We start from the raw sequence: 60599 nt of genomic DNA, 5'->3' as shown, positions 1-60599 counted from the left end.
GATCTTTAGGCCAATAGGTCAGGTGAGTGATACAGGGCCTTCATGGCCCTCTTGTTTTATCTTTGATCCAGTACTGATTTTCCACCTGACATGTCAGGAGATGCAATCCCGTCACAAGCTGTTGTCTCTAGACCAGTACTGATTTTCCACCTGACATGTCAGGAGATGCAATCGCGTCACAAGCTGTCTCTAGGACCATTGTTGTCCTATATGATTAAAGGAGTTTGTGCTAAACATGAAGCAATAGAAATACATGTTGCATCTGTCATGAGTACCTCCGTCTGAATATTGTAATATCATTTAAATTCCCTTTTTTGTGATCGCCCTGTGTCCGTTGACCGTCGTCGTCCGTCGTCAACAATTTGACTGTTAACACTCTAGAGGTCACAATTTTGGCCCCATCTTAATGAAACTTTGTCAGAATGTTACCCTTATAAACATCTTGGACAAATTCAATATTAGGTCATCTGGGGTCAAAAACTAGGTCACCAGGTCAAATGAAAGAAAAAGCTTGTTAACACTCTAGAGGTCACAATTTTGGCCCAATCTTAATGAAACTTGGCCAGAATGTTACCCTCAATAAAATTTTGGATGAGTTTGATATTAGGTCATCTGGGGTCAAAAACTAGGTCAACGGATCAAATCAAAGGAAAAGCTTGTTAACACTCTAGAGGTCACAATTTTGACCCAATCTTAATGAAACTTGGTCAGAATGTTACCCTTAATACAAGCTTAATTGAATTTGATTTTGGGTTATCTGGGGTCAAAAACTAGGTCACCAGGTCAAGTCAAAGGAAAAGTTTGTTAACACTCTAGAGGCCACATTTATGACTGTATCTTCATAAAAATTGGTCAGAATGTTACTCATGATGATCTTAAAGTTTAGTTTGAATTTGGGTTATGTAGGGTCAAAAACTAGGTCACCAGGTCAAATCAAAGGAAAAACTTGTTAACACTCCAGAGGCCACATTTATGACCATATCTTAATGAAACTTGGTCAGAATGTTAATCTTGATGAACTATAAGCCGTGTTCAAATCTGGTTCAGGTGGGATCAAAAACTAGGTCACTGTATCAAATGAAAGGAAAAGCTTGTTAACGCTTTAGAGGCCACATTTATGACTGTATCTTCATGAAACTTGGTCAGAATGTTAATCTTGATGATCTTTAGGTCAGGTTCAAATCTGGGTCATGTGGGGTCAAAAACTAGGTCACTGTGTCAAATTAAAGGAAAAGCTTGTTAACGCTCTAGAGGCCACATTTATGACTATATCTTCATGAAACTTAGTCAGAATGTTGATCTTGATAATCTTTAGGTCAAGTTCGAATCTGAGTCATATGGGGTCAAAAACTAGGTCACCAGGTCAAATCAAAGGAAAAGTTAGTTAACACTTTAGAGGCCACATTTATGACAATATCTTAATGAAACTATCTTGATGATCTTTAGGTCAATAGGTCAGATGTGCGATACAGGTTCTTCATGGCCCTCTTGTTTAAGACTTCTGAGATACAGCATAAAGAACTACTTTGTTTGAATGTAACGTTTTTGTATTTGAACTTTGGTTGTAATTTTGTTGATTGAGGCATCCACATTATCTACCTACACATGTATATTACATTCATGTGTGTCCAAATAACTTTTATTCCTTGAATTTTGGTGTTTTTCTTGTTTTCCAGGATATGGAATGACAGAAATTGGTGTAACACATGTAAATGGGAAGGATACATTTAAATATAAATCAATGGGAAAACTCCTTTCATTTGGTCGAGATAAAGATATTTTTGTTGCAAAAAGAAAAGCTCTAACTTATTTCAGAGATTAGAACTTACCGTATTTTCCCGAATTAAGGCCCCCCTTCTAATTAACGCCCCCCACCCATTTTGGAGGGGGAAAAAAGTCAACAAGAACGGGAAAAAATCACCTACCTCATTTTTATAAGTCCACATAATAAGTAATTTACATTACTAAAGTCCAATGTATTAAAAATTAAACACACTTTTAAACAGTCCATGTACCGTTAAGTCCAAAACATTTGTACTAAATACGGTACGTAACAGAAAATTAAACGGTAAATACATTTTTGATTTGTTTTTACACCACTCGCGCACACGCTTCCTGCCGACTTTAAACAAACTTGCAGCAATGTGTCTACGATATACCCTTTTCTTCGGCAGTTTTAAGAACTTTTAATTTAAAAGCAGGCACAGCAGCGTGTCAAACCATTGACATTGTGTATTGCGCTATTAGCTACCCGCATGTACTAAGGAAAATGTTATCAGAGTACACAGCTGTTTGGGTCATGACGTAATGTGTAGTGTCGCGAGCGTGTCAAAAAGCCATACATGGAATACACGAGGTACCGTATTTAAATGCATAAAAGACATACTGCATTAAATTGGATGCCAAATAATTACGTTTTAGGGGGATTAAACAACACAGAAACACTTTACAGCTAGTTTGAACGATGTTTTTAAGTTTTGTAAAAAAATTCATTTTTTATTTTTTTACCTCAAATAAACGCCCCCTCTTTGGAAAATGTAACGCCCCCGGGGGCGTTAATACGGGAAAATACGGTATAACCTCTGTTTTAGATGTCATTATGGTCTTTCATATTGCACTAGGCTGAGTTAAATGATTAAACCAATATCAAGGTTATGAGTTCAACAATGAAAATGTCTGACCAATATAGAAGTTCCAAGTTCTGTCATAAGATGAATATTCATTATAGTCTTTTTTCCACAATAGAAATTATTTTGTTGTAATTTCAGTCCGCAGTCCATAAATGTGCCAGTTTATGGTAAATAGAAATGCTTCTTTTTATGCCCCTGAAGGGAGGCATATTAGTTTTCAACTGTACGTCTGTTTGTTTGTTTGTTCGTGACAACATTAACTTTTTGCATGAAGGCACTTTTCTCGCGAACCACTGCACCCAGGACCTCTAGACTTCACATGCTGATAATACTTATCAAGTACACAACCCATATTGATTTTGTGGTCACCAGGTTAAAGGTCAAGGTGCTGCTGGGGCATTTGTCACCATTAGTGACAGCTCTTGTTACAATAAATCATAGCTTTTGGCTGAAAAATCTATAAGACATAAAAATAATATTTTTGGAAATGAAATTATTCAGATCCCAGATCAATTAGGAGCTAACAATGTTAAGTTTATGCATGAAGCCAATTAAATGTATGTGTTTGTTCAGATAGTGGATGTAGACACTGGCAAGACTTGTGGTGTAGATGAGGAAGGGGAAATTTGGATCAGATGACCTCAGGTTTGTCTTGGCTATTTCAGTGCACCTGAAGAAACTAAAAACTTCTTCACCGAAGATGGCTAGGTCAAAACTGGTATGCAATTTTCATTTTTTTTTTTACATCTTTATAGGTCATTTGTCAGCGTGAATCTTTAAACCAGTGTCAAGCATTTTGTATAACCAGGAAAAATATTTTAGGAAAAAAATGGATATTTTTTCTCGAGTTATACTTCTGATAAGGTAAGCAAGAGTTCTCTGTGACAAATAAAAATGTCATGCAATGCAATAGACATCATCCACTTCTGATTCATGTGAGAACATGACATATATTTATGGAAACCCAGTTTATGCTGGTACAAAACCTAGGAACAATTAGTTGCTTAATTAGTAGCTTAACTGACTACAATATGGAAATGAAATACAAAAGGTACTGTACAAAAAACCATAATGATTTGAACATAGAAACATATGGGATGCTGGTCACAACATGCCAGTTACTAGTTGCCAGTTGTCACTTGCTACTTGCCTCTTGTCAGTCCAATAAGGGAAAAGTGCTTATAAAATATTTATTTTGGGTAAAGAACTGCAAATAAAAACTTGTTTTGATAGAAAATGACAACATCTAAGTAAGCTTAGTTGTGCATATTTTTAGCTCGACTCTACGAAGTATAAGGAGAGCTATCCTACTCGACCCGGCGTCGGCGTCTTTCCGCGTCCCCACCTTGGTTAAAGTTTTCTTAAACTTTCGCTTTTTACAACTTATCTCTGTAATTACTTGATGGATTTGATTCAAACTTGAATTAGTTATTCCTCATCATCATCCACATCATCTGACATAAGGGCCATAACTCTGGCATCAATATTTCCTGATTTTCTCCTCTTTTCACTTAGTTTTTAAGGTTAAAGTTTTGAATCACTTTCACTCTATCTTTGTTATTACTGAATGGATTTGATTCAAACTTAAAATACTTGTTTAACATCATCACCCACATCATATGACACAAGATGCATAACTCTGGCACAAATTTTTTATGAATTATTCCTCCTTTTTACTTAGAATTTCAGGTTCAAGTTTTGATGCACTTTCACTCTATCTCAGTTATCACTGAATGGATTTGATTCAAACTTAAAATAGTTGTTCAACATCATCACCCACGCCATATGACACAAGATGCATAACTCTGGCACCAATTTTTCATGAATTATTCCCCCTTTTTACTTAGAATTTCAGGTTCAAATTTTGATGCACTTTCACTCTATCACTGTTACTACTGCATGGATTTGATTCAAACTTAAAATATTTGTTCAACATCATCACCCACAACATTTGGCACAGTTTGCATAACTCTGGCACCAATTTTTCATGAATTATTCCCCCTTTTTACTAAGAATTTCAGGTTAAAGTTTTGATGCACTTTCACTTTATCTGTGTTATTACTGAATGGATTTGATTCAGCTTAAAGTAGTTGTTCAACATCATCACCCACATTATTTAACACAAGGTGCATAACTCTGGCACCAATTTTTCATGAATTATGCCCCCTTTTACTTGGAATTAAAAGTTAATTTTGATGCATTTTCACTATATCTCAGTTATTATGAAATGCATTTGATTCAAACTTGAAGTAGTTGTTCCACATTATCACCCACATCATATGACACAAGATGCATAACTCTTGCACCAATATTTTATTAATTATGCCCCCTTTTTGCTTAGGCTATACTTATATAGTGTTTTGATAATTTTATCTGTACCTCTCTTATTACTTAATATTTTTGACGCGGACTCAGGCAATTGGCAGCATTTTTTTTTTCACCAAAATATTTGGCGAAATTCAGCCCCATTCCCCCCTCAAAATATTTTTTTTTTTCCCCCAATTCCGACGCCTAAAATTCCCCTCCAAAAATAAAAAAAAAATGCCAGTCAATTAAATCATAATTCACTAGTTTATTTCATTTATTTTCATATAGAAAACAAATCACCACGGTATCTCGCGTTTTGTTTACATCAACACAGGTTGGAGTAACTTCCCTTGATAAATCAGAATCATCAAAGTGCTTTATTATTCTGCACAACAACGCTGTTGAATGTTAGTCTGTAAATGATTTGCATTCTATTTGTTTGGCCGGGTAGTGTTGAGTTTTCCATCTTCTAGTCAGTCAGGGTTTGATTTTATGCTTTGGGAAGGAACTAGTCCAACGCATACATTTTTTAGCTCACCTGAGCACAAAGTGCTCAAGGTGAGTTTTTTTGATCGCCCTGTGTCCTCGTCAGTCGTCCGTCAGTCGTCGTCAACAATTTGACTGTTAACACTCTAGAGGTTACAATTTTGGCCCAATCTTCTTGAAACTTGGTCAGAATGTTACCCTCAATAAAATCTTGGACAAGTACGATATTGGGTAATCCGGGGTCAAAAACTAGGTCACTAGGTCAAATCAAAGGAAAAGGTTGTTAACACTCTAGAGGTCACAATTTTGGTCCAATCTTAATGAAACTTGGTCAGAATGTTACCCTTAATAAAGTCTTGGATGAGTTTGATATTGGGTCATGTGGGGTCAAAAACTAGGTCACCAGGTCAAATCAAAGGAAAAGCTTGTTAACACCCTAGAGTCCGTCGTCGTCCATCCGTCAGTCGTCCGTCGTCCGTCCATCGTCGTCAACAATTTGACTGTTAACACTCTAGAGGTCACAATTTTGGCCTAATCTTAATGAAACTTGGTCAGAATGTTACCCTCAATACAATCTTAGACAAGTTTAATATTGGGTCATCTGGGGTCAAAAACTAGGTCACCAGGTGAAATCAAAGGAAAAGCTAGTTTACACCGAGAGGCCACATTTATGACCATATCTTAATGAAACTTGGTCAGAATGTTAATCTAGATGCTTTATAAGTTTAATTCAAATCTTGGTCAGATGGGGTTAAAAACTAGGTCACTAGGTCAAATCAAAGGAAAAGCTCGTTAACACTGTAGAGGCCAGATTTATGACTGTATCTTCACGAAACTTAGTCAGAATGTTAATCTTGGTGACCTTTAGGTCAAGTTAGAATCTGGGTCATGTCTGGTCAAAAACTAGGTCACTGGATCAAATCGAAGGAAAAACTATTTAACACTTTAGAGGCCACATTTATGACCATATCTTAATGAAACTTGGTCAGAATGATAATCTTGATGATCTTTAGGTCAATAGGTCAGGTGAGCAATACAGGGCCTTCATGGCCCTCTTGTTTTAAAGGATTACCTTTCCTTTGTTGTTACTATAAATAACAATAGAGAAAATTAGGAGCTTTCCAGTAGGGGACCCATGCCTGCAAAAGTTCTCAGACACGCCCATGCTAGAGTGACTCTGTTGCTAGATTTAGCAATGTAATACAAATATTTACAAAACTTTAAATTAGATTTTGTTATTGAATTGACATCTAACTACTTACAGAGCAAGATGTCAGATGACTGGTCAGCAGTGAATAAGAAGCTTAGAGAGCATGGTCTGACTCCAGTAAAGTTGCAGCATCCAGCTGATATACATCATACCTCAGGTACTAAGTGATATAGAGAGCATGGTCTGACTCCAGTGAAGTTGCAGCATCCAGCTGATATACATCATACCTCAGGTACTTAGTGATTTAGAGAGCATGGTCTGACCCCTGTAAAGTTGCAGCATCCAGCTGATATACATCATACCTCAGGTACTTAGTGATTTAGGGAGCATGGTCTGACCCCTGTAAAGTTGCAGCATCCAGCTGATATACATCATACCTCAGGTACTTAGTGATATAGAGAGCATGGTCCGACTCCAGTAAAGTTGCAGCATCCAGCTGATATACATCATACCTCAGGTACTTAGTGATTTAGGTAGCATGGTCTGACTCCGGTAAAGTTGCAGCATCCAGCTGATATACATCATACCTCAGGTACTGAGTGATTTAGGTAGCATGGTCTGACTCCGGTAAAGTTGCAGCATCCAGCTGATATACATCATACCTCAGGTACTAAGTGATATAGAAAGCATGCATTTTTAGCTCGACTATTCGAAGAATAAGTAGAGCTATCCTACTCACGTCGGCGTCGGCGTCACACCCTGGTTAAGTTTTTCGTACCAGTCCACATTTTGACAAAGTCTTTTGAGATAAAGCTTTGAAACTTTCAACACTTGTTTACCATCACCATATCCATTTATAGGCAAGAGTACTTAACTCTGTCAAGCATTTTGACTGAATTATGGCCCCTTTTGACTTAGAAATCTTGGTTAAGTTTTTCGTACCAGTTCATATTTTGACAAAGTCTTTTGAGATAAAGCTTTGAAACTTTCAACACTTGTTTACCATCACCATGTTCAGTTGTAGGCAAGAGTACATAACTCCATCAAGCATTTTGGTTGAATTATGGCCCTTTTTTGACTTAGAAATCTTGGTTAAGTTTTTCGTACCAGTCCACATTTTGACAAAGTCTTTTGAGATAAAGCTTTGAAACTTTCAACACTTGTTTACCATCACAATGTCCAGTTGTAGGCAAGAGTACATAACTCCATCAAGCATTTTGACTGAATAATGGCCCCTTTTGACTTAGAAATCTTGGTTAAGTTTTTCGTACCAGTTTATATTTTGTGTAAAGTGTTTGACATATGGCTTTGAAACTTTTATATCTTGTTCAGTATAATAGTCTCTATCAATAGGCAAGAGTACGTAACTCTCTCATCTTTTTTGGCCCTTTTTAAACTTGGAAATTGGTTCTGTTTTGTAAATGTCCATGTTTTGTCAAGACTATTTGACATATGGCTTTTAAACTTTAAACACTTGTTTATCATTATGATTTCCATCTGTAGGCAAGAGTACATAACTCTGACGATTATTTTGACTGAATTATGGCCCTTTTTGGACTTTGAAATTTGTTCAGTTTTTGTTACAAGTCAGCGTTTTGTCAAAACTGTTTGAACTGTGGCTTTGAAACTTTTAACACTAGTTAATCAACATGATTTCCATCTGTAGGCAAGAGTACATAACTCTGTCAACTATTTTGACTGAATTATGGCCCTTTTTGGACTTAGAAATTAGTTAAATTTTTCATATAAGTCCATGTTTTGCCTAACATATAACTTAACATATTTGCCATCATGGTCACACATTGCCATTTAGTGCAAGACTAATCGAAATCCACAAATACAGGAACATTTTTTGTTTAATCCATTTTTAGCTCGACTATTCGAAGAATAAGTAGAGCTATCCTACTCACCACGGCGTCGGCGTCGGCGTCACACCTTGGGTTAAGTTTTTCGTACCAGTCCACATTTTGACAAAGTCTTTTGAGATAAAGCTTTGAAACTTTCAACACTTGTTTACCATCATCATGGCCAGTTATAGGCAAGAGCACATAACTCAATCAAGGATTTTGGCTGAATTATGGCCCCTTTTGACTTAGAAATCATGGTTAAGTTTTTCGTACCAGTTCATATTTTGGCAAAGTCTTTTGAGATAAAGCTTTGAAACTTTCAGTACTTGTTTACCATCACTATGTCCAGTTATAGGCAAGAGCACATAACTCCATCAAGGATTTTGACTGAATTATGGCCCTTTTTGACTTAGAAATCTGGGTTAATATTTCGTACCAGTTCATATTTTGACAGTCTTTTGAGATAAAGCTTTGAAACTTTCAATACCTGTTTACCATCATCATGTCCAGTTATAGGCAAGAGTACATAACTCCATCAAGGATTTTGGCTGAATTATGGCCCCTTTTGACTTAGAAATCATGGTTTAAGTTTTTCGTACCAGTTCATATTTTGACAAAGTCTTTTGAGGTAAAGCTTTGAAACTTTCAATACTTGTTTACCATCACCATGTCCAGTTATAGGCAAGAGTACATAACTCCATCAAGGATTTTGGCTGAATTATGGCCCCTTTTGACTTAGAAATCATGGTTAAGTTTTTCGTACCAGTTCATATTTTGACAAAGTCTTTTGAGATAAAGCTTTGAAACTTTCAACACCTGTTTACCATCACCATGTCCAGTTATAGGCAAGAGTACATAACTCCATCAAGGATTTTGGCTGAATTATGGCCCCTTTTGACTTAGAAATCTTGGTTAAGTTTTTCGTACCAGTTCATATTTTTAGCTCACCTGTCACAAAGTGACAAGGTGAGCTTTTGTGATCGCGCGGTGTCCGTCGTCCGTCGTCTGTGCGTGCGTGCGTCCGTGCGTGCGTAAACTTTTCCTTGTGACATCTCTAGAGGTCACATTTTTCATGGGATCTTTATGAAAATGGGTCAGAATGTTCATCTTGGTAAATTCTAGGTCAAGTTCGAAACTGGGTCACGTGCCTTCAAAAACTAGGTCAGTAGGTCTAAAAATAGAAAAACCTTGTGACCTCTCTAGAGGCCATAATTTTCAATGGATCTTCATGATAATTGCTTAGAATGTTCATCTTGATGATATCTAGGTCAAATTCGAGACTGGGTCAGGTGCGGTCAAAAACTAGGTCAGTAGGTCTAAAAATAGAAAAACCTTGTGACCTCTCTAGAGGCCATATATTTCACAAAATCTTCATGAAAATTGGTCAGAATGTTCACCTTGATGATATCTAGGTCAAGTTCGAAACTGGGTCATGTGCCTTCAAAAACTAGGTCAGGAGGTCTAAAAATAGAAAAACCTTGTGACCTCTCTAGAGGCCATATATTACACAAGGTCTTCATGAAAATTGGTCAGAATGTTCACCTTGATGATATCTAGGTCAAGTTCGAAACTGGGTCACGTGCGGTCAAAAACTAGGTCAGTAGGTCTAAAAATAGAAAAACCTTGTGACCTTTCTAGAGGCCATATATTTCACAAGATCTTCATGAAAATTGGTCAGAACGTTCACCTTGATGATATCTAGGTCAAGTTCGAAACTGGGTCACGTGCCATCAAAAACTAGGTCAGTAGGTCAAATAATAGAAAAACCTTGTGACCTCTCTAAAGGCCATATTTTTCATGGGATCTGTATGAAAGTTGGTCTGAATTTTTATCTTGATGATATCTAGGTCAAGTTTGAAACTGGGTCACGTGCGGTAAAAAACTAGGTCAGTAGGTCTAAAAATAGAAAAACCTTGTGACCTCTCTAGAGGCCATATATTTCATGAAATCTTCATGAAAATTGGTCTCAATATTCACCTTGATGATATCTAGGTCAGGTTCGAAAGTGGGTTACGTGCCATCAAAAACTAGGTCAGTAGGTCAAATAATAGAAAAACCTTGTGACCTCTCTAAAGGCCATATTTTTCAATGGAACTTCATGAAAGTTGGTCTGAATGTTCATCTTGATGATATCTAGGTCAGGTTTGAAACAGGGTCATGTGCGGTCAAAAAATAGGTCAGTAGGTCTAAAAATAGAAAAACCTTGTGACCTCTCTAGAGGCCATACTTGTGAATGGATCTCCATAAAAACTGGTTAGAATGTTCATCTTGATGATATCTAGGTCAAGTTCGAAAGTGGGTCACGTGCCATCAAAAAGTTGGTCAGTAGGTCAAATAATGAAAAAACGTTGTGACCTCTCTAGAGGCCATATTTTTCATGGGATCTGTATGAAAGTTGGTCTGAATGTTTATCTTGATGATATCTAGGTCAAGTTTGAAACTGGGTCAACTGCGGTCAAAAACTAGGTCAGTAGGTCTTGAAATAGAAAAACCTTGTGACCTCTCTAGAGGCCATACCCTTGAATGGATCTTCATGAAAATTGGTCAGAATGTTCACCTTGATGATATCTAGGTCAAGTTTGAAACTGGGTCACGTGCCTTAAAAAACTAGGTCAATAGGTCAAATAATAGAAAAACCTTGTGACCTCTCTAGAGACCATATTTTTCAATGGATCTTCATGAAAATTGGTCAGAATTTTTATCTTGATAATATCTAGGTCAAATTCAAAACTGGGTCACATGAGCTCAAAAACTAGGTCACTATGTCAAATAATAGAAAAAACAACGTCATACTCAAAACTGGATCATGTGGGAAGAGGAGAGCGATTCAGGACCATCGTGGTCCTCTTGTTTGTAAAGTGTTTGACATATGGCTTTGAAACTTTTATCACTTGTTTAGTATAATAGTCTCTATCTGTAGGAAAGAGAACATAACTCTGTCATCTATTTTGGCTGAATTATGGTCCTTTTTGGATTTTGAAATTGGTTCTGTTTTCATACAAGTCCATGTTTTGTCAAAACTATTTGACATATGGCTTTTAAACTTCGAACACTTGTTTATCATTATGATTTCCATCTGTAGGCAAGAGTACATAACTATTTTGACTGAATAATGGCCCTTTTTGGACTTTGAAATTGGCTCATATATTGCCATTTAGTGCAAGACTTATCGAAATCAAAGTAATACAGGAACATTGTTTGTCTAATCTATTTATTTCTTTTGTCTGAATATCCGTGGAAATATTTTGACCCCATTCTTCAGTCAGTTCTTCGAATAGTCGAGCGCGCTGTCATCAGACAGCTCTTGTTTTGTTTAGTCTGAAAATCTATGGAAATATTTTGACCCCATTCTTCAATCAATTCTTCGAATAGTCGAGCGCGCTGTCATCCGACAGCTCTTGTTCATGCAGTTATTGCACCATTCTTACAAAATAATTTGAGCCGTGCCATGAGAAAACCAACATAGTGCATTTGCGACCAGCATCGATCCACGCAGTCTGGTCAGGCGTGGATGCGCAGGCTGGTCTGGATCCTTGCTGATAGCATATGCACTATGTTGGTTTTCTCATGGCGCTGCTCATTTCTTAAACAGCTGATAAATAATAAAGATTTTTTCCAAGTGATGTCCTGCAAAAGTACAGCATGAAAAGCAATAATTACCAAATGTTGAAATACATCGGAAGACTGTAATGTATTTTTACACTCTCTTGTGCCATTTTCACCGTGTCCAACGTATACGTCGCATTTACGGTGGGTACGCTGCATACATGGTATATTGTACGTTCCATTACCGGCATTTCCTGTTGATTTTGTCAACATCCCGTAGAGTGAGGTAAGAAAAACTACTTATTTTCATTAAAGTTCAACGTGTTCAAAGAAGCGATATATTCAGTACGAGCTGCAGATCATTCAAGCTCCCCATGGTAATCTGATTTTGGTCAGTAATTCTCTAGTTTCTTCAAACATTCGTGACAACTGATGTGTGAAGTCGGTTTTGAACTCGGATGTTCACTTTCAGGTTCATTTTCTGTCTCTTAAAATCATTCTGTTGACTTTTCATCGGTTTAATGCGAGAATAGTATTACAATCTACAATTTGAAATATAAATCATGGCGTAAATTTATGTTTAAAGGGAGCTTTTTGCCAAAATTAGCGATGTACGCCCCATAAAACGGCGCGTTTACAGAAGTACGCCACATTAAAAGGCCGTTATATTTATAGCAACCGATTACGTATGTCTTCACTCTAAAATGCAACAGTTACTGTCATTATTGTAAGGAATTTCCGGGGAGGATACCTAAACCCCACCACTACGTACTGTGATAAATTCCTAACAAAATCTCTCAAATATTAATTTTAATGTCGAATGTTATCAAATAAACTTGACTAAATATATGAAATAACTGTGTTTGTAGAGTTACATTCACAATTAGATATCATGTATAATAATTTTCAGTCAGTTGTCCATAAAGCATTTACCTGGCACTCATTAATCTTCGCAAATATTTTCGGGCGTTTACGTTAGTATACGAAAGAATCGTATCCTGAAAATAATTACATATGTAGAAAACACATTACACGATGGCGTAGTGGTGTCTCAGTATTACGCAATGTTACTGGCATTGATTTTATTCTTATATTATTTCACGTGCATGCAACATATTTTACGAATTTTAATTTGTTTTCTTTTGAGCCGCAACATCAGAAAACAAACATGCAGTGGCTTTGCGACAAGCATGCATCCAGACAGCCTGCGCATGTGCGCATTCTGGTCAGGATCCATGCTATTCGCTTATGGTTTCTCTAATTGCAACAGGCTTTGAAAGTGAACAGCATGGATCCTGACCAGACTGCACGGATATGCAAGCTGGTCTGGATCCATGCTGAAAGCTAATATGTTGGTTTTCTTATAGCGTGGCTCATTTTTACTTTCTGGAATTACTTACAACAGGAAATATGTCTTTCTTTTTTCTTAGATACTTTAAAAGAAAAATTGACAATTTCTTCCACGGTTATCTTGGAAACAAGTGTTTTTCATTCAGGAAATGAACAAGAAATGATGATTATTAGTTTGATCAGATAAGTAGTGGAGAACGCTGTTGAATGTGCCACGGGTTGGTTGTGCCACACGTGACATAATATTTATTGAAGAGCTTAGACGTCATTTGCAAATATTTCAAAAATGCCATTTTTTCAAATACTCTTCTTGGAAAGCACAAGCATTGTAAACAAAAGGACAACGAAACTGTGTTTGAAATACCGATTTTGACCGCTATAAGTAATTTTTGACGTATTATTACACATTTCTGTTCTGACAGTTCCTTATCATGTAGATATATCGACATAAGATATATTATGAAATTCAGCATTTCCCTAAGGTTAAATGCCATTTACTTTCATACTGCTATACCATACTGAAAGGTAAGGGTGTACCCCGCACAGTGTATCCCGCATACTGTCACAACCTACCCCAGACGCGGGGCAGGGTGTGAAGTTACAGGCCATGTTCACACCAGCAGTATTCGTTTTGTCCGCACTCTACCTGAAAATACGACATTATGTTACTTGTGAAATACATTTTCATATTTTAATTCGTTTTAGGTTCCGACACCAAAGATTACTTTACGAAAATATATGGAATATTCATGATTCCCAAGTAAAAACTTTAACGGGCAATTCTATACCGGACTGTTTATACAAAACAAGCATGTTTATTTTATCTTTCGAATAATTAATATTACTGTTATTTCATTATATAATTCTAAAACAGTTTAAAATTGTTAAAAAGTGTAAGTAAAATGAAAGAATAGATACGAGTGAAGACATACGTAATCGGTTGCTATAAATATAACGGCCTTTTTATGTGGGCGTACTTCTGTAGACGCGCCGTTTTATAGGGCGTACATTGCTAATTTTGGCATAAAGCTCCCCTAAACCATGAATTTACGCCATGATATATATTGAAAGTGACAAGGTGAGCTTTTGTGATCGCGCGGTGTCCGTCGTGCATCCGTGCGTCCGTAAACTTTTGCTTGTGACCACTCTAGAGGTCACATTTTTCATGGGATCTTTATGAAAGTTGGTCAGAATGTTCATCTTGATGATATCTAGGTCAAGTTCGAAACTGGGTCACGTGCCGTCAAAAACTAGGTCAGTAGGTCTAAAAATAGAAAAACCTTGTGACCTCTCTAGAGGCCATATATTTCACAAGATCTTCATGAAAATTGGTCAGAATGTTCACCTTGATGATATCTAGGTCAAGTTCGAAACTGGGTTACGTGGGATCAAAAACTAGGTCAGTAGGTCTAAAAATAGAAAAACCTTGTGACCTCTCTAGAGGCCATATTTTTCATGAGATCTTCATGAATATTGGTCAGAATGTTTACCTTGATGATATCTAGGTCAAGTTCGAAAGTGGGTCACGTAGGGTCAAAAACTAGGTCATTAGGTCTTAAAATAGAAAAACCTTGTGACCTCTCTAGAGGCCATATTTCTCAATGCATCTTCATGAAAATTGGTCAGAATGTTCATCTTGATAATATCTAGGTCAAGTTCGAAACTGGGTCACGTGGGATTAAAAACTAGGTCAGTAGATCTAAAAATAGAAAAACCTTGTGACCTCTCTAGAGGCCATATTTTTCATGAGATCTTCATGAATATTGGTCAGAATGTTCACCTTGATGATATCTAGGTCAAGTTTGAAACTGGGTCATGTGGGGTCAAAAACTAGGTCAGTAGATCTAAAAATAGAAAAACCTTGTGACCTCTCTAGTGGCCATATTTCTCAATGGAACTTCATGAAAATTGGTCAGAATGTTTACCTTGATGATATCTAGGTCAAGTTCGAAACTGGGTCATGTGCGGTTAAAAACTAGGTCAGTAGGTCTAAAAATAGGAAAACCTTGTGACCTCTCTAGAGGCGATATTTTTCAATAGTTCTTCATGAAAATTGGTCAGAATGTTTACCTTGAAGATATCTAGGTCAAGTTCGAAACTGGGTCACGTGGGGTTAAAAACTAGGTCAGTAGATCTAAAAATAGAAAAACCTTGTGACCTCTCTAGAGGCCATATTTCTCAATGGATCTTCATGAAAATTGGTGAGAATGTTCAGCTTGATGATATCTAGGTCAGGTTCGTAACTGGGTCATGTGCGGTCAAAAACTAGGTCAGTAGGTCGAAAAATAGAAAACCTTGTGACCTCTCTAGAGGCCATACTTTTCACGAGATCTTCATGAAAATTGGTGAGAATGTTCACCTTGATGATATCTAGGTCAAGTTTAAAAGTGGGTCACGTGCCTTCAAAAACTAGGTCATTAGGTCAAATAATAGAAAAACCTTGTGACCTCTCTAGAGGCCATATTTTTCAATGGATCTTCATGAAAATTGGTCAGAATTTTTTATCTTAATGATATCTAGGTCACATGTGCTCAAAAACTAGGTCACTATGTCAAATAATAGAAATAACGATGTCATACTCAGTTGAACACTGGGTCATGTGGAGATAGGTGAGCGATTCAGGACCATCATGGTCCTCTTGTTTGTAGCTTGTTATACTGTTCTCGTGTTAAACAGATGAAAAATCAACAGAATGATTTTAAGAGACAGAAAATGAATCTGAAAGTGAACGTCCGAGTTTGAAACCGACTTCACACTTCAGTTTACTCGAATGTTTGAAGAAACTTGAGAATTACTGACCAAAATCAGATTACCACGGGGAGCTTGAATGATCTGCAGCTCGTACTGAATATATCACTTCTTTGAACACGTTGAACTTCGATGAAAATGAGTAGTTTTTCTTACCGCACCACATAGGATGATGACAAAATCAACAGTAAATGCCGGTAATGGACCGTACAATATACCATGTATGTAGCGTATTTGCTGTAAATGCAACGTATACGTTGGACACGGTGATTTTGAATGTGTATGAAATGGCAGAAATTTGAAATAGGTATACAGAACTGATGGTGAAAAGTTGTTATTTGAACTACAATTTGACTGGTTCAAGGAGTTTTTCAAGAGAAGGAGAGGGGCTCTTTTTATGTTTTGCTGTAGCTTTGAAAATATATAATAATATGACACAAAAGATCTTTTTAAAAAGAATATTGGAATGATTACATTTGGAAAAATCATGGCTGTTAGTGAGTCTGCTTTCCACATATGTTTTAAACCCATTTGAGCTCTCAAACTTAGGTGAGCAATTTACAGCTGTTGTGATCCTCTTGTTTATGAAGAATGTATAGGGATTAGGGAGCATGCTTTTTTCTGTAAATGTGGTTTGTTTACTAATAAAAATAAAAATGAGTTTCTGTTTTAGGATCTATGGTTTGTCTAGACAGTAACAATAATAAGATGGTGAGAGAGAACTTCCCGTCACTGATGGCAGACTGATCACAGACAGACCCTTGTACAGGACCTCATCACCAAGAATACTTACCAGGCTTATTGTGTAGGTACATACGCTTATATACATGTATTAAGAAATTTCCCATCAAGTTATCTAGAATTCTAACATGACTCGCAAAATAACTTACATTTATGTAGAGCAAAATCTGTTTCGGGATTTTCTGCAATAAACCACTCGCGTGCAGTGATGTTATCTGAATAACCAGGCTTTTTCGTTCTTATGCGAAACAGTATACCACTTAGGCCTACGGCCTTTGTGATATATTCTTACACATAAGAACTCAAAGCTTGTGTTATTCTACAATAAACCATGTTTGGGAACTTATTAGTTCTTAAATACAATATAGTGAAACCTATGTTAAATCATGAAATCGGTTTCATTGAAAATAACCACTTTCGGCTGGAAATTCCTCAATTGATGACTCGTTTATGTTGTGGTTTGTTTTGCTTAGGGAGTCAACACTGTACTGTTGTTAAATTAGATTCAATTACTTGTATGTATATACCCTTTTAACTCTTGTGTAGAGAAACAATTTATGGATTTTTTATGAATTTCAAAATTAATTGCTCTACAAAATTAATTGCTCTACAAGTGTTTTGTGAAAGTGTACTGTAATTCTCCTGAAGTTGCTATATTTCATTTTCAACACTTAACATGTTTAATAAGTTGCACGGGGGAGTATTTCATATACCCATCATTTTATAAAATGTGTAAGTATGAGATACCAGCCTGTCTGATAGCATCAGAACTGAATGAAATACTGTCAAATTTTTATTTGTATAGTGTAACTAGAAATTTGAAATACCTTTTGTTACCCATACAGGGAAGAATTGGACAGGCAGACAGAGCTTACAGAAAAATACTTTAGTAAAATGAAGGACCTGAAAATCATGTTAGAAAGAGCAAGGGTGAAGGTTGGTTTTTCTCTTCTTGTTCTAAAACATTTAATGTAAGACATATATATTGAGATGGGGGTTGGAGGTCAAAGGTAACAGCTACAGTGACCTTTGGAGCTGAAAAACAGTTTCCGCTCAGTGGCAGGAGCACTTTGGACTTTACATACAACTGTTGAATTTAAAGGATGTTTTTCTTTGGTCGGGTGATGAGCCCTGTTTTTAGCTCGACTGTTCGAAGAATAAGTAGAGCTATCCTACTCACCACGGCGTCGGCGTCTGCGTCACACCTTGGTTAAGTTTTTCGTACCAGTCCACATTTTGACAAAGTCTTTTGAGATAAAGCTTTGAAACTTTCAACACTTGTTTACCATCATCATGGCCAGTTATAGGCAAGAGCACATAACTCCATCAAGGATTTTGGCTGAATTATGGCCCCTTTTGACTTAGAAATCATGGTTAAGTTTTTCGTACCAGTTCATATTTTGACAAAGTCTTTAAAGATAAAGCTTTGAAACTTTCAACACTTGTTTACCATCACCATGGCCAGTTATAGGCAAGAGTACATAACTCCATCAGGGATTTTGGCTGAATTATGGCCCCTTTCGACTTAGAAATCTTGGTTAAGTTTTTCATACCAGTTCATATTTAGACAAAGTCTTTTGAGATAAAGCTTTGAAACTTTCAACACTTGTTTACCATCACCATGTCCAGTTATAGGCAAGAGCACATAACTCCATCTAGGATTTTGGCTGAATTATGGCCCTTTTTGACTTAGAAATCTGGGTTAATATTTCGTACCAGTTCATACTTTGACAAAGTCTTTTGAGATAAAGCTTTGAAACTTTCAAAACCTGTTTACCATCACCATGTTCAGTTATAGGCAAGAGTACATAACTCCATCAAGGATTTTGACTGAATTATGGCCCCTTTTGACTTAGAAATCTTGGTTAAGTTTTTCGTACCAGTTCATATTTTTTGTAAAGTGTTTGACATATGGCTTTGAAACTTCTATCACTTGTTTAGTATAATAGTCTCTATCTGTAGGAAAGAGAACATAACTCTGTCATCTATTTTGGCTGAATTATATTCTTTTTTGGACTTTGAAATTGGTTCTGTTTTCATACAAGTCTATGTTTTGTCAAAACTATTTGACATATGGCTTTTAAACTTCGAACACTTGTTTATCATTATTATTTCCATCTGTAGGCAAGAGTACATAACTATTTTGACTGAATTATGGCCCTTTTTGGACTTTGAAATTGGCTCATATATTGCCATTTAGTGCAAGACTTATCGAAATCAAAGTGATACAGTAACATTGTTTGTCTAATCTATTATTTCTTTTGTCTGAATATCCGTGGAAATATTTTGATCCCATTCTTCAATCAATTCTTCGAATAGTCGAGCGCGCTGTCATCAGACAGCTCTTGTTTTGTAGGGTCAGTACTTAAAGGGTCAAGGTCACCTGACCTTGAGACTGGAAACATTTCTGATCAGTTACTTAAGAAAGCATTGGCCATGGCCTTCAAATTTATTAGCATAATTGGCTGTAGCAAGCAGATCGGCTTTTGTTTTAAGTCAACAGGTCAAAGTTGCAATATAAAAAATTACATATACATTTGCATCTTGATAGGCCATCATGGACGATAAGTGTTGTGCAGTCAACTCTAGTTATATCTTACAGGTAGAGGAAGACTATTTACGATGTAAATATCTAGTCTTACAAAAATCTTTTTAACGGGTTTAGGTTTGTACATTAAATGCTAAAAATATTTAAACAAGATTACAGGAACTGCACCCTTCCCTGTCAGTAAATTACATAATTTAGCGATGTAGGAGATATATATGACCTAAAAAGTGTCTAAATATTAAAAAATACCAACCTTCTGTCTAAACATTTTGAGAAATAATCATTCAGACATACTGTCCATGATTTATAATCTACACTTAATATGTTGTATCTTGCTTTATATATACAGGAACTGGAGTCAGCCGATCCTGCCAGATCTCAGACAGATGGTGTTTGGGACATTAATGAGCGTGTCAACAACACAAGGACGCAGTAGTAGCCAAAACTAAAGATCTAGAATATTAATGTAAACAACAAGAAAAAGAGCTAGACAGATTAAAAGATATACTATGTAATAGAGCTCTATCTCTCTTCAGGTAATGGAGTCATTTTTAGCTCGACTATTCAAAGAATAGTGAGCTATTGGACTCACCCATGCGTCGGCGTCCGCGTCCGCGTCCCGATTTGGTTAAGGTTTTGTATGTAAGCTGGTATCTCAGTAACCACTTGTGGGAATGGATTGAAACTTCACACACTTATTCACAGTGATAAACTGACCTACACTGCACAGGTTCCATAACTCTATTTTGCTTTTTTACAAAATTATGCCCCTTTTTCGACTTAGAAATTCTTGGTTAAGGTTTTGTATGTTAGCTGGTATCTCAGTAACCACTTGTGGGAATGGATTGAAACTTCACACACTTATTCACTGTGATAAACTGACCTACATTGCACAGGTTCCATAACTCTATTTTTCCTTTTTACAAAATTATGCCCCTTTTTCGACTTAGAAATTCTTGGTTAAGGTTTTGTATGTAAGCTGGTATCTCAGTACCCACAAATGGGAATGGTTTGAAACTTCACACACTTGTTCACTGTCATAATTTGACATGCAATGTGCAGGTCCATAACTCTACTTTGCATTTTTGCAAAATTATGCCCCTTTTTCTGACTTAGCAGTTTTTGGTTAAGTTTTTGTATGTATGCTGCCATCCCAGTACCCACTGATGGGAATGGATTGAAACTTTTCACACTTGTTAACTGTCATGAGCTGATAAGCACTGTGAAGGTTCCTTAACTCTTTTTCCCATTTTTACAAAATTATGCCCCTTTTTCGACTTTTATATTCATTCAATTGACAAGGCTGTTGAATAGTCGAGCGTTGCTGTCCTCCGACAGCTCTTGTTTTTATTAGCTCACCTGTCACAAAGTGACAAGGTGAGCTTTTGTGATCGCGCGGTGTCCGTCGTCCGTCCGTGCGTCAGTCCGTAAACTTTTGCTTGTGACCACTCTAGAGGTCACATTTTTCATGGGATCTTTATGAAAGTTGGTCAGAATGTTAATCTTGATGATATCTAGGTCAATTTCGAAACTGGGTCACGTGCCTTCAAAAACTAGGTCAGTAGGTCTAAAAGTAGAAAAACCTTGTGACCTCTCTAGAGGCCATATATTTCACAAGATCTTCATGAAAATTGGTCAGAATGTTCACCTTGATGATATCTAGGTGAAATTTGAAACGGGTCACGTGCGGTCAAAAACTAGGTCAGTAGGTCTAAAAATAGAAAAACCTTGTGACCTCTCTAGAGGCCTATATTTCACAAGATCTTCATGAAAATTGGTCAGAACGTTCACCTGGATGATATCTAGGTCAAGTTCGAAACTGGGTCACGTGTGGTCAAAAACTAGGTCAGTAGGTCAAATAATAGAAAAACCTTGTGACCTCTCTAAAGGCCATATTTTTCATGGGATCTGTATGAAAGTTGGTCTGAATGTTCATCTTGATGATATCTAGGTCAAGTTCGAAACTGGGTCACGTGTGGTCAAAAACTAGGTCAGTAGGTCTAAAAATAGAAAAACCTTGTGACCTCTCTAGAGGCCATATATTACATGAGATCTTCATGAAAATTAGTCAGAATGTTCACCTTGATGATATCTAGGTCAAGTTCGAAAGTGGGTCACGTGCCTTCAAAAACTAGGTCAGTAGGTCAAACAATAGAAAAACCTTGTGACCTCTCTAGAGGCCATATTTTTCATGGGATCTGTATGAAAGTTGGACTGAATGTTCATCTTGATGATATCTAGGTCAAGTTCGAAAGTGGGTCACATGCCGTCAAAAACTAGGTCAGTAGGTCAAATAATAGAAAAACCTTATGACCTCTCTAGAGGCCATATTTTTCATGGGATCTGTATGAAAATTGGTCTGAATGTTCATCTTGATGATATCTAGGTCAGGTTCGAAACAGGGTCATGTGCGGTCAAAAACTAGGTCAGTAGGTCTAAAAATAGAAAAACCTTGTGACCTCTCTAGAGGCCATACTTGTGAATGGATCTCCATAAAAAATGGTCAGAATGTTCACCTTGATGATATCTAGGTCAAATTTGAAACTGGGTCACGTGCCATCAAAAACTAGGTCAGTAGGTCAAATAATAAAAAAACCTTGTGACCTCTCTAGAGGCCATACTTTTCATGGGATCTGTATGAAAGTTGGTCTGAATGTTCATCTTGATGATATGTAGGTCAAGTTTGAAACTGGGTCAACTGCGGTCAAAAACTAGGTCAGTAGGTCTAAAATTATTAAAATCTTTTGACCTCTCTAGAGGCCATATTTTTCAAAGGATCTTCATGAAAATTTATCTGAATGTTCACCTTGATGATATCTAGGTCAGTTTCGAAACTGGGTCACGTGCGGTCAAAAACTAGGCCAGTAGGTATAAAAATAGAAAAACCTTGTGACCTCTCTAGAGGCCATATTTTTTATGAGATCTTCATGAAAATTAGTGAGAATGTTCACCTTGATGATACCTAGGTCAAGTTCAAAACAGGGTCACGTACCTTCGAAAACTAGGTCAATAGGTCAAATAATAGAAAAACCTTGTGACCTCTCTAGAGACCATATTTTTCAATGGATCTTCATGAAAATTGGTCAGAATTTTTATCTTGATAATATCTAGGTCAAGTTCAAAACTGGGTCACATGAGCTCAAAAACTAGGTCACTATGTCAAATAATAGAAAAAACGACTTCATACTCAAAACTGGGTCATGTGGGAAGAGGAGAGCGATTCAGGACCATCATGGTCCTCTTGTTGATATACTTGACTGTAAAATTCCCCTGTGTGGTTTGAATTTTTTACTACTGATAGACAAAGAAGAACTGTAGTGAAATATTGGTATTTTAATGCATTATGGTTAATACATAGAAGATATTACATGAGTGTCTTTTCATATTCAATTTATTTAAAAGAGTTGAATATAATAATAAAAAGCAAGGCTCTGTGTAGCATTTTGTCAATTTTATTCAATGAGTTTCATAAATTTAACATGGAAAGACAAATGCAATAATTTTTTATCAGGTGTAAGCTTTTCCAGTTGAAACATAAAAATTTCGCCTTTCTTTACCTATTATAGACAAACCAATTCGGCCAACGTCTGCTATGCAAAAAATGACACTGACACAAACATTCATACTGTATAAATGACATTATCCTGGTTTACTGTAGGAGGAACGATGGAATAAGAGAGTGACAGAAGTGTTTCAAGAGTTCCGACGGAGAACTGCGAGGGCTCACCATACCATGGATGATAAACTGTTAGATGTAATTGACACATATGAACGACAGTTACAGAATTTGCAAAAAGATTTGGAAATGTATAGGTACCTCATTTGATCGATATATTTGAAATCCGTTAAGCTGGGGAAATTGATTGATGTATTTGATAGTTTCACTTTTAACAGTCTTTCACCATGGTTAATTGGGTGGATTTATTGTCGTTAAATAATTTTAAGAAGTTTGCATATGCATAAAGACCTTAAAAATTTGTGCCACATATATTTGAAGAAGTATTTGACCTAGAGTCATGAAACCATGGAGGAATATTATTCAGCATGTGAATTTGTGCACCTTGGGATTTGTTTGGGATTTCAGTTCTCAAGACCAGGGTTATGGACTGTGACATAATCAAAATGCACAGTTAGGGCTTGAACGTTTGTGTCTCACTTACCTCAAAACGTATTTGATCTAGAGTCACAAATCCTTTTAGGAATATTATTGAGCCTATGAAGTTATGCACCTGGGGTACTGGTTTTATTTGGAATTTAACCCTACCTCTCCCAGTTTCTTTTCTCTTCCAGTTGCTATTATCTTTGGTTACATGATGATTTTTTTGTAGTATCAAAACCCCCATTCCACACTGCTGATGACTCTTTCCTATAACACAAGGTAATGTAAATGTTTACTTAGTTTTGCATTGTCAACAAGTAACATATGACAATACAGTGATAGAAAGTGTGTGGGTTGGGGGCACCATTGTCCTACGGACACACGACTTTAGTTATACATGTATTATGTACATACTTTCTCCTGCATATATATTATTCAGTTATGTACTGGTAACAAGTATTGATGTTTTACTATGTTACAGATCTGTTGGAGATGTAGACAGATCAGAAGGTTCTGAAGAAGATGAGAATTCCTCTTTCTATTCCATACCTAAGGAACAGGAGACTTCCGGCAACTTCAAATCATTAATCAGGGTTTGTCGTTATTTTGATCAGCATTCATGTATTTTCTTTATCAACTTATGTATAAGTATTTATTCCTGTCAACATTAAACTTTTAAACATTTCAGAAGCATCTGTGGAAAATTTAAAGTATCTTAAAACTCAAGAGTTAATTTTGTAATGAAAACTGCCTAAATCTCCCAACATCAAAATGTATTTACTTTTTGTACAATCATTAATGAAAAAATTATTTAAAGTCCGGTTTTTAATGGAACATGCTCCATGTGTTATAATTGCAGTTGTTTTCAAATAAAATTGCTTTCTGTATTTGACAAATTTAAAGGCATACCAATTAAATTTGTTTTTTTTTTGTTTTATAATGAACACAGAATATGTCTGTTCTTATTTGGTGAACAACAGGGTATGTGTTGACACAGTGAACATACAGTTTGTATTGCCTTGTTATTTTGCAAACATTTGAGTTATAATGATGAACATAGAGTTATGCAATGTCTTATAATTTGATGAACATAGTGTTATGGTTTGTCTAATAATTTGGTGAACATAGAGTTATGCGGCACCTTACAATTTGGTGAAAATAAGAGTTATGTGTTGTCTTATAATTTGGCAAACAAGTTATGCATTGTTCTATAATTTGGTGAACATACAGTTATGCGTTGCCTCACAGTTTGGTGAACATAGAGTAAGTATTTACTTATTTAGTGAACATAGAATATTTGTTGCCTTGTTATTTGGTAAAAATGTTGTTTTGATATTTTCAGGCCTATGAGAAGCAAATTAAAGAATTGAACAAACAAGTAAAGAAACTGGAGAAGGAGAAAGAACTCATCAAGCTTGATGTTGGTGCTAGGTATGTCTTTACTGCTCAATATGTTTAGTGTTACCTCAGATTATGATATAATTATTCACTAAAAGACAGATATTCTCTGTTCAGATAAATAATTTTCTGAGTAGATTAAGCTCTAGAACATTTTCCAAGTAGGTTGAACACTCTGGAGCTGTTAACATGTTTTATTTCAGGCCTGAGGTGAAGGATTACAGAGTAGCTCAAATAAGAATGAAGAAATTGGAGAAGTTACTTGCATTGCACAATATCAGGTAATTTTGCTCTTACATCTGGCTGGCTTGTGGCAGGTCAGAGCCAGCAGCTGCTGTTTCTAGAAATTGCACCTGCAAGTCTTCCACTTACATGCAGAAAAGTCACCATGTGACTTTAGTTATGTAAAACAAAGTGTGCTCTAAGCTTCCTCAGTGAGTTTGTGTGGTACTTCTAGTTTAGTCATGCCTCTAATGTACTGTAGTGAATAGATTAAAACAGCAGGGGTTTTTGTATCCCAGGACATTTGCTAATTTTTAGCTCAACTATTCGAAGAATAGTCTAGCTATTCTACTCACCCTGGCATCAGCGTCGGCGTCACACCTTGATTAAGTTTTTGCATGCAAGTACATACAGCTATCATTTAAAGGCATATAGCTTTGAAACTTATTTATTCTTTTTCTAGGTCAATAACCAACTTCACTGGGTCAAGTTCCATAACTCTGACATGTATTTTGAGCAAATTATGCCCCCTTTTGGACTTAGAAAATTCTGGTTAAAGTTTTACATGCAAGTTACTATCTCCAAAACTAATGCAGATATTGAATTGAAACTTCACATGTGTCTTCGGGGTTATAAAACTAGTTGATAGCAGCAAGTCCCATAACTCTGACCTTCATTTTGGCCAAATTATGTCCCCTTTTGGACTTAGAAAATTCGGGTTAAAGTTTTGCTTGCAAGTACATACAGCTATTACTAAAAGGCATATAAATTTGAAACTTATTCTTTCTTTTCCTAGGTCAATAACCAACCTCACTGGGTCAAGTCCCATAACTCTGACATGTTTTTTTGGGTAAATTATGCCCCCTTTTGGACTTAGAAAATTCTGGTTAAGGTTTTACATGCAAGATACTATCTCCAAAACTAATGCAGATATTGTATTGAAACTTCACGTGTCTTCGGGATTATAAAACTAGTTGATAGCAGCAAGTCCCATAACTCTGACCTTCATTTTGGCCAAATTATGCCCCCTTTTGGACTTAGAAAATTCTGGTTAAAGTTTTGCGTGCAAGTACATACAGCTATTACTAAAAGGCATATAGATTTGAAACTTATTTTTTCTTTTTCTAGGTCAATAACCAACCTCACTGGGTCAAGTCCCATAACTCTGACATGTATTTTGGGTAAACTATGCCCCCTTTTGGACTTAGAAAATTCTGAGTAAAGTTTTACATGCAAGTTACTATCTCCAAAACTAATGCAGATATTGAATTGAAACTTCACCTGTGTCTTTGGGGTTATAAAACTAGTTGATAGCAGCAAGTCCCATAACTCTAATGTGCATTTTGGTCAAATTATGTCCCCTTTTGAACTTAAAACTCTTTTGATATTTAACATTTTGGGTAATATTTTCCTGCTTCTGGGACAATATTTCGAATAGTCGAGCTTGGCTGTCTTACGGACAGCTTTTGTTTCATCACTAGTATGGCTGTTTTGAATTGTTCAGGTAGAATCACTTTATCATATGCCTTTAAGTATTGTCTTAATTAAGGCTGGTATTCCACAAGTAAATACAGTCAGTCTTGTGTTAAGGGACCACCCAAGGGACAGGCAAAAAGTGGTCTCTTAAGACAAAGGTCTCTTAGGACAAAGTACGGAAATTGGGCATAATATATTGGACTTAAGTTGTCACGTGGTTTTCACGTGGTGTATGTAAGAGACACATTGGGTAAGGATGCAGATAAAATACATGTTATTCATATCAATTTAATAGTTTGAAATTCTCTTCATTTTATGCAAGTGTTTCAGAATAAAGATTAACATATGCATGAAATATTTACATACATCAATAAAACTTTAAAGTGTAATAAAGTGTGTGTTTTACTTCGATAAAATCAGCTGAATTTCACACAGTGTTATTACGTTTCAAGAATGAAGCAAGCCATCCCATCGATGCCCTAAAGTTAATGTCCCCAAGATCACTCGCGAACTTAAGAGCTTGAGTGCACAAGACAGGCCCAGACACGAGCATTCTCCTAGCAGTTATGTCCTTAAACCACTCATATACCAAATTGTTTACATCCTCGTGAACAGTTACTCTCCTTGCACGTTTATGATCACCTGAAACATTGTTTTCAATATCCTCCAACACTTCTGCTTTCCGTTTCAGAATGTTTTGGATCTGGGTTTTCCTACGCCCATTTCTTCAGCCAATTTACGAGCAATTTTGTTCTAACTTCATTCCAACACACGAGCTCTATCATCCAACGTTAACACTTTCCGTTTAGACATATTCAAGATCAGTCAATTACACATAGGATAGCTTACAATACATGTATAACACAATATGTGATTTTCCATATTTATCAAGGTCAAGTTATTATTGGAAAAAAATTGGCAGATCTTAAAAACAACAACAAATTTGATTGGTCATATCGGTCTCTTGTTAACAACAAATTTGATTGGTCATATCGGTCTCTCGCTTACAATTATGCAGTGATTGTGGGATCCCATCAGATGTTGCTTACATTTCTCACCTTTTGCAATTGAGAATTAAGTGTCAACACGTTCTCATAATTAATCGGCAGCAGTGTTTGATGTAAAGATGATTTAATATGGACATAGTTAAATTTTAGCGGTCCCTTAACCAAAAAGATCAGTCAATTTTGCCTAAAAATCAGCGGTCGCTGGTCCCGTTAGACAAAAGTTGTTTAGCACAAATATTTTAATAGTAAAATTGTTCGGGGGGGAATTCAAAGTGGTCGTTAAAGACAAATGGTGGTTGAGGACACGTGGTCGCATCCGCAATATTGACTGTACAAAGTGATAGAAATCAAAATGCATGTTACATTATGTAGAAATCTTACCCCGGATTTTGCCTGTATTTAGTCAATTTTTGATTCTGATAAAAAAAAAAAAGAATAAAAAAGGACAGTAATATCAGTAGCTTCATCTGAGATGTATTCAGTTGTTCTTCATTTTACAGGTTCTATAGCTTGTGTGCCTTATGTGATCCAGACTTGGCAAACTCACTCATGTCAAGTCAAATGCAACATCTCAGTTCAAGCTTTTGTTGTTATTAGCAACTTACGTTATTGCTGTTTTTAGCTCACCTGTCACGAAGTGACAAGGTGACCTTTGGTGATCGCGCGTCCGTGCGTAAACTTTTCCTTGTGACCTCTCTAGAGGCCATATATTTCACAAGATCTTCATGAAAATTGGTCAGAACGTTCACCTTGATGATATCTAGGTCAAGTTCGAAACTGGGTCACGTGCCATCAAAAACTAGGTCAGTAGGTCAAATAATAGAAAAACCTTGTGACATCTCTAGAGGCCATATCTTTCATGGGATCTGTATGAAAGTTGGTCTGAATGTTCATCTTGATGATATCTAGGTCAGGTTCGAAAGTGGGTTACATGCCTTCTAAAACTAGGTCAGTAGGTCAAATAATAGAAAAACCTTGTGACCTCTCTAGAGGCCATATATTTCATGAGATCTTCATGAAAATTGGTCAGAATGTTCATCTTGATAATATCTAGGTCAGGTTCAAAAGTGGGTCACGTGCCATCAAAAACTAGGTCATTAGGTCAAATAATAGAAAAACCTTGTGACCTCTCTAGAGGCCATATTTTTCATGGGATCTGTATGAAAGTTGGTCTGAATGTTCATCTTGATGATATCTAGGTCAGGTTCGAAAGTGGGTTACATGCCTTCTAAAACTAGGTCAGTAGGTTAAATAATAGAAAAACCTTGTGACCTCTCTAGAGGCCATATTTTTCATGGGATCTGTATGAAAGTTGGTCTGAATGTTCATCTTGATGATATCTAGGTCAAGTTTGAAACAGGGTCATGTGCGGTCAAAAACTAGGTCAGTAGGTTTTGAAATAGAAAAACCTTGTGACCTCTCTAGAGGCCATACTTGTGAATGGATCTCCATAAAAATTGGTCAGAATGTTCATCTTGATGATATCTAGGTCAAGTTCGAAAGTAGGTCAAGTGCCTTCAAAAATTAGGTCAGTAGGTCAAATAATGAAAAAACGTTGTGACCTCTCTAGAGGCCATATTTTTCATGGCATGGGGTCTGTATGAAAGTTGGTATGAATGTTTATCTTGATGATATATAGGTCAAGTTTGAAATTGGGTTAACTCCGATCAAAAACTAGGTCAGTAGGTCTTGAAATAGAAAAACCTTGTGACCTCTCTAGAGGCCATGCCCTTGAATGGATCTTCATGAAAATTGGTCAGAATGTTCACCTTGATGATATCTAGGTCAAGTTTGAAACTGGGTCACGTGCCTTAAAAAACTAGGTCAGTAGGTCAAATAATAAAAAACCCTGTGACCTCTCTAGAGGCCATACTTTTCATGGGATCTGTATGAAAGTTGGTCTGAATGTTCATCTTGATGATATCTAGGTCAAGTTTGAAACTGGGTCAACTGCGGTCAAAAACTAGGTCAGTAGGTCTAAAATTAGAAAAATCTGACCTCTCTAGAGGCCATATTTTTCAATGGATCTTCATGAAAATTGATCTGAAGTTCAAAACAGGGTCACGTAAATAGAAAAAACGATGTCATACTCAAAACTGGGTCATGTGGGAAGAGGTGAGCGATTCAGGACCATCATGGTCCTCTTTTTTGTTAAAGCATACTGTTTTATGTTAAAGCATACCTGGAGAAAAGTTAAAGACAGATCCTTACAGATTGAAAAGAAAGTTCAGTACAAGGTTGGAAGACCTGGATTACCTTCCAGTAGATCTTTGTCATCAATATCTCAAGGTAGGGATTACCTCCCATTAGATCTTTGTCATCAATATCTCAAGGTACAGATTACCTCCCATTAGATCTTTGTCATCAATATCTCAAGGTAGGGATTACCTCCCATTAGATCTTTGTCATCAATATCTCAAGGTAGGGATTACCTCCCATTAGACCTTTTTCATCAATATCTCAAGGTAGGGATTACCTCCCATTAGACCTTTGTCATCAATATCTCAAGGTAGGGATTACCTCCCATTAGACCTTTTTCATCAATATCTCAAGGTAGGGATTATCTCCTCCAATACCTTTTTAGCTCACCTGAGCCAAAGGCTCATGATGAGCTTTTGTGACCTCTCAATGTCTGTCGTGTGTCGTGCATCGTGTGTCTGTCAACATTTTCTAAAAAAATCTTCTCCTTGAAAACTACTGGGCAGAATTTCACCAAACTTCACAGGAATGATCCTTGGGTGGTCCCCTTTCAAAATTATTCAAAGAATTTATTTCCATGCAGAACTCTGGTTGCCATGGCAACTGAAAGGAAAAACTTAAAAATCTTCTTGTCCAAAACCGCAAGACTTAGAGCCTTTATATTTGGCATGTGACATCATCTTATGGTCCTCTATCAAGACTGTTAAAATTGTGCCCCTGGGGTGAAAAGAGGCCACTGCCATGGTGTTCACAAGTTTTACATAGATCTATATAGGAATAAACTTAAAAATCTTCTTGTTTAAAACCACAAGACCTAGACCTTTGATATTTGATAGGTAGCATTGCCTTGTGGTCCTCTACCAAAATTGTTCAAATTATGCCCCTGGGGTGAAAAGAGTACAGATGCTCGGTTGTTTCAGTATTCATGTTGCATAAATCACATAGATTACTGGAGACCAGTTTACATGTATATAAATATTTGTCAAAACACATCGAAGTTTTCAGTATAGAGTCTTAATGCGTTTGCTACCCACAAAATGCTGCTTTTTGGAATACTCTTTATTAATTTAAAATAGTTAAGGTACTCATGTTCCTCTAAGTCTAATATTTGTTTCGCTTCATTAAATCTATGAAAACATTTTTGCCACAAGTCGAACAACTGGTCTATATATTTTATATTTTTATTGTACCAATTATTCCAGAATTTTTTTTTTGTTTTGCATTCTAATTTCCGATTTATTCCATATAACATGGTTTATATCTTCTCTTATTTGGTTGTATTCATGACTACTCTTAAACCAAGCAATTAGAATATCTTTTAAGAATACATTTTTATTGCAGATAAGATCTATGTCATCTTTATTTAAGTTACATTCAAAAACTAATTGAGCACCAAAATTTTCAAGAGCATTTACGTAAAATAGTTTCCAGGGACCTTTATCCTCATCACATATCAGTCGTTATACCCAACAGGCTTTTATGGAATGCAAAAACAACCTAATATCTGTTAATTTTAACCCTCCTAGTTCTTAGTCCCAAGTTAAAACCTTGCGTTTTATTTTCTCAGATTTATTATCCCATATAAAACAGAAGACCGTTCGGATAATATCTGTTATAATGTTTTCTGATGGATTCAGCAAGACAGTAAAGGGATATATGAGTTTTGGCAGAGCAAACGTTTTTACTACAGTCACTTTACCTAAAAGGGTGAGTTTTTGGTGTTGCCATTGTTTTAAACAGTTTTTGAATTCTTGTAATTTCGGCTCAAAGTTTAATTTTATATTTGATTCCCCGTCGTTAGAAAATGTCATACTAAGAGTTTTTGCGCTTTTTGATGTCCAAATGAAATCTTTCTTTGTTGCGTATTTCACATCTGAGTTTTTTGATGAACCTACTCTAAGTATTATTGTTTTTGTTACATTAAGAGTAAGTCCTGAAACATTGCCAAAATCAGTTGTAACATCTATTAATCTCTCTAACGATTCTTTATTACCATTGTTAATATAAGTTGCATCATCTGCAAAAAGTGTTTGCTTTATTTCAGTATTTCCTGTATTGATTCCTTTGATGTGTTCATCTTTTCTTATAGTATTTGTTAATAATTCCATGCAAACAGTTAACAGCAAAGAAGAAAGAGGACAGCCTTGTCGAACCCCACGTTCAATTTGAACACTTTCTGATAAAAAGCCATTGTTAATAATCAGACTGGTGATATCACTATAAAAGAGCTTTACCCATTTTATGAAAGACTGTCAAAATGGAAGTGCTTTAAAGGGAATTCCTATAGTTTTTAGCTCACATGTCACAAAGTGACAATGTGAGCTTTTGTGATCACGCAGCGTCCGTCGTCCGTGCGTGCGTGCGTGCGTGCGTGCGTGCGTCCGTGCGTGCGTAAACTTTTGCTTGTGACCACTCTAGAGGTCACATTTTTCATGGGATCTTTATGAAAGTTGGTCAGAATGTTTATCTTGATGATATCTAGGTCAAGTTCGAAACTGGGTCAACTGCGATCAAAAACTAGGTCAGTAGGTCAAATAATAAAAAAACCTTGTGACCTATCTAGAGGCCATATTTTTCATGGGATCTGTATGAAAGTTGGTCAGAATGTTTATCTTGATGATATCTAGGTCAAGTTCGAAACTGGGTCAACTGCGATCAAAAACTAGGTCAGTAGGTCAAATAATAAAAAAACCTTGTGACCTCTCTAGAGGCCATATTTTTCATGGGATCTGTATGAAAGTTGGTCAGAATGTTCATCTTGATGATATCTAGGTCAAGTTCGAAACTGGGTCAACTGCGGACAAAAAGTAGGTCAGTAGGTCAAATAATAAAAAAACCTTGTGACCTCTCTAGAGGCCATATTTTTCATGGGATCTTCACGAAAGTTATCAGAATGTTTATCTTGATGATATCTAGGTCAAGTTCGAAACTGGGTCACGTGCCATCAAAACTAGGTCAGTAGGTTAAATAATAAAAAAAACATGTGACCTCTCTAGAGGCCATATTTTTCATGGGATCTGTATGAAAGTTGGTCAGAATGTTCATCTTGATGATATCTAGGTCAAGTTCGAAACTGGGTCAACTGTGGTCAAAAACTAGGTCAGTAGGTCTAAAAATAGAAAAACTGTGTGACCTCTTTAGAGGCCATACTTGTGAATGGATCTTCATGAAAATTGGTCAGAATGTTCACCTTGATGATATCTAGGTCAGTTTCGAAACTGGGTCACGTGCCTTCAATAACTAGGACAGTAGGTCAAATAACAAAAAAACCTTGTGACCTTTCTAGAGGCCATATTTTTCATGGGATCTGTATGAAAATTGGTCAGATTTTTTATCTTGATGATATCTAGGTCAAGTTTCGAAACTTGTTCAACTGCGGTCAAAAACTAGGTCAGTAGGTCTAAAAAATAGAAAAACCTTGTGACCTCTCTAGGCCATACTTTTCAACGGATCTTCATGAAAATAAGTCAGAATGTTCACCTTGATGATATCTAGGTCTTGTTCGAAACTTGGTCACATGTTTTTAATAACTAGGTCAGTAGGTCAAATAACTAAAAAGCCTTGTGACCTCTCTAGAGGCCATATTTTTCATGGGAACTATATGAAAATTGGTCTGAATGTTCATCTTGATGATATCTAGGTCAGGTTTGAAACTGGGTCAACTGCGGTCAAAAACTAGGTCAGTAGGTCTAAAAATAGAAAAACCTTGTGACCTCTCTAGAGGCCATACTTTTGAATGGATCTTCATGAAAATTGGTCAGAATGTTCACCTTGATGTATATCTAGGTCTTGTTCGAACTGGGTCACGTGCCTTCAATAACTAAGTCAGTAGGTCAAATAATAAAAAATCTTGTGACCTCTCTAGAGGCCATATTTTTCAGTGGATCTTCATGAAAATTGGTTAGAATTTTTATCTTGATGATATCTAGATCAGATTCAACACTGGGTCACATGAGCTCAAAAACTAGGTCACAATATCAAATAATAGAAAAAAACGACATCATACTCGGTTTAAAACTGGGTCATGTGGGGACAGGTGAGCGATTCAGGACCATCATGGTCCTCTTGTTTATGCACATCTTTCTGCGCAGCCGACACTTTCTATGGAAAACTGAAGTGAAGTCAACATTTGTTGAAACATGTGACAGAGAATCTTAAATATGAGGTATCTTGAATGAAATAACATTTTTGGTAAGTTTCATCAGTAATCCAATGTTGATACTGGTTTATGTTATATTGACAAGTACTCTGCCTGACAGGTATCTTGCCTTTTTGTGGTTGTGTTTTCACATTGCATTTTAGCAAAAGACAGTGTTGTTCAGATAATGTAAGACAATTGACTTAGTACTGATGAGACAATATCACCCTTCAGATTATTTAGTATTCAATTATAGAAAGAATTAAAAAAAATTAAAACTTTTTTAAAAACTTCTAGCAGACATACATGTAATCAGTTTGGTAAGGTTCGCGCCATTTTCCGTCCGAAGAGGTGTTGTATTCTAGCGGTCTTAACAAAAAATTTTGCCGGGTGACCCAATCATTTTTAGCCATTTTATGCTCACAATACAGTTATCTATAACAAGAAAAACAGGAAAAAATTCTATGAAAGAGCTTTTTCAGAATCTAAAAAAAGTATTCTTCACTATGGGTGTTTTTCATTGAAAAATGTTCACAAAAGTGAATATGAAACAATATTCTTTTTTAGCTCACCTGTCACAAAGTGACAAGGTGAGCTTTTGTGATCAACGCGGTGTCCGTTATCTGTCGTGCGTGCGTGCGTGCGTCCGTAAACTTTTGCTTGTGACCACTCTAGAGGTTACATTTTTCATGGGATCTTTATGAAAGTTGGTCAGAATGTTCATCTTGATGATATCTAGGTCAAGTTCGAAACTGGGTCACGTGCCATCAAAAACTAGGTCAGTAGGTCTAAAAATAGAAAAACCTTGTGACCTCTCTAGAGGCCATATATTTCACAAGATCTTCATGAAAATTGGTCAGAATGTTCACCTTGATGATATCTAAGTCAAGTTCGAAACTGGGTCACGAGCCATCAAAAACTGTCAGTATGTCTAAAAATAGAAAAACCTTGTGACCTCTCTAGAGGCCATATATTTCACAAGATCTTCATGAAAATTGGTCAGAACGTTCACCTTGATGATATCCAGGTCAAGTTTGAAACTGGGTCACGTGCCTTCAAAAACTAGGTCAGTAGGTCAAATAATAGAAAAACCTTGTGACCTTTCTAAAGGCCATATTTTTCATGGGATCTGTATGAAAGTTGGTCTGAATGTTCATCTTGATGATATCTAGGTCAAGTTTGAAACAGGGTCACGTGCCTTCAAAAACTAGGTCAGTAGGTCAAATAATAGAAAAACCTTGTGACCTCTCTAAAGGCCATATTTTTCATGGGATCTGTATGAAAGTTGGTCTGAATGTTCATCTTGATGATATCTAGGTCAAGTTTGAAACTGGGTCACATGCGGTCAAAAACTAGGTCAGTAGGTCTAAAAATAGAAAAACCTTTTGACCTCTCTAGAGGCCATACTTGTGAATGGATATCCATAAAAATTGGTCAGAATGTTCACCTTGATGATATCTAGGTCAAGCTTGAAACTGGGTCACGTGCCTTAAAAAACTAGGTCAGTAGGTCAAATAATAAAAAAACCTTGTGACCTCTCTAGAGGCCATACTTTTCATGGGATCTGTATGAAAGTTTGTCTGAATGTTCATCTTGATGATATCTAGATCAAGTTTGAAACTGGGTCAACTGCGATCAAAAACTAGGTCAGTAGGTCTAAAATTATTAAAATCTTTTGACCTCTCTGGAGGCCATATTTTTCAATGGATCTTCATGAAAATTGATCTGAATATTCACCTTGATGATATCTAGGTCACTTTCGAAACTGGGTCACGTGCGGTCAAAAACTAGGCCAGTAGGTATAAAAATAGAAAAACCTTGTGACCTCTCTAGAGGCCACATTTTTCATGAGATCTTCATGAAAATTAGTGAGAATGTTCACCTGGATGATATCTAGTTAAAGTTCAAAACAGGGTCACGTACCTCCGAAAACTAGGTCAATAGGTCAAATAATAGAAAAACCTTGTGACCTGTCTAGAGACCATATTTTTCAATGGATCTTCATGAAAATTGGTCAGAATTTTTATCTTGATAATATCTAGGTCAAGTTCAAAACTGGGTCACATGAGCTCAAAAACTAGGTCACTATGTCAAATAATAGAAAAAACGACGTCATACTCAAAACTGGGTCATATGGGAAGAGGTGAGCGATTCAGGATCATCATGGTCCTCTTGTTTAATTATTGTAAGGATATAGTATTACAAATATGATTATGATATCAAATAAGTATATAATAAAATCTGTAAAAAGAATAAACCTTATTGTGCTGTCTTTATGTATATTTTGGTTGGTATTTTTAAAAAAAGCAGAAAATTATGAAAATGTTGAAAAATCGCTAGCAGTTTCATTAGGCGTAAAAAAAAATTTTTTTGTTTGTTTCCGGTTTCCCGACTTACCCTAAATTTTCGGCCCGACCCTAAATGTTTTTATGGCCTTGGAGAATATTTTTTTTCAATTTTTTAACAAAAAGATGCAAAACTGCACTTTTTATGCTTTAAACATGGCCAGTGATGTTAGAAATCAACTTAGTGATGCTCTACAGGCATAACCCCCTTATTTGTAATCATTTTTTGACAAAAAAGTAATTTCCGAAAAGTCTCCCTTAAAAAAAAATTACAAAAAAAAAAAAAATTCCGACCTACCTACCCTAATTTTTTTGAGCATGTTACCAGAAACAAAGAATTTTTTTTTAGGCCTTAACAGTGGGTGTGTTCAAAACAATTTTTCACAAAAACAAGCCTGGTGACCCATTGTTTTTATTTGTTCATTGTTTTCCTATCATATATATGAATTTGAAAAAATTCTATGAAAGGAAAAAACTATAGGAATTCTCTTTAAACTTAGCATTATAAAATCATGGCTTAAACTATCAAATGCCTATCAAATGCCTTTTCATAATCTGAAAACAAGAGAAGACCAGGTAAATTTTGTTGATTGAGATATTCTATAATTTCAAAAATAAGGCGCACATTTTCCCTATATATCTTCCTTTCATGAATCCAGTTTGCTCATAACTTATAATAATTATGTGGTAAAACATTTTTAAGGCAATTAGAGATAGTTTTTGTTGCAATTTTGTAGTCAACATTAAGTAAACTAATTGGTCGCCAGTTCACTAGTGAAGTTTGGTCATTTCCAGATTTGGGTAATATTATTAGTTACACTGCTTGTTGACGACAGGATACGTGATATATGCTGTCGAAGAAATCCATATCAGGCGAGAGCTTTCATCCTGTTTCCTGTTAAATCATTTATCTTGCACGTAGATTAAATGATCCTACAACAAACTGCTGAGTAACAAATATGTCAATTCCTTTATTTCACGATGATTTAACTAACTTCCAAAACAAGATTTCAACGTCCGTGTATTCCATACAGAGTTATTCTGCTTTTACGGCTAACTTTTGTCAAACTTCATGAGCCTCAGCTTAAGTAGAATGAAATCGGCAAGAAAACACTGAATTTACTCTCGGAAACGATACTATCACTGGAGCTTATAAATAATCTGGCTTGATTCAATTAAGCCAGCAGTGTGGCAGCCATTTTGTTTTAATCAAAATTCATATCTGAAATATACTAGCAGGATATGGAATATATCCTGTCTCCACGTGACGTCTATTGACCAATAGAAATGCAAGAAACTTGTAGGAGGCAAGATATGTTAAAATACTTTGTTTTTGCAGGTCTGACATTTCTCCCTCCTCATATGAATACAAAGAGCGTTTATAAAGTATACCTTAATGTCTTTCCAAAACATTTTTATAAAATTCTGTTGTAAGACCATCGGAGCCTGGACTTATATTGTTTTTCATGTCAAAAAGGGCTTTAATACATTCCTTATCTGTGAGTTTTCCTTCACATGTACATTTTTCTTCGTTAGATAATTTCTTTATAGATTCATCCAAAAAATTTATTGTGAAAGATTTCAGCTGCTGTTTTTAGCTCACCTGAGCACGAAGTGCTCAAGGTGAGCTTTAGTGATCGCCCTGTGTCCGTCATCCTTCGTCGTCCGTCGGAGTCTGTCGGCGTCAACAATTTGACTGTTAACACTCTAGAGGTCACAATTTTGGCCTAATCTTAATGAAACTTGGTCAGAATGTTACCCTCAATAAAATCTTGGACGAGTTTGATATTGGGTCATGTTGGATCAAAAACTAGGTCACCAGGTCAAATCAAAGGAAAAACTTGTTAACACTCTGGAGGTCACAATTTTGGCCCAATCTTAATGAAACTTGGTCAGAATGTTACCCTCAATAAAATCTTGGACAAATTTGATATTGGGTCATCTTGGGTCAAAAACTAGGTCACCAGGTCAAATCAAAGGAAAAGCTTGTTAACACTCTAGAGGTCACAGTTAGCAGTGTAAGAGGCCGCATTTGTGACTGTTTCTTCATGAAACTTGGTCAGAATGTTAATATTGATGATTTTAAGATCCAGTTAGAATCTGGGTCATGTAGGATTAAAAACTAGGTCACCCAGTCAAATCAAAGGAAAAGCTAGTTTACACTGTAGAGGACACATTTATGACCATATCTTAATGAATCTTGGTCAAAATGTTAAACTTGCTGATCTATAGCTCAAGTTCAAATCTGGGTTAGGTGGGGTCAAAAACTAGGTCACCAGGTCAAATCAAAGGAAAAGCTTGTTAACACTCTAGAGGCCATATTTATGACTGTATCTTTGTAATACTTAGTCAGAATGTTTAACTTGATGATCTTTAGGACAAGTTCGAATCTGGGTCATGTCGGATCAAAAACTTGGTCACTGGGTCAAATCAAAGGAAAAGCTTGTTAACACTTTAGAGGCCACATTTATGACCATATCTTAATAAAACTTGGTCAGAATGTTAATCTTGATGATCTTTAGGTCAAGTTTAACTCTGGGTCAGGTGGGGTCAAAAACTAGGTCACTAGGTCAAATCAAAGGAAAAGCTTGTTAACAACCTAGAGGCCACATTTATGACTGTATCTTCATGAAACTTAGAATGTTTAACTTGATGATCTTTAGGTCAAGTTCAAATCTGGGTCATGTCTGGTCAAAAACTAGGTCACTGGGTCAAATCAAAGGAATAGCTAGTTAACACTTTAGAGGTCACATTTATGACCATATCTTAATGAAACTTGGTCAGAATATTAATCTTGATGATCTTTAGGTTGATAGGTCAGGTGAGCGATACAGGGCCTTCATGGCCCTCTTGTTATCACTTACCAGGTATTTGTAGCATTACAGTTTATAAAGAACTGTAACAGCATTTTAACCTGAAACATTTAGTGTATTATCTATTAAAAGGCAAGGGTATTTTTAGGTACCAACCATCTTGTTGCCAAGTTTTGGCTGCTTTAGGTCAGGAAACAGAACCATTATCATTGCCAGTATACACAGATATGCATTTTGTGATGATAAAGAGTCAAAATCAAATGAAGAAAAATGTTCTTTTTGTATTCATTTTTATTTTATTCCTTTCTACGGAAAAAACAACTACAAACAAACTGGCAATCCTAAAATAAAAAAAAAAGCTCTGGCTTCATTTTATAGAAATATTCTATTTGAAATAGGAAAGAAGCAGCATTATACATGAAGCTTCAGAAAGAACAAACTGAAGAAATATTCATATTTTCCAAGTTCATAAAAGATGACATCTTTAAAATTTGATATCTGAAGCCTCAGATACAAGACAGATCAAAGCCAGAGAATGGAATTTTTGTTGGGGAAAGAAATTGATTAAATACCATATTTTGAGAAGTTTAAAATTTTTAATTGCAGACAAGAACACCTTTTTCATAGAAATGGTATTAACTTTTAGCTTTCTGGTGGCAAATCATTCTGCCTTTGCACCCAGTGCAAACCGTGCAGACTGATCATGGTCTGCACTGTTCACTATTCAGTCAGTACATTTTCAGTGAACACCCCTTTGAATAATAAGTGTTACTGCACAACTTGAATGATGGACCAGTCCGTCTTAGAAATTTAGCAGGTAAATATTAAAATAAGCCAGTTTAATCATTGTCTGGCTACTTACCAAGTTAAACTCTGTTCGAATGACACTTCTGGTTGTATAAAACCTTTAAGAGTTGTTGTCTCTGATAACATCTGCTGCACACTCTGGTGTTATTTGTTTTTGTCTGGTTAATCCTAACATGCATCATTTCCAGAGATGGACTGTGCCCTCTGTTTGCATCTATTTTTACCACAGTCAATATCTACTACACTATATTTAGTTTGAACTTTTAAAAAAATTCATTGAGAGTTGGTGATAGGTATTTGTGTTTAACTTATAAATCCTCTTTGTTTTTGACACCAAAATACTTCTTTTTAAACAGAATTGAAAAAACAACTGACCATTAATTTTAAACTATTTCTCTTGGACAGGTTAAGAAACAGTGTGAGGAAGCAACTAGAGAAAAAGATACAATGGTTGTGAAATTTGCACAGGCAGAACATAAAAGTCTGGAGTTCCAGAAACAAGCTGAGAGAGCAGAAAACAAACTCAAGGTAAAATATTGTTGTGTAGAAATTGCAGCTTCTCTTTTCAAATATTTCTGATGTTGTAATAAAAATATATACCAAGTTTTTATAAAGAATTTAATTTCATATTTTATCAGTGCTCCCAGTTGTAACAACTTTCATAACTGTGTAATCTGTGTGAGGGGGAGGGGGGAGGGTGGGGTTAAATTTGATAGAGTGATAATTGTATGAAGTGCAGTTTTAGTATTTGACTATCTCTTCATTTTGGGTGCATGTTTCAGGTTCTCTTAAGAAAAACTTATCAAGCAACATTAAGTCATAGAAAGATTGAGTTGTCTTACGTAACAGTTGAACAGCATACAGAGCACATATATTACTCTACATATTGATAGTAAGTTTACTGATATTTGCATTGAATTCTAGAAAAAGAGAGCATAAAGGAGCCACACTTTTGGACGACTCAGCACCTTTATAAATACTATTTTCAAAGAACTATCGCACATTTGTGTTTTGATGCATTTTCAATGCATCCTAATGCTAGAATTTCACATAACTGGATTTGACATAGTTATTAAGAATTATTTACATTTATTTCTTTACAAATCTTTGAAACGTTTTCCAGGAAATGGAGAAGGAACGCGATGCATTTTTAGTGCGGATGAGAGCAGTAAAAGAACAGAGGTCCAAGTTAGCTGCTGGGGTTGGAAGAGATTTACATACAACACCAGAATAACATCTTTGTTAAAAAAGTATACTATATGTGTAATATTGATTTTGTTTGTCGTTTAAAAAAAAGTCCTGGGCCCAGTTGTTCAAAACTTTAACAGACTGTTAAACTAATTGCTTGTTAAAATTTGATTCAAAATACTAGTCTTGGTGGGAAACACTAGTATGATGTTTTGATTTTGCTGTAAAGACGTTTAAATGTTCATAACCCTTAAGCCATATATTTGTATTTCTAAGTTTTCTACAGTGTCGAAATTTTACTATATAAGTTAATCAACTGTTAGCTTAATCAACTGTTAAAGTTTCAAACAACTGGCTCCAGGCACTTGCCATTCTCTTGGAATCATTATTTTGATGTTTTCTACTTTGCATCTATACCTTGAAAAAATTCATATTTACATACATGTATGTTAATACCATAAGCCATCTTTACATAAATAAGTTTTATGCCAAAAATGTAAACACATAGCATTTATATAGTATAAAGCAAAATGAGAAATATTTAAAGGGAAAGTTAATGGGTAAACAACATTACAAAATATTGATTGAAACATATTATTCATCAAAGAAATTTGTTTGCTGATTTACATATTGAAAACATTTGTATGCAGATATTGCATATGTGCATAAATTTACATATATGCAGTTACATTCTGTATAAATTTGATATTTGTTAGCAAAATGACAGAATGAAATATGAAAATTTTAATTGTGTTTCATTAGAACATGCCAGATAAATGTATTGCCTCACTATGAGTTCTTTTGTATTAGAAACAAAGTGCTTGTTTTTGTTTCCATCTTGAAAAGTGTGAGAGTGGAGTGGAGTGGGGTGGTAGGATGGGTGGGTCATGCTGTATAAATTTGTATGAATTGGTTCTTGTATTTGGAGATGATCAGTCATGGTGTATCAAGAACTTTTAAAGGGCTATATGTCGTGGAACTCTTGGTATTTCATATTAGTGGTTGTATGATGTTGTAACGTCTTCTGCATGTTCCCAGCATTTCTGTTGATGTAATGACCAGACATTATTCCATATTGGGTAAGTTCTCTCACCTTAAATGGATTTCCTTGACAGCAGTATTCATGTTGCCATCTTTATCAATCGGGTTCATTAATACTTTCCATTCTGTTTTTGTCTGGCCTAACTAGAGATACCTGTATAACTATAATATAGAAATAATGGTTTCTAATTTTAGAATGCAGAGATGTCAAATATACAAAGAGAACTGGACAAACATAAAGAGATGGTGTCTTCAGCTGATGTGAGGGTCAAGTGTACTCAGAATAAACTGAAAGTAGAACTTGAAACACACAAGGTAATATAATGCCAGAATAAGGTAGAACAGGCTTTGACTGGTGTGGCTAAAATGTTAATGTGAATGTAATCAGATGTTTCACACAATCTTCAGAAGACGTGATGGCATAAGAATCAGACTTTACTGCATGTTGTTGCACAATAAGTCTTTGAAATGTTGCGGTAAACTTACCTTTTAGGAGAAAAGTTATCTCCCTTTTTACTTTTACTGGAATGTTTATACTGTTAAAATAACTGTAACTGTGTTTTAAGATTTTACCTGAAGTGATGTATTGTTTAATCTTTAGCCTGCCAGTGGTAAGCGCTTCTGCCTTTGCGGCCAGAGTAGACCAAGATCAGCCTTCACATCCAGGCAGTCTGATCATGATCTGCACTGTTAACTATTCAGTGAGTAAATTTTCAATGAACAACCCCTTGAATAATTTATGATATTGCCCAGGTTGAATGATGGAGCAGTAAATTTTAGAAATTAAGCAGGGTAAGTATATAATTTTTATTATATTTGTGTATGATTATTGTATTGTAGGAGACAAAGATTCAGTTAGAGAAGATGACAGTAAAACTGAAGGAAGCGAAGGAGGAGACACAACAGATCAGACAGGATTGTCAGGTCATCATCAAAACATACCAGGTATTGATCCAAACTTTGCAACTTGTGTTTCTTAACCTTTAACCTGCTAGCATCATGTGATTTGCTTTTGCGACCAGTGGTAGAATTTCATGAAACTTGAGAGAAATATGAACCAACATACTTCGATGATGCAGGTCATTTTTTTTTCAATTAGTCAATTTGCCTTAGAGTTATTGCCCTTGAATTGTTTAAAAATCTACGGATTTGTACATAACAAACCAACCCATTGGTAGAATTTCAATAAACTTCTTTCATTCTTTTCCATTAACATTTAGTATAAACATGTGAAGTTTTGTACCCACACCTGGTCACCACCTTGCCTTGGTCACCCCCCCCCCCCCCCCCCCCCCCCCCCCCCCCCCCCCCCCCCCCCCCAAAAGAAAAAAAATCATTCCTTTTTATTTGTTTTTTTTTTCAAACTTTCCATGAATATTTATTAAGATGCAGAGTTGTACCATTCCCCCACCTCACTTTCCACTCGGTCTTGCCCACCACCCAGATCAAGTGTTTTTGTTTTTTTTTGTGTTTCATTAGCTCGACTATTCGAAGAATAAGTAGAGCTATCCTACTCACCACGGCGTCGGCGTCGGCGTCACACCTTGGTTAAGTTTTTCGTACCAGTCCACATTTTGACAAAGTCTTTTGAGATAAAGCTTTGAAACTTTCAACACTTGTTTACCATCATCATGGCCAGTTATAGGCAAGAGCACATAACTCCATCAAGGATTTTGGCTGAATTATGGCCCCTTCTGACTTAGAAATCATGGTTAAGTTTTTCGTACCAGTTCATATTTTGACAAAGTCTTTTAAGATAAAGCTTTGAAACTTTCAACACTTGTTTACCATCATCATGGCCAGTTATAGGCAAGAGCACATAACTCCATCAAGGATTTTGGCTGAATTATGGCCCCTTTTGACTTAGAAATCGTGGTTAAGTTTTTCGTACCAGTTCATATTTTGACAAAGTCTTTTAAGATAAAGCTTTGAAACTTTAAACACTTGTTTACCATCACCATGGCCAGTTATAGGCAAGAGTACATAACTCCATCAAGGATTTTGGCTGAATTATGGCCCCTTTTGACTTAGAAATCTTGGTTAAGTATTTCGTACCAGTTCATATTTTGACAAAGTCTTTTGAGATAAAGCTTTGAAACTTTCAACACCTATTTACCATCACCATGTCCAGTTATAGGCAAGAGTACATAACTCCATCAAGGATTTTGGCTGAATTATGGCCCCTTTTGACTTAGAAATCTTGGTTAAGTTTTTCGTACCAGTTTATATTTTTTGAATTATGGCCCTTTTTGGACTTTGAAATTGGTTCTGTTTTCATACAAGTCCATGTTTTGTCAAAACTATTTGACATATGGCTTTTAAACTTTGAACACTTGTTTATCATTATAATTTCCATCTGTAGGCAAGAGTACATAACTATTTTGACTGAATTATGGCCCTTTCTGGACTTTGAAATTGCCTCATATATTGCCATTTAGTGCAAGACTTATCGAAATCATAGTAATACAGGAACATTGTTTGTCTAATCTATTTATTTCTTTTGTCTGAATATCTGTAGAAATATTTTGACCCCATTCTTCAATCAATTCTTCGAATAGTCCGTGCATCAACGATTCCTTGTCTGCACGATAGTGGTTTCATTTATGATTTTATTTTAACCAAACTTGCACACAACTTGTATCACCATAAGAACTCGGTTCCTTTTTTGAACTGGCCAGATTCCATCATGGGTTCCAGAGTTATGGCCCCTGAAAGGGCCAAAATTAGCTATTTTGACCTTGTCTGCACAATAGCAGCTTTATTTATGATTTGATTTTTACCAAACTGGCACACAACTTGTGTTATCAGAAGATCTTAGTTCCTTTCTTGAACTGGCCAGATTCCATTATGGGTTCCAGAGTTATGGCCCCTGACCTTGTCTGCATAATAGCAGCTTCAGTTTAACCAAACTTGCACACAACTTGTATCACCATAAGATCTTGGTTCCTTTCTTGAACTGGCGAGATTTCATTATGGGTTCCAGAGTGATGGCCTTATGGTCTTTAGGTCAAGTTCGAATCGTGGTCATATGGGGTCAGAAACTAGGTCACAGAGTCAAATCAAAGGAATAGCTATTTAACACTTTCGAGGCCACATTTATGACCATATCTTAATGAAACTTAGTCAGAATGTTAATCTTGATGATCTTTAGGTCAGTAGGTCAGGTGAGCGATGCAGGGCCTTCATGGCCCTCTTGTTTTTCTTTTTGGTTAAATTTTTTCCCTTTGTTGTTCCTGTCCTTTGGACTTGTCCTCAAGTGCAATGATAACAGCGATATAGGGCCATCATGGCCCTCTTGTCTTGGTGTTTGATTACTTCCATTGCAGGTTAAGTGTGGGTGTGGGGGCAGCAGCCCCAATAAATAATATATTCAAAGGTTATTGCTCTCTATTTTTTAGAGGGGTGGGGAGGGGGTATATGTTAGTTAATGGGGATCAAGCGGGGATGTGGGGGCAGTAGCCCCCATAAAAAAGTCACCAAAAATAGTTTGGTCTATGGAAGCGTTAATCAAAACAATCATAAATATTTACACAATTACCTTTTCCATTAAATGTCAAATTCATCAAGACTGTTGTTCATTGAGTTTGTGATTTCTCTCAGTGGTACAAGTTTTTCTGCCTTTTTTGCTAATTTTTTTTTCATTGTATGCTTTGATTTCTATGTCTGTAGGGTTGTACAAAGGGTGATATATTTGCTTTATCAGTTCAAAAAATTTCAAAATGAGTCCTCAGCTTGTACTAGGTACTGTTTTCAGATACAGTAGTGTGCAAAGTTGCTGTCATACAATGATTTGGTGCTGCCATTTCTCGGTAATGATGCCTTAAGAGCTCACCAAGTATTCCTGATTGTATTTGTGTGAACAGCCATGTCTTTGTCAACAAATGTAATATTGTGGTTCACGGTGAGATACCTAAAACCTTCTACATTAAGGCTGGCATATGCTCGCCAGCAGTCTGAATAAATAGATGTACTAGTGAGAATGTATTCTTTAATAATAGAAACCAGTGTGTCTGCACTTCTGTCTGCAACACATTTAAAAAAGGATCTTTTACTGTCTCGTTCAATGCCACCAGAAACCTACACACCGTCTACACATCGTCCTTTGTGGTATTTTCTTTTACCGAACCAAGTCTTGCTCTGATCGATTTCAACAAACTTACCTACTCTACCCATCTGCTCTGAAAACCTCTTCAAGATTTCAACACAAACCTCCCTAGCAAAGTTTTTCCAATCCACAATAGTGTGCTCTGCAATCTCTAGTTCATGGCACACAAAACTTTGTTCAATTTTATATACCCAAAAATATGTGATCAACATTACCTTTTCTAGAGTTATAAATTACTGTTTGAAAACCAAGATCCATGTCTAAGGCCACACCAAATTGATATCTTGTTCTTCGGATTTTTTTCTAAAAATATTTGGGGCAAGCAAGCGAAAAAAAAAAAAAAATTTTTTTTCTCAAATCATTTATTGAAGTGAGGGAAGTGAGCGAAGAGCAATGGAATAAAAAAATATAAATAATCGCTTGTGTCATGTTTATCACCAAATCGAAGTATTTTTATTCGTAAGCCAGAAAAACAAATGTGTGTGAAGTAACATTTAGACAGCATTGTCTTTATGTCTTAATGTATGATGCATACAATAAAAAGTAAGCAATATATCAGCGCTTTTATTATTCTGAAATGTCTTATTTATCCCATATCACTTAACAATTTTCTCTGCTCATGACATTAGACCTTTTAACCCTTGAAGTGCTGGACAACATGTATCTATTACAAATGCAGATCACACAGCACTCTATTGAACCTAATAATCTGAGGTGGTACTACTCGGTGCCAAGTCTGCAGACTGGGTTTTACTGTCAGAAATCAAATGAAAATCCAGCACTATGAGACTTTGACTATTTTCTCTGCTTAATTTTGTAAAAACCATATATCTTCCAAAATCTGGGTGATCATAGATAACCTTGAGTTCTTCCGAGACATTGGAGGAAGCCATTTTTTGCAGAAGAGTAGTTTCCTTGGTGTAATTGACCCCAAAGAACCGTAAGTACCAGAAAGAAAAAGATCCGAAACAACTAAATTATTTGTTTAGGGTGCCAAGTAATTAATTGGTCAGGGAAAAGTATAGTTGGCGATCGCGATCATGAATGCAAGGCCGACGATTATCCGATTGTCGCTGATTGTCAGCCCATCCCTACAGAAGGGATGTATTGTGTTATGCCCCCAGTGTCTGTCTGTCTGTCCATATGTCCATTAGTAATTTTGTGTCCGTTCTGTAACTCTTGAACCCCTTGAAGGATATCAACCAAACTTGACACAAATGTTCACCACATAGACACAACATGCAGAGTGCATGTTTCGGAGGCTTGCTTCAAGGTCAAGGTCACACTTAGGGGTCAAAGGTCATATGGCTTTGTTTCGTGTCAAACAAACTTGACACAAATGTTCACCACATGGAGATGATGTGCAATTTGCATGTTTTTTGATGGCTAAGTCAGTGCAAAAAGCTCACTAGAGCATATATTTCTTGTTATTATTCTCCGACTATTTAAATAGATATTACTTGACTTGACCATTTCATAGCTGCTAGCATCTTAGTCACATCAGTTTTGCATGTGAGCAGATTTCTCTAAAACTACAAGGCATTATGTATTCAAACTTCACATATGTATTTTGCATCATGAGTTGACTTCACAGGACAAGTTAACTCACTCAAGCTTCTACATTGTCAAAAATCTGCACCTTTTTACTGAAGAATTTCTGGTAATGTTTTGCATGCAAAAAAGTTTTTCAAAAACAACCCGGTGAAATGCGTTCAAAACATACATCTTTTGCATCATGAGAAGACCAGGGCCCAGTTGTTCGAATCTTAAACAGGTTGATTAACTTTTAGGGTTATTTTTCGACATTTTAGAAGAGTTAGAATAACAATTGTATGAGTTAAGAATTATGAACTTTGAAAAATCTTTACAATAAAATCAAGACATCATACTTGTTTCTCCCATCAAGACTAGGTTATTTTAACAGCCAGTTAAAGTTTTGAACAAGTGGGCCCTGGTCATAGGCAAAGTTACATAACTCTATCTTATATTTTGTCAAAATTATATCTTTTTCAACTTAGGCTTTTACCTGGGGCGTTCACTCTGTAGGAAAGAGTCTTAGCCGCTCGACCTATGCATCAACATATATATATAGCTTATTAATAAAAGGATTTTTGGCATAATCTGTTTCGACAGGAGGAAGACAGGTAAATGAGAACATAGCTGTAATCCCTCGGATGATGTTTGATGTGCAGCAGCATGGTCTCAAGATTGTCAACAAGAACAGACCCGTCACCAGCTGTATAGAGCAATACAAAGAGAGAAGATATATCAGTGTATGAACAGCTCAAGAGAAACAGATATTTAAGGAGAAATACCCGCAGCATCAAAAAACTTTCAATCTTACTGCTTCATTTCTTTAGAAAAAGGTAAATTTTGACTTTTCATGAACATCATTTTATATGAGTTTCATGATTGTACATTTTAATATATCTGTTATGTTCAACAGTATATACTGGTACTGATGATAAACCCAAACAGAAAATGAGGTTTTTTACCTGTAACTTTTTTATTTCTGCAAATTGAGATCAATGGTCGGTATCAAAATAAAGCTTAACCTTTGCTGAAAATTTTACATAATTCAAATTTATATTTAGTAAGCAAACTCGCACGAAGTGAGGGCCTGAAAGGGGTATGTAAAAAGGGGACTTTATGAACGTTGACTGATGATAAATTCGAACCCTTTGTCATTTACAAAATTTTCTTGGTATTATTATATTGAAACTTTCCCCAGAAAGCTGCAACAGTCATTCCTGATCAAGTAATGAAAAGTTAACAAATGTCAGGCCTTCATGTTTTGACAGTGAGCATGCACAAAAAACACCCTCTTCCCCAGTAATTTTGGATAAATATTTTTTATACAAATTTATGTAATTCATTTATTTATACAGAATATTAACCAATTTTGGTTTTGTTACACCAGTTGATGTAAGTGGAAACTATTAGATGGTGTGTTCAATTTTATAAATAACTGATTGCAATTGAATATTTCCAAGGTGTTCGACTTTATCATCTGTCCGGGTTTATCATCAGTACCAGTAGTTGTGTATTTCACTAACATGAGCAAAATTATTTTTAGTTACAATCTGAAAGTGTGACTACTGAAATAATTTTAGAATTTGTTGGTAAAATCTTCAGTATGTATGTCTGTTGTAGGTGCATTTAGGTCACTAAAATTAGAACGTCCAGTTACACCTGAAGTCACTTTTATCTGTCCTTCTAGGAAATACAATGTAGTTTGATATTTGCAGAGAAATAAATTTACACCAAAGCAGATTCCTGTTACCTGATATAATCAGTTGGCACCTTTTTGGAGAGAGTTGTTGAATAGAAAAGGAATCTGACAATCTAGCCAACTTCATAGAGAACTTTAGAACATGTTTAGGCATAGTGATAACATTGATTTTGTATAGTAAAACAAAGAAAACATGGCCATTTTTTGCTGTTGCTATATTAAACAATTATTGCCTTTTGGTGAGGTCGATGGTGTGGATTTTTCGACCTGATAAAAGCGATACTGACTGAGGGCACAGCCCGAGGTTGATATTGCTTTTACCAGGTCAATGAATCCACATCTTGACTGAACCTAAAAGGCAACAATTGTTTTATTATTAAATCCAGCCTACTTATAAGTATGAAAATTAAATACAAATAGCTGCAGCCTTTGTTCAGTTATGCATTGTAAAATGTGTACAACATTGCATTATTTTGACGTAAAACAATGAAGATGTCACAGCTGGCGGTCAGTGTGTGTTTTTGGCTCTGCCTTCGAGTCAGTATGACGTTTTATCTTTGATCATGACACTACATTTAGACCAGGGGAAAGGACTATAAATATACATTTAACAAGAGAATGAAGTATTGCCATGCAATACAAAGTCCCCTACTGGAAGGCACGTTATTGTTTGTGCTTCAGTATAACATAATGAATTGATACATGTCAATGATGTATAAACAATAATGTACTATATATACAATGTGTTATAACAAAACACTAGGATTAAAATTTGCATACAAAAAAACCTACAGTTGTTTTCATATGGATTTATTTTGGCCAATTATAAAAAAGATATATAAGTTTAATCTCTAGTAACAACAAAGGGAAATTAATAAAAAAAAATAAATAAAATCTATAAGAAAAAAATATATTACAAGTCTACACAAAGCTTTTTACCAGGAAGAGAGAGGTCAAAATACATATAAAAATTCAATGTAACACGCATGTTGTACCACAGAAAAGTGGTCTCGATTTTTCGCTATGGCCAGTAATAAAAAATTAGCAATATAATCTATTTATAGTAACAACAAAGGGTGGTTATACTTAAAACGAGGGTGCCATTTTGTGCCAAGTTACATCAAAGTCTCTCCAAGCATGGAGAAGAAATGCTCTGGACAAACTCGTTCTTAAATTTAACCTTGGACCTCTTAAGTATGACCTTGACCTTAGTCTTAGAGACCTGGCTCTTGCACATGACAATCCGTCTCATAGTGATGAACATTTGTGCCAAGTTTCATCAAAATCCCTCCATGCATGAAGAAGAAATGCTTCCGACAAAGTCATTTTTAGCTTGACTATTCGAAGAATAAGCAGAGCTATCCTACTCACCACGGCATCTGCGTCACACCCTGGTTAAGTTTTTCGTACCAGTCCACATTTTTACAAAGTCTTTTGAGATAAAGCTTTGAAATTTTCAACACTTGTTTACCATCACCATTTCCAGTTATAGGCAAGAGTACATAACTCCTTCAAGCATTTTGACTGAATTATGGCCCCTTTTGACTTAGAAATCTTGGTAAAGTTTTTCGTACCAGTTCATATTTTGTCTTTTGAGATAATGCTTTGAAACTTTTAACACTTGCTTACCATCACCATGTCCAGTTGTATGCAAAAGTACACAAAACTCCATTAAGCATTTTGGTTTAGTTATGGCCCCTTTTTGGCTTAGAAATCTTGGTTAAGTTTTTCGTACCAGTTCACATTTTGTGCAAAGTCTTTTGAGATAAAGCTTTGAAACTTTCAACACTTGTTAACCTTCACCATGTTCAGTTATAGGCAAGAGTACATAACTCCATCAAGCATTTTGGCTGAATTATGGCCCCTTTTGACTTAGACATCTTGGTAAAGTTTTTCGTATCAGTTTATATTTTGTGTAAAGTGTTTGACATATGGCTTTGAAACTTTTTATAACTTGTTTAGTATAATAGTCTCTATCAATAGGCAATAGTACATAACTCTGTTATCTTTTTTGGCTGAATTATGGCCCTTTTTGAATTTGGAAGTTGGTTCTGTTTTCGTATATGTCCATGTTTTGTCAAGACTCTTTGACATAATGGCTTTTAAACTTTAAACACATGTTGATGATTTCCATCTGTAGGCAAGAGTACATAACTGTAACAACTATTTTTGCTGAATTATGGCCCTTTTTGGACTTAGAAATTTGTTCAGATTTTTAGCTCACCTGAGCACGAAGTGCTCAAGGTGAGCTTTTGGGATCGCCCTGTGTCTGTCGCCGGCGGTGGCGGCGGTGTCAACAATTTGACTGTTAACACTCTAGAGGTCACAATTTTGGCCCAATCTTAATGAAACTCGGTCAGAATGTTACCCTTAATAAATTCTTGGACAAGTTTGATATTGGGTCATCTTGGGTCAAAAACTAGGTCACCGGTGTAACGGTCAGTTTTTTCCCCAGTCAGTTTCTTCCCCGGGGAAAAAAACTGACTAGTCAGTTTCTTCCCCGTGGGAAACAACTGACTAGTCAGTTTTTTCCCCGGGGAAGAAACTGACTGGTCAGTTCTTTCCCCCCCTAGTCAGTTTTTTCCCCCCAATTGCAACTGGTTATTCTTGATCATTCTTATGGGGGGAAAAAACTAACTAGTCAATTCTTTCCCCCCCTCATCAATCTTCCTGGCTAGTCAATTATTTCCCGTTACGGGTAGTGAATTGGAACTGGTTATTCTCGGTTATTCTTAACTAGCCTGTTTTTTATTTCCGATAGTCGTTTTTCATTTAAATTTCATATAAAATAAGAAATATGTGTCATATTTTGTGTAAATTAAAGAAATGTTTTTAATTGAACTTACTAAAATTTCTGTTATAATTTTTTAATTGATGGCCTTTTTCCTGTTTCAATTTCTTCTAAGGTAAGGAAATTACCGCTGGTCAGTTCTTTTCCCACCTAGCCATTACTTGACCAGTAAGGTGGGGGAAGTAAATTGACCAGTCAGTTCTTTTCCCCCTAGTCAGTACTTGACCTGTTGGGTGGGGGAAAAATTTACCAGTCAGTTCTTTCCCCCTAGCCAGTACTTGACCTGTCAGGTGGGGGAAGAAATTGACCGGTCAGTTCTTTCCCCCCTAGCCAGTACTTGCTCTGTTAGGTGGGGGGAAGAAACTGACCGGTCAGTTTTTTCCCCCCAGTAGCCAGTACTTGACCTGTCAGGTGAGGGAAGAAACTGACTGGTCAGTTCTTTCCCCCCTAGCCAGTACTTGACCTGGCAGGTGGGGGAAGAAATTGACCGGTCAGTTCTTTCCCCCCTAGCCAGTACTTGCTCTGTTAGGTGGGGGGAAGAAACTGACCGGTCAGTTTTTTCCCCCCAGTAGCCAGTACTTGACCTGTCAGGTGAGGGAAGAAACTGACTGGTCAGTTCTTTCCCCCCTAGCCAGTACTTGACCTGGCAGGTGGGGAGAAGAAATTGACCAGTCAGTTCTTTCCCTCCTTTTATATACTTGACCTGTCAGGTGGGGGAAGAAATTGACCAGTTAGTCCTTTCCCCTCTAGCCAGAACTTGCTCTGTTAGGTGGGGGAAGATATTGATTGGTCAGTTCTTTCCCGCATAGCCAGTACTTGACCTGTCAGGTGGGGGAAGAAACTGACTGGTCAGTTCTTTCCCCCCTAGCCAGTACTTGACCTGGCAGGTGGGGAGAAGAAATTGACCAGTCAGTTCTTTCCCTCCTTTTATATACTTGACCTGTCAGGTGGGGGAAGAAATTGACCAGTTACATGGTTCATACAGAATATCAGAGACAAAATTCAAGTACTTTTCAAGGACTTTTCAAGGACTTTTTACAATTTTTCAAGCACTATTTTTTTTCAAAACCACGACCTGATCTGAACAACTTTTATTATGTAATGCAAAAAAAACACAACCATCACTAGTCACACCTTTGAAAATGACGTAATTCGATTATTAGATTGATGTGATTCACTATTTCGCTGAGGTTTAACGCTTTTCTTGTGATTTTTTAGCGCACTCCTACTAATGATACCTCAAAATTTTGTCACACGACGTACAAATACACTTCGTTCTGTCTGCTCTATAGGGCTTCAGCCACTGTTTATATTCGTCTTTTGTTTCCCGCTTACCTGAGTAAACATGTTTATTTTCCTTACTCATTTTAATTCACTGGAAACACTCGCAAATAGCTAAAAGTTGCTAAGAGTTATTATTCCCCGTATTTTTTTAAATGGAAACATGCAAACGGTGATATGGTAGAAATAGCACTCTGTAAATATCGATAAAGTGTGGCCGTAGACCACTATAATAGCATACGAGTGACCCGATCCTGCAATTTCATGAATTTATTTTCATTTTCTTTGATTTATTTTAAGCCTTAAATTCTTCAGGTCAAATCAAAGGAAAAGCTTGTTAGCACACTAGAGGTCACAATTTTGGCCCAATCTTAAATGAAACTTGGTCAGAATGTTGCCCTCAATAAAACCTTGGACGAGTTCGATATTGGGTCATCTAGGGTCAAAAACTAGGTCACCAGGTCAAATCAAAGGAAAAGCTTGTTAACACTCTAGAGGTCACATATTTGGCCCAATCGTAATGAAACGTCAGAATGTTACCCTCAATAAAATCTAGGACAAGTTCGGACGAGTTCGATATTAGGTCATCTGGGATCAAAAACTAGGTCACCAAGTCAAATCAAAGGAAAAGCTTGTTAACACTCTAGAGGTCAGAATTTTGGCCCAATCTTACTCAAACTTGGTCAGAATGTTAACCTCAATAAAGTCTTGGACGAGTTAGATATTGGGTCATCTGGGATCAAACACTAGGTCACCAGGTCAAATCAAAGGAAAAGCTTGTTAACACTGTAGAGGCCACATTTATGACTGTATCTTCATGAAACATGGTAGGAATGTTAATCTTGATAATCTCAAGGTCCAGTTTGAATATGAGTCATGTAGGATTAAAAATAGGTCAGCAGGTCAAATCAAAGGAAAAGCTAGTTTACACTGTAGAGGCCACATTTATGACCATATCTTAATGAAACTTGGTCAGAATGTTAAGCTTGATGATCTATAGGGCAACTTTAAATCTGGGTCAGGTGGGGTCAAAAACTAGGTCACTAGGTCAAATCAAGAGAGAAGCTTGTTAAAACCTGGAGGCCACATTTATGACTGTATCCTGATGAAACTTGGTCAGAATGTTAACCTTGATGATCTTTAGGTGAAGTTCGAATCTGGGTCATGTGGGGTCAAAAACTATGTCACCAGGTCAAATTAAAGGAAAAGCTTGTTAACACTGCAGAGGCCACATTTATGACTGTATCCTCATGAAATTTGGTCAGATAATTAATCTTGATGATCTCAAGGTCCAGTTTGAATATTGGTCATGTAAGATGAATTACCAGGTCACCAGGTCAAATCAAAGGAAAAGCTAGTTTACACTGTAGGGGCCACATTTATGACCATATCTTGATGAAACTTAGTCAGAATGTTAAGCTTGATGATCTATAGGTCAGATTTAAATCTGGGTCATGTGGGGTCAAAAACAAGGTCACTAGGTCAAATCAAAGGAAAAGCTTCAAACACTTTTATAACTGTATCTTCATGAAACTAAGTCTGAATGTTAATCTTGATGAACTTTAGGTCAGGTTCGAATCTGGGTTATGTGGGGTCAAAAACTAGGTCACAAAGATGAATTACCAGGTCATCAGGTCAAATCAAAGGAAAAGCTAGTTTACACTGCAGAGGCCACATTTATGACATATCTTAACGAAACTTGGTCAGAATGTTAATCTTGATGATCTTTAGGTCAGTAGGTCAGGTGAGTGATACAGGGCCTTCATGGCCCTCTTGTCTTTCAAGTCAGCGTTCAAAACTATTGGAACTGTGGCTTTGAAACTTATAACACTAGTTTATCAACATGATTTCCATCCGTAGACAAGAGTACATAACTCTGTCAACTGTTTTGACTGAATTATGGCCCTTTTTGGACTTTGAAATTAGTTAGATTTTCCATACAAGTCCATATTTTGCCTAACATATAACATAACATATTTGCCATCATGGTCACACATTTAGTGCAAGACTAATCGAAATCCACAAATACAGGAACATTTTTTATGCCCCCACTTTGGGGGGGGGGGGGGGGGGGGGCATATAGATTTGCTCTTGTCCGTCCGTCCGTCTGTCCGTCCGTCCGTCCTTCCGAAAATGTTGTGTCGCGCGTAGGTCTGAAAGTATTTGACGTAGAGTCACAAAACTTTACAGGAATGTTGGTCAGCATGTGTAGTTGTGCACCTGGGGTTTCGCGTCCGGATTCATTCAGTCATGTAAAAGTTATGGCCCCTGACTTTGTAAAAATTGGTCATTTTAATGTTGTGTCGTGCCTAGCTCCAAAAGTATATGACCTAGAGTCACAAAACTTTACAGGCATGTTGGTCAGCATGTGTAGTTGTGCACCTGGGGTTTCGCGTCCGGATTCATCCAGTCATGTAGGAGTTACGGCCCCTGACTTAGTAAAAAATTGGTTATTTTAATGTTGTGTCGCGCATAGCTCCAAAAGTATTTGACCTAGAATCACCAAAGTTTACAGGAATGTTGGTCAGCATGTGTTAGTTGTGCACCTGGGGTTTCAAGTCGGATTCATTTAGTCATGTAGAAGTTATGGCCCTGACTTTGTAAAAATTGGTCATTTTAATGTTGTGTCGTGCCTAGCTCCAAAAGTATATGACCTAGAGTCACATAGCTTTACAGGCATGTTGGTCAGCATGTGTAGTTGTGCACCTGGGGTTTCGCGTCCGGATTCATCCAGTCATGTAGGAGTTATGGCCCCTGACTTAGTAAAAAATTGGTCATTTTAATGTTGTGTCGCGCATAGCCCCAAAAGTATTTGACCTAGAATCACCAAAGTTTACAGGAATGTTGGTCAGCATGTGTAGTTGTGCACCTGGGGTTTCGCATCCGGATTCATTCAGTATTGTAGGAGTTCTGGCCCCTGACTAATGTGATGTAGTGGGGGCATCTGTGTCCCATGGACACATTTCTAGTTTGTTTAATCCATTTCTTTCTCTTGTCTGAAAATCTATGGAAATATTTTGAGCCCATTCTTCAATAAATTTTTCGAATAGTCGAGCATGCTGTCATCTGACAGCTCTTGTTATATCTGACCTTTGGTCTCTAAGTGTGTGACCTTGACCTTAGACCTAGGGCCCGGGTTTTGCGCATGACATGTTGTCTCATGCAGGGAAATGTTTGTGCCAACTGATATTTTTAAAAATCCTGCCTTGCATGACAAAGTTATAGGCGGGACAGGAAAAAAATCTTGTTGACCTTTGGTCTCTTAGTGTGACCTTGACCTTAGACATAGGGCCCAGGTTTTGCACATGACATGTTGTCTCATCCAGGGAAATATTTGTGCCAACATATATTTAAATCCTGCCTTGCATGACAAAGTTATAGGCCGGACAGGAAAAAAATCCTATTGACCTTGGATTTCAAAGTGTGACCTTGACCTTTAAGCCAGGGTTCTGGGTTTTGCGCATCACATGTTGTTTCATCGTGGGGAACATTTGTGCCAAGTGATATTAAAATCCCTTAATGATTACAGAGTTATGGACCGAACAAGAAACTGCAGATGGACGGACGGACGTACGGAATGACTGAAAAGTGCATTCCTGTACTCCCCGAAACTGGTTTTCAACCAGTAGGGGACTAATAATGATACTGTCTATTTCTAGATTATGCAGATTACTGTTCAAGATCAAAGAAGAAAACTACAGAAAATATGTTGAAAATAAAAAGAACGGTGAGAAAGAAGAGGCAGCAGCAGAAAGCACAGGTATTTATATCTTAAACTCTGTACAGATTATTAATCATCCACTAAGTTTCAGTATAGTAAACGTTTTGGAAGGTCAAGTTTGAAACTGGGTCAACTGTGATCAAAAACTAGGTCAGTAGGTCTTGAAATAGAAAAACCTTGTGACCTCTCTAGAGGCCATACCCTTGAATGGATCTTCATGAAAATTGGTCAGAATGTTCACCTTGATGATATCTAGGTCAGGTTTGAAACTGGGTCACGTGCCTTCAAAAACTAGGTCAGTAGGTCAAATAATAAAAAAACCTTGTGACCTCTCTAGAGGCCATACTTTTCATGGGATCTGTATGAAATTTGGTCTGAATGTTCATCTTGATGATATCTAGGTCAAGTTTGAAACTGGGTCAACTGCGGTCAAAATCTAGGTCAGTAGGTCTAAAATTAGAAAAAAAAAATGACCTCTCTAGAGGCCATGTTTTTCAATGGATCTTTATGAAAATTGATCTGAATGTTCACCTTGATGATATCTAGATCGTTTTTGAAACTGGGTCACGTGCGGTCAAAAACTAGGCCAGTAGGTATAAAAATAGAAAAACCTTGTGACCTCTCTAGAGGCCATACTTTTCATGAGATCTTCATGAAAATTAGTGAGAATGTTCACCTTGATGATATCTAGATAAAATTCAAAACAGGGTCACGTACCTTTGAAAACTAGGTCAATAGGTCAGATAATAGAAAAACCTTGTGACCTCTCTAGAGACCAAAATTGGTCAGAATTTTTATCTTGATAATATCTAGGTCAAGTTCAAAACTGGGTCACATGAACTCAAAAACTAGGTCACTATGTCAAATAATAGAAAAAACGACGTCATACTCAAAACTGGCTTATGTGGGAAGAGGTGAGCGATTCAGGACCATCATGGTCCTCTTATTTTAGAAACTATGGAGCACTTTTAAGCTCGACTTTCCGAAGAAAAAGTAGAGCTATTACACTCGCCCTGGCATTGGCGTCGGTGTCGCCATTGGTTAAAGTTTTTGATAAAGTCAAATATCTCTGTTACTATCAAAGCTATTGACTTGAAACTTAAAATACTTATTTGCTATTAAAGTATACACCATGAGAAACACTCCCCGTAACTCTGATGTGAATTTTGACAGAATTATGCCCCTTTTTAACTTAGAATTTTTTTTTTTAATTTTTGATAAAGTCAAATATCTCTGTTACTATTAAAGTTTTTGACTTGAAATAGTTATTTACTATCAAAGTCTACATCAGGAGGCCTAATTCCCATAACTCTGATTTGAATTTTGACAGAGTTATGTCCCTTTTTAACATAGAATTTTTTTTACTGGCAAAGCTGTAATTGAGAGTCAAGCACTGAGAAAAGTCGAGCGCGCTGTCTTATGGACAGCTCTTGTTAGTTGAAAACCAGTCTCGGGGACTATAGGAATGCGCTTTTCCATCCGTCCGTCCACAATTTCATGTCTGGTCTATAACTCTGTCATCCATGAAGGGATTTTAATATTACTTGGCACAAATGTTCCCCATGATGAGACAATGTGTCATGTGCAAAACCTTGACCTCTAGCTTAAAGGTAAGGTCACAATTGAAGGTCAAAAGTCAACAGGGCTTTTTTCCTGTCCGGTCCATAACTCTCCCATCCATGAAGGGATTTTAATATTACTTGGTATAAATGTGCCTCATAATAAGACGATGTGTCATGCACAACTTTCAGACCCCTAGCTCAAAGGTCAAGGTCACACTTGGCAATCAAATGTTAACATGCCATGAATAGGGTCTGTTCTGTGTCAGGTCCATAACTCTGTCATTCTTGAAGGGATTTTAATATCACTTGGCACAAATGTTCCCTATGATAAGACGACATATCATGCCCAAATTTCGGGCCCCTGGCTCAAAATCCAAGTTCACAATACGGCCTATAACTCTACCATCCATGAAATCATTTTAATATTACTTGGCACAAATGTTTCCTATGATGAGACAATGTGTCATGTGCAAAACCCAGACCTCATGGTCACAATTGAAGGTCAAAGGTCAATAGGGTTTATTTCCTGTCTGGTCCAGAACTCTTGTCATCCATCAAGGGAATTCAGTTATACTTGGCATAAATGTTCTCCATGATAAGACCCAGAACCCTAGCTTAAAGGTCGAGGTCACACTTGGAGATCAAAGGTCAATAAGATTTTTTTCCTGTCCAGTCTATATCTTTGTCATGCCAAACAGAATTTAAATATCAGTTTGCACAAATATTCCTCTGGATGAAACAAAGTGTCATGCACCAAAACTGGGCCCTTAGCTGCAAGGTCAAGGTCACACTTGGAACTCAAATGTCAAAATGCCTTTGTTCCTGTCCAGTCTTGTCGGCTCAAGGTCTAGATTACAACTCAAGGTCAAAGGTTTAAGCCTTCCATTTTATGTCCACTCTGTATCTCCTAAACCCCTTGATAGAATGTTATAAAAGTTTGGTCAAATGATCACCTCATCAAGATGTGCAGAACCCATGAGTCAGCCATGCCGGCTCAAGGTCAAGGTTACATCTTAGGGTCAAAGGTTTGAGCCTTCCATTTTGTGTCCGCTCTGTATCTCCTAAACCCCTTGAAGGATTTTATCAAACTTGGGTCAATGATCATCTCATCAAGGCGATCTGCAGAACTCATTATTCAGCCATGTTTGCTCAAGGTCAAGGTCACAACACATGGTCAAAAGTTTGAGCCTACCATTTCATGTCCGCTCTGTATCTCCTAAACCCCTTGAAGGGATTTTATAAAACTAGTCAAATGATCACCTCATCAAGAACTCATGTGTCGTGTCAAGGTCACAACTCAAGGTCAGAGGTGAAGGATTTTCATGAAACTTGGGTCAAGTGATCACTTCATCTAGACAATGTGCAGAATTCATGACTTGGCCATGTGAGTTCAATGTGAAGGTCACAGCTCAAGGTCAAAAGTTTACCCTTTCACTATCCATACCAGTGGTGGGGGATTTAGCTGTCTTTCAGATGGCACAAGATCACAGTTACTTGCCCTTGGTTGACCACAATTCCTCTGTTTGATGGTGAATATTGGTGAAAAAATTGAATGAAAGACATGCACTAAAAGGCATAATTTAAGAGAGGAGATGTGAAATAATAGTATGTATCTCACCTATGTCACGAACCACTCTGCCTGAATCTGGAACACTTGAGCCTTGAACCTCATAGAGTAAATACCGAGAGCCAGAAGTGTGTTAACTGGGGCTTCTTTTCGAAGCATGGGCCTTATGCAACTTGTCGGTTACTATAGTGTTAGTATATATTTCCTCCTAGCCTTCTGAGGTCTTGTTGTAACGCCTGCTGTCGTGCTGTCGA

The 60599-nt window shown here is 36.6% G+C and overlaps 1 protein-coding gene across 1 annotated transcript; it reads left to right on the top strand.

Annotated features, from left to right (window-relative positions):
* Nucleotides 1-16735: 16735 nt before the first annotated feature.
* On the top strand, nt 16736-57257 carry LOC128552794 (uncharacterized). Its single transcript, XM_053533861.1, has 14 exons — nt 16736-16869; nt 17651-17741; nt 19703-19889; nt 23012-23166; nt 23934-24045; nt 24795-24883; nt 25054-25131; nt 29733-29844; nt 40263-40385; nt 40981-41107; nt 42282-42401; nt 42927-43031; nt 48325-48557; nt 57155-57257. The coding sequence occupies exons 4-10, from the start codon at nt 23087-23089 to the stop codon at nt 41089-41091; spliced, it is 705 nt and encodes a 234-aa protein (XP_053389836.1). The 5' UTR covers nt 16736-16869; nt 17651-17741; nt 19703-19889; nt 23012-23086; the 3' UTR covers nt 41092-41107; nt 42282-42401; nt 42927-43031; nt 48325-48557; nt 57155-57257.
* Nucleotides 57258-60599: the final 3342 nt, after the last annotated feature.

Source organism: Mercenaria mercenaria, unplaced genomic scaffold (assembly GCF_021730395.1).
Source record: "Mercenaria mercenaria strain notata unplaced genomic scaffold, MADL_Memer_1 contig_3157, whole genome shotgun sequence".
Classification (NCBI taxonomy): domain Eukaryota; kingdom Metazoa; phylum Mollusca; class Bivalvia; order Venerida; family Veneridae; genus Mercenaria; species Mercenaria mercenaria.
The sequence above is the reverse complement of the archived record's forward strand: the minus strand, read 5'-3'. Positions and strand labels throughout refer to the sequence as shown.

Coding starts and splice junctions, on each gene's coding strand:
- LOC128552794 (XM_053533861.1), top strand. CDS start 23,087: ATGGATGATAAACTGTTAGATGTAATTGACACATATGAACGACAGTTA. Junction 23,167..23,933: donor AAAGATTTGGAAATGTATAG/GTACCTCATTTG, acceptor ACTATGTTACAG/ATCTGTTGGAGATGTAGACA. Junction 40,386..40,980: donor GAGCAGAAAACAAACTCAAG/GTAAAATATTGT, acceptor AACGTTTTCCAG/GAAATGGAGAAGGAACGCGA.